Raw genomic sequence first — 72,089 nt, 5'->3', positions numbered from 1 at the left:
AGATGTACATAAATAAATTATAAACATAAATACGTAGTGTTTAAAACTGTCTGAACATTTTGCTAATTATCTCTGTTTATTAAGTTAGTCTTCTTTGTTTATTCTCAAATGTAAAAATATTTTTAAAAAAAAGTATATTGTTAAGATTGACAAATTACAACAGGGATGGAGAATACTTTAAATAAGGGAATATGGAAGTCTAGGCATTTACAGGGCTTATGACCTGTCATTGGCTGGTTTAAGTGGCCACTTTACACACTGTGTAACATTCACCATTCTGCTTATATTTAAACATCTATATTCCTTCAATTCTTTCATCTGTTGATGTTTGTGAAGTTAAAGAGCTGAAACCTTTATTGTTGCGAAGAGATTCATCTGACTGAATTATTTCACCTACTAGGCAACGCCTGAAAACAATTTTTCTATTTTTAAACTTCTTCTTGGACCAGGTGGTTTCATTACAATATTTGAGTTTGTCCAAATGTTCGTAGACAAAAGACTGGATTTCACCCCCTCGGGAGTCATTAAGATTAACAAATTACAACAGGGATGGAGAATACCTTAAATAAGGGAATATGGAAGTCTAGGCATTTTCAGGGCTTATGACATGTCATTGGCTGGTTTAAGTGGCCACTTTACACACTGTGTATTATTCACCATTTATATTGCTAAGCGTCCTCGGCACGGGTACCCCCAGTGAGGTCACAATATTTTTATTAATAATATACTCGTAGTTTGTAAGAGGAAAATATGAATAAATAAAATAAATAAATAAATATGCATAAGGGTGGACATATGGCCTTAAGGCAATTTCTTCCTACTAATCCAAACCATTCAATTGGAGAAAATCAGTGGTATTTGAGCATGTCGTAGACATATTATAATATTTTCAGAATAAAACTAAGTATTTTTTTAAGAAACAGAAATTAACTAAATATCTACACTACACTATGATGAGAGGAGGGGGTAAAAGTGGGGAGGAAAGATGGAGGAGAAAGAAAAATATTGGCATTTTAATTATAATTTTAAGTACTACCTCAAAACAAGATCTGGTGATTTCAGTAAAGGTTTAAATCTAGATAAACTTACACCAAAAATGACAATCTCTCGTCTCTAGTTTACAATGTGACACAATCGGGACATTGGTGCATGCAAGCCATAGTTTGTGCTGTGCTGATCGAGGCACATTTTGCAACTGGCGGATCGGAATATTGAATGCCACTTGTTCCAGTTACGATGGTGCATCAATTAAGCCATTGAGTCATTGTTAATTCTACGTTTTTGTTGACTTGATTTTTGACATTGACTCCATTTCTCCGTTCTTATTTCATTTTATCTTACTTTTCAATTTCTATTGATTCTCTGTTCCTGAGAATTCTCTCTCCCGGGGACAAACAGACAGATGAACCAAAAATATAAATATTTCTTTAAATTTTAAAATGACAAATGAATACCTCAAACTCCCTAGTCCTTCCTCCGTCTTCTCAGCAGAATGTCTGGCTATACAAGAAGCTATTCATTTCTGTCTATCTCTCCCTCATACACATGTTGTAATATTTACAGACTCATTAAGTGCTGTTAAATCTATTTCCAACAACCTTTCTAAATCCGCAAGTGATGAGCTACTCTGTTCTATAAGACTTAACAGTTGGAAATTCAGTAGAACTGGTAGAGAACTAATCATAGTCTGGATCCCATCGCACCTTGGTATTAGAGGTAATGAGATGGTAGATGAACTGGCGAAAGCGGCTGCGATAGACGGCTCGCGTCCTCTTGAGTATTGTGTGTGTGTTTCCGACATGTCCCCTCGAATTCAGAACGAGGCAAAGCGACAATGGAAGACCCAGTGGGAGTTTACCTCCAGATGTAAGGGAACTCTCTATAAAGATATCCAAGAGAGCATACCAAGCTCTCCTTGGTTCCACACAAAAAAATTGTCTAAGAGATTAATCTCAAACATTAGTAGACTACGAATCGGCCACTATTGCACTAATAGCCACCTTTTCAAAATTAATATTATAGGAAGTCCATGGTGTGAATGTGGTTTGGACCATGAGACTCCAGACCATATATTCTTTGGCTGTCCAATAAGGGACAAACATAATATGTACTCCTCCTTAAAAAAATATCCTTACCCTATTAACATAGCATCACTCCTCTCCATCCTTGATCCTGAAATTATCCACCATATAGGAAGCTTCCTCTCAAAAAATATGATAAATTTTTAGTTTTTTTTAAAAAAATGTTTTTTAATTTTTATTCCTTTAAATAAATTGTACTCTTGGCAGAAATCATCCTTCTTAGGATGGATTGCCTTAATATAAAAAAAAAAAATTTAAAAAATGAATACCTCGTATTTTTTTTAGTTTCTTTTTAAAATTATATTTGTGAAGTTTTTATGACCTCTGTATGTAAAATATGTAAAAGCCCTTTTGGCGTTAATAAATAGACTCCAGCCTGCAGCCAATATGGCATAACAGCATACATCAACCCAGCCTATGTACATAAATTACCTGCGTTTACTATCTATTGTCAGTAAAGAATGACCCTCAATACTTTGAACTTTGGTTAGCCACCGACAAACACACTCTCTGTGGAAAATAGACTCAAGGCTATGTGTGTCAAACGCGTGCCATACAACGGCGAATCAGTTTATCAAGATTTATAGATATTTTAACAGAGATTGAGAGTCTCGTACTTGGTTATGTTCTTAGGAATAACAATTTTTTTATAAGTGAAATATTTTTATCTCGTATGTATACTTGAAAGTGAATAAGTCTGATCTGTCACACGTATTAAAAAATCGAAAAATTTCAAGACTTGGTAAATGGTTTAAATGACGAAGTTCAGGGCTATGGGAAATTTGATGTAAAAAACGTTTACTTATGCGCAGTAAAATTGTTTTTTTTAGAAGAACTTGTGACTTCATTTAAAATCGTTCATTTTTATTTATTTTTTAATTCATTTTAAAAAACTTCGCTGTAAAATGAGGAACTTCAGTCCTATGGGAAATTGGATACAAAAATATTTTCTTACGGACGTTAAAAATTAGAGCATTAAATTATACTGCAAAGTTTCTTGAAAACATATGAAATTTTTTTAATATTTTAATTAAAATGAACTACTTTAAACGACGTCACTAGTTCATACAATACAATCAATGATAAGAGAGTTGTGGAAGATTTTTGGTTTGCTTACCATCAACGGACCAATCGGCAGAACTGACCGAGAAGAAGCGGAAGAGAATCTGAGACGTCGCACGCAAAGTAGTTACAAAACTTAAAAAATCATAACGCTGGTAATATGATCATCAACATTCCCTTTCCGCACCTAATGGTGCATAGGGCACTGCATTGGTACACCACTCGCAGCGTATCTTGATCATTTTTTTGTTACAGGAAGGTAAGATGATCAGTCTTACGCCTCAGGTACCAGTCCAGGGACTATGAAATATTCTGGTGTGAAAACACCCTTTCAAATAAATATTTCATATCAACCATATCGGGAATCGAATCCGAGACCTCTCGCATGGTAGGCAAACGCGCTGACCATTACACCACGAGGCCAAGAATATGATACATAATTTTTTTATTTTTTATTTTGGCTTGGTTTAATATAAACTATTAACAAATCAAAAAAAATATTAAAAAAACACTGAGCTTCCTCATTAAATTCTTATTTTTTTACCGCATGCAAGAAACATTTTTTATATCCAATTTCCCGTAGCGCTGAACTTCTTCATTGAGAATCTTCCTGCAACCGGCGGGAATCACAATTAGCCGTCTAACCAACTGCGTCACGGTGCCTGTCTTCTTTTTCTGCCGAAGTATTTTTAAGCAAGGACATGTTTTATTTATCAATTAATTCTCTTTGTGCGGTATTTTATTTTCATAGCACCAATAGATGATATTTATTTTGTTGCTTCGTAGTGCCTAGTTTTTTTGCAATTATTATACCATGTGTGCGTAAGATTGTGAGTATGAAATTATTTTAAGCATTCTCATTTTTTTTAGGTAGAAATCTCATCTGTAATAAAAATGCCATTTTGTAAATAAATATTTTCCGCTTTTTAGTATGATATTTTACTCTTATTTATTTTAAAATTTGTGTAAACCACTTTCATTTTCAGTTAAACTTCAAACAGTTTTTGTCAATTGTATGTTTCCATTAGACAGTTTTGAAAGATTAGAAATATGTAGTCAACCAAAAACTTTTCATAAAAAATAATTAATTAAAAGCAACGTGCTGATATTACACCTGCTATTAGAAGCTAACACCAACGTTCACTGATTATATTTTCCTGTATGATTAATTTCTCTCTTTCATTCTACTTTTTTTTAGTTACAAAAAATATATACTTACAGTGACCTGAGTAATTCTCCACGAGTTAATATATTTATTTAACTTTGTGGATATACATTTGAACATCGGCGAGCTTATTGCCACATGGTAATTTCTTCCAACTAACCAATAAAATAAATTCTCTTATTCATTTTATCATTTTAATTTCATTTTAGTTTCAAAATTTATCTAAAGAAAAAAAAATTGTACAAAAATAAAACTAGCAATATGAATAAATTAATATTATTATTATGACAGTAAATTCATTTATCAGCCTCGTGGTGTAATGATCAGCGTATATGACTACCATGCAAGAGGTCTCGGGTCGATTCCCGACATGGTTGACATGAAATATTTACAGTAAACCCCCGTATAACGTTGAGATAGGTGCCACGTTATAGGGGGTTAATGTTTTTGAATTGTATTTTTACATTTTAACCAGCGCAAATGACTTGACTCGTGCGACGATTTTGGACGACGTAATCTTCCCGAAACTTGCAGGCAGGGAAGTTCAACTTGACAGTTGATTAGTTAGTTTTACAAGATGAGTTAGCATTTGATGAATTACTACTCAGGGAATATGTTTTATTTCACAAAAAGATACATATTAATGTAAAATAAAATTTATATTTAAAACCAAACAATGGTTGTCAAAAACAAAAAAAAGATTAACATCTTAAGTTGTTTTATCATTGGGTTATGATGCTGGTATTAAGAGTCTTGATGCTTTTTTTATTGATGCTGTTGTTATTGGGAGTTGATATTTTATATTTTACTGTATAAATAAAATACTACAATACAGTAAAACCCCGATTATTCCAATTGATTAGTGCCAGATTTTATTGCTTTTGAAAAAATACAGCAAATTGGAATCTCATCGAAAACTTACTTAAACATTTGGTTTAAATTATTTTTTGTCAATTCTTGATGGGATTCCATTGTAATGATATAAAAACTTATATTTATTATTTATTTATTTATAAATTTATTGCAAAAAAATAATATACACACTTAATAACAGGGAATCTATATAAAACCAATTAATGTAAAATGAAAACATAGTGTTCTCTGTTTATGATAGTCTCCATCTAACATGGCACAGCCTGTTCTAAGATGGAGATTTTCTATCTTTAGAGCGTAAGTAGTCCTATAGTAATAAAACAATAACATAAAAAAGAAAAACTAAAACTACTTAATTATAAATGCCTAGCCAATCAAATGTAAGAAATTAAAAATCATTTTTATACAAATATAAAGTATATATATATGTCAAGAATACATGTTACTTAAACATAAATAACATAGTATAATATATAATAAAACAAATATAAAGCAATGAAATACATAAAAATATAAATAATATGTGTACCAATCATATAAAGTAGTACGTTTATTGATTTACATATATTTTTCAAAAAAATCTCTCGCTACACTATTTATATGTGCAGTTATTTTTATTTTTAAATTTGTTTTAAATTTTGAGTCTTTTATATTTGGCAATAAATCATTAGATATTTTTGGAGCAATTATGTAAATACAAGTGGCAAATTTAAAATACTTGGTACACTTCGCTTATTTATTTGACCAATTTACGCTTTCACCCTCTAAAGGGTCATCTTCTAATTATAACATTTATTTGTATTTTTAGTATCTCAATACATTGGTTCTTTCATAATAATACTTACATTTCCTCAAAATCAATGGACGTCATTTCATCAAATTCTGGGTACAGATATAATATTTAGGTTTATATAAATGATTCTTACACCATTTAATATTTACCAGTCTGAAGATGCCCATTAGAGGGTGAAAGCGCTTTTTCTTCTCTGTCATTCCTCAGTTCTGAGGGTCGTGATCATTGGTACTCTCACCAGCCATTCCATTGACAAAGCTCTCCACAGCTCCATATAGGGTCCCCCGTGAGGTTGTTTTCGCCTGGTCGATCCATCGACCTGCAGCTCTGCACTGCACGTGATTATTATTTTCTCCAGATTTTCTGGGTCACATCTAGCTTTGGTCCGAAGAACTGCAGCATACGTTGGCAGCATATGGCCGATGGGCAAACTTTTATGTTAAGTTCCTCCAGTATAGTGACATTAGTTCTTTTGGCTGTCCATGGTATTCTCAGCATTCGACGCCAACACCACATCTCAAAGGCCTCTATTCTCTCCTGCTCACGTGTTTTAACTGTCCACGTTTCTGCGCCATTTAAGAATATTGGGAACGCAAGCGTACGCACTATGAACATTTTAGTTTTCTTCAAGATGCCCCGATCTTGCCAAATTTCGGTCAGTCGAGTCATGGCATTTTTTGCGATTAGGATGCGTCTTTTAATTTCTGATGCGCATGCACTGCCCACAGAGATGGATGAACCTAAATAAACAAAATCTTGCACTTTTTCCAGGTCTTGGAGGTGAAAGCGCTAATTGGTCAAATAATTCAGTGAAAGTGTAGCGAGTATTTTTAATTTGTAACTTTTATTTATTATATAAGGTATTATATCATCACTTGAACATGTCCTGCAAAATGAATTGCACAGTACATAATAACGATCCGGCTATTTGGCAATCTGGATGACTGGAGTTTGGATAAACGGAGTTCTATTGTACTTTGTAAATATGTGCACTCAAGTATTACTGGTGTATTTCTATTAAAAATTACAAACATTAACTTTCACTATAAATTTTCATTATAAAATTTAAATGTTTTGATATGAACAGTTTTAATGCTGATTTATCGACTTGATCATGTTTTTTTTTGCTTTTAATTTTGATATTTAGAGTTTTATCGATGCTAATTTCGAGGGTTTTGCGCTGCTTTTTAAGAGTCTAATTGACGCCAATCTCTCAAAATGATATTTGACTAAAATTGACGCACGCCATGTCTTTTAATTTGTTCACCAACCTCACCCCACGTAACTAATCCTGTGTACATTTTGGTTGATTTTGGTTCTGTTTTGCAAATGACGCAATACTTTAACAACAAAAAAATTGGCAATTTGACTAAATATCAGCTGGTAATTCTGGGTATGTTATTTTCTCCCAGAATTCCATCTGATATAAGAGTCAAGCTGCCGCCTCTAAACGCTGGGTTCCAGGAAACATATTTAAATAAACTCACTTCTATTCCCAATGCATATTCTCCTCTCTAATGGTGTTCATCATGTATTTATTATTCACCTTTTTTCTGTACATACGCCGGAACCTCTTTTTATTTATTTTTTTTTTTTATCCATACAAATACAAATTTTATAAAAAATAATAACGTATCCCTAGCTCTATGAGGCCAAGAGCCCTGTGTTTAGTTGGGATGCAACATAATGGAAAGTGGAAGCATGCACATTATTACACAACAATTTATTTATTTTTACACGGGGATACATTCCACTTAGTACTGTGTAAAAAAAATGCAATGGTCGATGGGTTTCCTTGTATGAAAATCATTATGGGAGTTAAAACAGGCGCCGTGGCGCAGTTGGTTAGACGGCCAACTGAGAAACAGGCGTCGCGGGTTCGATTCTCGCCAGTTGCAAGAAAAAAGTCCAAGAAAAATTCTTCTCAATTGATCTGGGTGTTGTGGTGTATATTTCATTACCTCCTTCCATATTCCCCCTTTCCTACCTGCTGACAAGCCTCTAAATAGAGGCTTAGCGGGTTATTCTCTTAAAAAAAAACTTTTATTATTTATTCATACAACAAAACACTTTAAAAAATCATCACAATAATTATTCACCATCACCCTTCCCTTGCGCACACGTCTCTGCACCTCGTAAGTAAAACAATGTTGGGAATTCTAACAACAAATTGTGTAATAATAAACATGTATTTTTTACTTTTAAATCTGGAAATAGGGCACACACAAAATACATAATTTACTGCCTTAGAATGGGGAGGCTATCCCTAGTTAGGCAGTTTAGATGTCTCACCAAAAAAAAATTGATCTTAGTCAGTGCACAATTTTGAAAAAAAAAGATATTCATGTTATTGGGTTCAGTAGGGTCATACTATGTTCCGCTAAAATCAGCCAGGCCCTTAGGGTAATAATCCAATAGAGTCGCCCATATTGACCACGAAGTTAGCTACAGATTACAGCAAGTTTGTTGTTTAACTAAAAAAAACCAAACCAAAAATTTGCAACGCTTTTGTTCTGTGCAATAGAGCTTAAGAGCTTCTCTACATAATTATTACTCTGAGGCCAGGCCGCTTTCATACAAAAAACTGTAATAATCACCTTCTGAAAAAACGGCATTTCTCAGTTTGCAAAAAACATCCACAGCACTAGAAAAATCTTACGGTATAGATGCTGAAGGGAAGATTAATGGAAATTTTTAGAAAAACTATTGTATTGACTCGGAGAAGAACAAAAATAACAAAATCCAATAATATCATTTTGGTAAAGTTTGGACAGTTGATGTTTCAGGAACGAGGTCGCACGCATGCCGATTATTCTTACTCTTGGCTGATAAGGGTCAAATTAATGTTCTAAATTTTATTTTTTAAATTATATTTTTGTGCCGCGTTAATTCAAAATTGTGTAAAAAGAGGTTCCGGTATACAGGTGGTATATATTATATTATATATATATATAAATATACATGTTTTTTTTTTACTACATATATCAAGAAATATAGATCACAGCAGAGGTTGAAGAGCTCTTAAAGATATCATTATATTATGGAGCGTGGAAAACTAGATTTTCTTTATGTAAAAGGCGTGATTTTATCACTCCGAATTTTTTTCTGTCCATCTACGTTTTGTTTTTTTATTCCTGTACTAGTTATTATTTTTTAGTTGTTTTATCGTTGGTTTTTGTGTGTTTAATCTAGTGTAAATAATCATGTGTTTTTTGTTGTATTTAATTGTTTTTTGTTTCATTTTCTACGTGTTTCCATCTCACTGTGTACATGCATCGTGTTTTGCTTAATAATTACATTTTTATTTCCAAAAATTATAAACGAAACTACGCTTTTTCATTTAGTTCCTACAAATTGCTACAGACCTTATCTTGGTATTGAAAAATCGCAAGGAAACTTCGCTAAAATTGACCCTTTCAAGTTTGTATAAACAAATGGAAGAACTACATGCTTGTCAACTTTCAAAATCTAGTTTTTGCTGTTCTGTAGTTTATTGAGTGTTAACATAAGTTGTGCCTGTTTTTTTTGCCAATGAAGAGAACAAGAAGACCCAACAAAAAAATTACAATAAATTAGTCAATAATTTGTAGCATCTTCATTGTACACTGCGCTAATATCGCAAACATCTTTGGCAGCTTTTTTCCTTCGATTGAACGCTTCTTTTACGATTCAGTCTCCAGTCTAAGAACAATGAAATATTGCAGTTTTAACAACCTTTTAAATCAATATAATTTATGTCCTGTTAAGAGTCGAACCCAGGACATAAGAATGGTAGACGAACGCATCAACCACTACACAACGAGGCGACTTATCTCCACTCGATTTTCTTATTCAGAATTTTTTACCTGAGGCAGCCACCGAGTGGAAAACACTCATCCAGGGTGCTGGTGCTATTTCACACACAGAACTATATTCTTCTTAAAATCCCTTTCGGATACATGGAACAGATCAACATCCAGAGCGATGTTGTTCAGCATAGCGGTAGCCCTTTCAACGGCAGGGTGGTCCTGTATATCGGAATATGAAACAATCTATGCTGACGCTGTCTTCGGTAATTATCAGGAACATACAAACCAATGCTCATTATAATCTCAGAATTATCGACCATACCGCGCAACTATCAATAAAAATGTGTCATCAAACACACATTCCTTCTAGTCTCTAAACTGTTGTAGCCGAGCATACCCTGGAGAAACTCGGTCGGGTAGAGCCGAGGATAATACCCATTACCCGCACTCTCTCATGTAGAGATATCTATGTCTTAGCATAAATTTCTGGCTGCCTCGTGGTCAAATGGTTAGTGCATTTGCTTATCATGCAAGACGTCTCGTTATCAATGACATGGTACTTATCAAATATTTATTTAAAATTGTGTTTTTACACTTGAATGTTTCATAGTTCAGAAACTGAGACAGAAATGAACGAATCATCCTCCGATTGGTGTACCGATGCAGTGCCCTATGCACCATTAGGTTCAGAGAGGGATTAATCCTTAAAATTTATTCATAAATTAGCCGCTGATGTTATTGTAGACGAAGAACTAAAACTTATAAAAAAGTCTAGTAAACATGGACACAATATGAGAATATCAGAACTGATCATACACAACCTTCTAAAACAAGACAAGGACAGTCGAGACTAATAAACCAGGGACTTTAATTATTCAATAAACTATCAGACAAAACTAAACAAAAGACTCAGACAACCTTTACAAAAGATGTTAAAAATATTATTATTAACAATAGAATATGATTTTAATGTAATCCGTATGAGTTTATAAATAAACTTCAATGAAAAAAAAAAATAAAAGTACAAAGAAAAGGTATTGAAATTATTAGTAATTAGTCTAAAAAATATCTCCAGTGTAACGTCGTACCAGTGTAATACATAATTTATATAAATGTTATTAAATATTTGTATATAACCACTTACCGACTTTTCTATGTCTACCGGTTTTGAGGCGTACCCGTCTCTTCGTCAGGACACCAATTAAAGCAACATGCAAACCAACATGCAAAACCCACTATACACCTTCACAATAGTTGTTACACAAAAATATAAAACCAACACGACATGCATTTTAATAAGCACATGCACTGATTAGGTATGTTTGTCCTTTCCCTACAAACATTTAATAGCATTTATTAAAATCTTTGACCACAAACTTAATGCTTTAAATATTAATAATGTACATAATTTATTATTATATCAATTATTCATTAGTTTTTTATGTTTGTTGTATGTGTTCTTTATTTTTTTTAGTGTTCTGTCAAAAAGGGGACTCATGGTGTAATCTCATTTGGTAACTGTGAGAATTTTGACGCTCATTTTGCCATGTGAGGTTCTATCGTTTGTCCGCCATGCTATCATCTGTGACCATTTTTGTGCGTCTTTTGTTTGACTGTAAACCATTTTTATGTTGTTGTTAGATTTAGAATTAGATTTTTACCAAATAACAAACATTCTAATATATCGTCTGTGTAAGTTCAATACTGCGTATGAGCCAAAAAATCGTTTTGTTGGCGTTTTCAGTGGGGAACGGGACAAGCCGCATTGATTGGTGTATTTAAATTTAGAAACTGACCAATAGACTGCTTGCATTCATTGCATCATCCCCACTAAAGAAGCAAGCAATACCGCATAAATACCTAAATCCAATACAGCGGATGAGACGTACTCGATTTGCTTAATGGCAATACAGCGAATACGCCGTGAGTAACTGCCAGGTTTTTTTTTATCAAACTATAAAAAAATAAAAAAAATTATGTATCATATATTTTTTTTTAATTTTTATTTGGACCCCTGTATTTTTAGTAGCCTTACTTGTCATGTACAAGGCTAAGGTATTCGGAAAAATCGTTTTTGTTTGTCTTGGAAATGGAATGTTCGATCACTGATTTTGGTTTATTACCTTTATGAGTCCAATCACCATTGTTGCAAAGTCCAAGAACAATGGTGCGTGATAACTACTTTTAACGACAGTGTGGATGGATATATCTGTTAAGGATATTCCAACTTTCCTGCATTCTGCTTCAAGATTATGGCGTTGTAAACTGAAAAATGGGCACTGAAATAACAGATGTTCGATACTCTGTGGAGAAATATCATCGCATGGACAATAGTCGTCATTCCTCAATTTAAACTTATGTTGGTAACTTCTCATAGCTCCGTGTCCGGAAGATTTGGCTCGTTTCGAAAGTGCTTTGGTGATGACGACGGAAGTTTGCTGCATCAGCCACCGTTGGGCTTAGTGATTTACCTGTAGAAGAACCTCGGTAATGGTCCTCCCAACGCTGCCGCATATTTTGTTTTATACAGCGTCTAGCAATGTATGTATCATATTATCAGCGCTATGATTTTTCAAAGTTTTGTGATTTTAAAATTGCTCCGTCGTGACGTCTCATATTCTCTACGGCGTGTTGTGCCGATTGGTGGGTTGGCATCCCGGTAACCAGAAATGTATCACAACCTTAGAATAATAACATCATCTTCGTTGCCCATATGGAGAAAAACTATTAAATGATTAACAAATTACAACAGTGTTGGAGAATACCTTAAAGGAGGGAAAATGGAAGTCTAGGCATTTACAGGGCTTATGACCTGTCATTGGCTGGTTTAAGTGGCCACTTTACACACCGTGTAACATTCACCATTCCGCCTATGTTTAAACATCCATATTTCTTCAATTCTTCCATCTGTTGATTTTAGTGAAGTTAATGAGCTGAAACCTTTATTGTTGTGAAGAGATTCATCTGACTGAATTATTTCACATACTAGGCAATGCCCGAAAATAATTTTCCAATTTTTAAACTTCTTCTTGGACCAGTTGGTTTTATTACAATATTTGAGTTTGATTCCCATTAAATGGTTATTGACCACGAAGTTAGCTAAAGATTGCTGCAATATAACGGGCCGTAGGTACTTGGTTTGAGAATTGCAAGCACAGAACGAATCCGTCCATTACACATTTGTTAAACTAAAAACCAAACTCAAACCAAACCGAAAATTCTGAATGGTTCTATGCGAGCCTTAGGGCTTATGTAGAGAATTATTACTCTGAGATCACAACACTGTTATTGGTTGATTTCAGAGAACTAGTGACGTCATTCGAAGTAGTTCATTTTCATGAATTTTTTCATACATTTTCGAGAAACTTTTCCAGACAATCAACTCTCCCTTCCCAGCGATGTGTAGCTAGTACACATTGCATCTTAGAACTTAAACATCTCCATAAATATAATAAATGATGGGTTGAGATTTTCCGTATTCCTTCGTTATACATTTACGTATTGGTAAAAATGTATTTTTATTAAATAATTAATGCTTATTGGGAACATAAAAAGCTTTTAATAAAAAATCGGAGATATCACCGATACAATAGAAAGTTTACCAATGTGTAGCATGTTGCGTTCTTAGTAAAATAGTAATCCTAATATATAATGGTCTCGCACACTCTTTACGTCTCACTTTCAATAATACGGGTATATTTGGGAGCGACAGAGACAATTTGTATACGTCACACGCGCGAACAGCTAAGTTCCTTGTACTTCCCCAGACGTCCGTTAGCTGCGTTAGTAGCTTCCCGGCTTTCGTTGGGTGCGGTTTTTTTGCGCTCATTGAGAGCATGAATTAATATTTTTTTTCATGTTTTTAGCAATTAGATTAAAAATATCATCACTTTTGACTTCAACTATAAATAATTGAAGCGATTGTCGATGAATATTACACTTTTACGATTTAAAATCTCTGATTTTTTGCGTGTGTAGGGACTACACAGCACCGTAACGCGCGGATGTTTTTAGGACAGTAAGGGAAAGGTTAAATGATATAATTTTTACGGCGCGTAAGAAAACATTTTTTGTATCCAATTTCCCGTTGCACTGAACTTCCTCATTAAGCTCGTATAAACGCATACGATAGTGAAAATAGATTTTCTAATATAAATCAACGACACAAAATAAACTGCATTTCAATTTATTTTTTATCTTTTTTTTTTTTTAAATCATAAGATTTTTTGTCCCTCCTGACCATTTTGCCTAATGATTCTTTCGCGGTATTGAACTTACATGTGATATCATGTTTTTGGTTTGTAAGTACTGTATTATATTAATTATTGTTTGTTTGAATTTTTGTTTTAAATATATTTCAACCCCAGGAGAACACTGTAGTATGTCTAAATCGGCCCTATTGCAGAAGAACAAACTCAACTGCTTTAAAAAAATACTGAAGTTTGTGGTAAACTCGCTCAAAAAAATCATAGGGATACGTGAGTATTATCCTATGAAAGAGAAGAATTTTTTTTTATTTAACTGCATACACAACTCAAAACAGCCAAATTAAAACATACGAACGTGTATTTCTGGGTTTGCGATATATTCATTTACTTTTTTAAGCTACAAAGTACTTTTAAATTTTACGTTTATAGCTAGAATAATCAATGTCATGTAAATTAATTAGTTTTTATTTCATTTTTACAACCGTTTTTTGCAGCTTATTATTTGCCTTATAATTTTGCATCCGCATTTGGCACGAAATGGCAACGCATCCCAAAATGGCCGCCTAGATTCTGAGTATTATTTCAGGTACTGGTTATTTTCAAAAATTCGGAACGGCGTGCCGTAACTGTCAAAAGGAATTGCAACTCCACGAACCCGACGGTGTCCATACTGCCTGCCCTGTCATCGCATGTTTGTGTATGCACCGAGTGACACTCGGGCATTTTGTAAACGTGCGTCGGAACTTGGGATTCTCGACCGTTGTCAAATTTCCGTGACAGTTGTGCGGATTATTTTAGTTGCGCACGTACGCACCTCCGATATTGCCAGTGCTTGTATAATACTTTGAATTTGGGATTGGCACTGTCTTCTGGTAACATCGATACTCCGTAGCTGCATCCTGGAATGACTCGAGGTTTTTTTTATGAATGTTATTTTATTTATATATTGCACTTTAGTTAAGGACAATATCTTTAAGAGCATGTTTCATATTACTGTACAAAAGAACTACTTTGCACTATTTATTTTATAAATTTATTGCATAAAATTAGTATACATATTTAATAACAGGGAATCTATATAAAACTAATTCATGTAAAATGAAAACGGAGTGTTCTCTGTTTATGATAGTCTCCATCTAACATGGCTCAGCCTGTTCTAAGATGGAGATTAATTAAAAGATGGAGATTATTACTATAGGGGATAATGATGTTATAACTTATATTTACATATAAGTTATTAATCTAAAAAATACTTGGTACACTTCCACTTATTTATTTTGACCAATTTGCGCTTTCACCCTCTAGATGCCCATTAGAGGGGGAAGCACTAATTGGTCAAAATTAATAAGTAGACGTGTACCAAGTATTTTTTAAATTAATAACTTATATGTAAATATAAGCTATTACATCATTACAACGGAATTCCATCAAGAATTGTCAATAAATAATTTTTATGAAATATAGGGGATAACTTCCATCAACAAAAAAAAATTTGGTTTTTTAGTTGGAGTTTATTTTGTAGAACACCATATTATAATTTTAATATAAAAAAAGAACACTGATTTGAGTCTACTGATTTTTTTTAAAACAAAAAAGTTATGTGAGGACTTTTGGTCTACTAAATCTTCACATTTATTTTAAAATACCCCAAAAGGCGAAATGAGGGCATTGGAAGCAAAGATTGCAACCTCCAAAAAAATATTTTTTTGGTCACGTTGTCATTCTGTAGTTTATCAAATTAATTTTTATAAAAATCATGAGTTGAGTTGCAAATGTAGTTTAAAATCATAGTTCTGATGGTTTGAAAATAGTGTTAAGCTAACATAGCAATATCCATCAGCCATTTTATTCCACCAATGACAGGCTTGAGATTTAAATTTTCAAAATGGCCATGCCATACAAATATTAAGAAAGTTTTTTGAATTCGTGTTTCTATTAAAGCTAATTTATTAGTATCTTAAAGTTTAAGTTCAGTGAAAATAACATTTCTAACACGAAGACTCTCTTTGGCATTAGTGTAGCAGTTTTTGTTATTTTTCTCGTAAACACCAAAACGGGAGATTTCTATCGTTGCTTCCAAAGCCCTCAAATAATCATTCGATTTTTTTGTTTTTTCTCAAAATAAAAATTAACAAAATTAGTAGACTCAAATCAGTGATTGATTTTAACATTAAAAAAAAACTTTTTGAGTACATCGATCATCATAAACTTCAACACTTTGTTTCTACAAATATTCAAACGATGCCACCTTTCAGTCCTGTCTGCTGATTTTTTATTCAATACTTAAGCACTGAATAATTATCGATCTGGGTAGGTTGTGCAGTTTTTTTTTAAATTATCTTAAAATAAATAATAATCATAGTTTATTAACAAAAATAACAATTACTTTATCTACTACAGACACACTTAGGTAATAGATTTCTCTGGATCATGTCTAGTCTGCCTTACTAGGTACAACCTGTTTTAAGGCAGACATTTTTATTAAAAAATACAAATATTCAAACGATGCCACCTTTCAGTCCTGTCTGCTGATTTTCTATTCAATACTTAAGCACTGAATAATTATCGATCTGGGTAGGTTGTGCAGTTTTTTTTTTCAATTTTCTTAAAATAAATAATAATAATCATAGTTTATTAACAAAAATAACAATTACTTTATCTACTACAGACACACTTAGGTAATAGATTTCTCTGGATCATGTCTAGTCTGCCTTACTAGGTACAACCTGTTTTAAGGCAGACATTTTTATTAAAAAATACAAATATTCAAACGATGCCACCTTTCAGTCCTGTCTGCTGATTTTCTATTCAATACTTAAGCACTGAATAATTATCGATCTGGGTAGGTTGTGCAGTTTTTTTTTTAATTTTCTTAAAATAAATAATAATAATCATAGTTTATTAACAAAAATAACAATTACTTTATCTACTACAGACACACTTAGGTAATAGATTTCTCTGGATCATGTCTAGTCTGCCTAACTAGGTACAACCTGTTTTAAGGCAGACATTTTTATAAAAAATTAAACAATAACATTACTACGTACTAGTTAATTTACTATACAGTTATACAATATTAACTTATATACCATTTGTTATTTAAGAATGTATTTTGAGTAAATTTTGCGATTTTTCTCGACCTAAACCCAGTAACCGCAATTTTAAAAATTTATTTCTAATTTTACATCTTCTTCAGTTAACATTGTTCCAAGGTGAGTAAAGTTGTTTCATTTGCCAAATTTGACCATGCATATGGCTTAGTAATAATGGCTTTGGAAGATGTCCGAAACCTTGCCGAGGATTACGTGGTTACTTTGCATTTTCATGTGGTATATTTAAAAAAATAGATGTCTTTAAAAATGCATGCATACCAACATAATAAAATTTCCAATCGGACTCTCCAAACCTGCGAAATATAAAAATTCCTATTATTTTTTTAACACACCTCGTATATAGCTATTAATTTGTCAATCTTTTCTATGCATATGAATAAATTGATCGGGTTGTGGTCCCGTGGCTAGTGTCTTGGACTCACGGACCAAAGGTCCGTGGTTCGAATCCCACTCTACCCCAACTTGATTCCTTTTTCTAATAGTGAGTTATTTACAACTCGTTGAAAATGGCCCTCAAAATTAAATATTTGGTAAATCATCAGAAGGCAAATATTTCTTCATTAAAATAAAAAAGAAATAATAAATTATGTTTTATACGGAGACTATAATTCTTGTAAATGGGGGTCAGTGCGACCTAAGTAGATTCACCTTGATAGGTCCCAGTAAGTTAGTTCTTGGCCTCCAAACCCGAGTCTTTAAAGAGCCTGGAGGGCTAGTGTTCTCATATCAATCTCCTCCTCCAAACCAAATCCTTAAAGTAGCGGGCTATTAGGCAGGGGGGCGAGTGCTCTCATTTCCTCAGGTTTGATCAATGGTCCACCGAGGAAGCGGCATTTTTTGTGATAAAAGCATCACATTAATTTCAGAGTACGGTATAATCGGATGGGGCGGAGCGAGTGACACAATTTTAAATAGTGTATTTGTTGCACAAAAATCCATAATTAAAATAATACCTAGAGTTCCGATACAGACATCTACTGAAGAAATGTTCCACAAATCAAAACTGACACCAAAGCAATTTTACGCTAAAAAACAATACTCACTTACAGATTCAAAAACTACTCTTACTCAAATGAAAGACATAACCCCCACAATACATCACATACAAATAATATAATCACTAGATCCGCAACACAAGAACAACTTTAACAAATACCACTTTCGGACAAAGGGATTTTGAGAATTATTCAATAAAAATCTATAACCTACTTCCACTATCTATTAAAACAATTAGTAACGAGAAAATATTCAAAAAGGCTATAAAAAAATGGATAGTGGAGCTAGGTAGAAGTAAAATGGATTGTCTCATTCGCCCAAACCAATATTGAATCAACTGCTCCACAAGTGTATAATTATGTTAGGTTTTTGTTCTTTCATTGCGTGTTTTGTAATATAAATAATATAGATGCACATAAATGAATTATAAACATAAATACGTAGTGTTTAAAACTGTCTGAACATTTTGTTAATTATCTCTGTTTATTAAGTTAGTCTTCTTTGTTTTTTCTCAAATGTAAAAATATTTTTTAAAAAGTAAATTATTAAGTGTCTTCGGTACGGGTAATCCCATTGAGGTCACATTATTTTGATTATAATTTATAGTTTATAATGGAAAAAACTAACCATTATTTGTACTAATATTTTTTAATTGCGACTCTTAATTAATTTAACCACATTTTTGTCATCAATTTATTCCCGCATTTTATTTTCTTGTTATTGCCAGGAGCCATTTCTCATGCCGTGTTTTGTTCTCAGCCGCCAAGTTGGAAGATGAACTGGGACTTTGGAAGAATAAGTACAGAGATGCCGTTTCCAACCAGCAGGACAAAGTGGACAAGTCTCTAGTGAAGAACTTGCTCATGGGGTACATACACACGGCCAATAACCAGCGGCCAGGAGACAGAATACAGGTTGGCTAATCACTTACTTTTGTCTGTGTCATACATTCTATCACAATTGCCGCACTTTTTACTATGACCGACATAATAAAAGTTTCTCACCGGAATTGTTTATCATTTCCATAGAATTAAGAATAGTCCAGAAACCGCATGCGCACATCAAACAGAAGGCGACTCAACTACTCATAAATGAGTAGGTTTACATTTTGACCCATTAGTTTCTTTGTAGACGTCGCTCAGTACGCAACTCCTGATTTGAATTCAACTATGCCGCGTTGTGTCCTTTTAAAGTGTAGAAATACTGCTAGGATCTTAAAGAAACATTATGGTATCACATTTCATGTGTGATTAGCGAACGAATGTTTAAGTAGCAAATGCATTACTTAAAAATTTAATTATTTTTCCATCTGTCAGATTGTCGAAGAAACAAAATGGAAATTTTGTTAGTGTTGCCAGGGTAGTAAATTTTTGACCCTACTTTGCTCATCTAATGCAAGAACTAATGAAAATTAGACCTCAAATTAAACAACGCCGTGGGGGACATTTGAACAACATTATCTTCAAAACATCAAATATTATTTAACATGATATAAAAATATCCGTTTTATGTGAAATAAAATTTGTTTTATATTTTAAGTTCAAAGTTCATTAATTCAATAACTCTTATTAAATGACCCTTTACTTATCTACTCTGTTGTGTCAATCAATGTTTCCGAGTGCACAATAAAATTTTAGAAAAATTAACAAATCGGTTTTTTTTACCTTACATTTGTGTTACGATTATTTTTTTCCCCATCAAGCAACATTACGCGGCAATATCACAAATGCGCGTGGCAAAAGTAGGCCATAGTGGGGGGATTATTGGACACAGTCCATGTTTTCAAATATGATTCTACGCTCCTTCTGGACTATTCTTAATTCCGTGGGAACATCAATTAAAATTTAATTAATTAATTAATGTAAATATTCTATTATTTAATGTGGCAAGACTATTGTTAAATGTCATAACTCAAAATATTTTCATTTTACGAATTACGACATTTGGCACCGTTTAATTATTATATTAATCAAAGAATGGAAAATACTCCAAACAAATTTGTATTAATATTTAATTATTGTTTGTACTTTGTCATGTTATATTTATTTGAGACAGAAATAAAATGAAACATTATACTCAAGTACATAATATTATGATGACAATCATCATTCATCATTCCAACTTCGCTCCCTAGTTGAAGCATATGATGTCGAAGAAGATCCTCCAGGAATCTCTGTCGGTCGCCAGTTCTGACATGAACTGCCGACGAACAGTCAGCAGCGTACGTCGAGAACCTGATGCCTTGTAAAGTAGGCAAACGTGGTTAAGGCAATGCTCTCAGGAGGCATCCGAGGCATTTTTGCGAAATCACGTAACCTTGTAAGAACGTCGTTAATCATTAGGTTTATTTTAGTTTTTTTTATTTTAAAGGCTGATTTTATTTAATTATGTTAATTTATATGTCAAGTATTGTATTAAAAAAAAAATTAACATGCCAAATACTAATGATTTTTTATGTGATATAAATCATTCCTTAGACGTTACTACAAAGTTGTGTCCTCACTGTTTTTTTTTATTATTTATTTATTTAGTTCTATGTATTTACATAGTCTTATATATATTTACAACACAATATTTACATCTATACTTATTCTAACATTATTTATCACTATTATACACTTAGTATCCTAATTTATAATATTAACTGTTTCATATGTACATTTTCATTAATTATATTCACTATTTATACTATTTACTACCTAATATTTTTCACATATAAACTTTTTACATTTAATTTTAAATATATTTACATTCATTTCATTTTTTATGCTTTCTGGCATTTCTTCAAATAGTTTTATTCCCTTGTACATGCGGCAGTTCTGGGACATTGCTTTTGATTTTTTTTCCAGTCTTATATTTTTAGATCCTCTTGTTGCATAGTTATGAAAGAACTCATTATTTTTTAGTTTATTTTGAAAATATCACTGCTAAAACTTTTGCTGACAGCTGTCTTTCTAATCAAGCTACATTTTAAGGACTATAGTAAAATAACTCTTTACAAGGTTCACATGAGAATGAAGGTGAAGACATGGTTTCTTACTGGTGTTTTTTATAATTCTAGGTTCTTCGATTGCTCAGCACGGTGCTGGACTTCGATCAATCAGAGTGCGAGAGGGCGGGGCTAGGCAAAGCTGAGTCGTCCAATCAGGGGACGGCGGATTCGTTAGCTCAGGAGTTTATCAAATTTCTGGAGAAAGAATCCAGACCTCAGCTGAAGATTGGATTGCCTAACCTTCTGCATCTGGGACAAGCACAAGGTATTCATATCATAACCAAAAGAACTATCGTCCCCAATTCCACTTGAATCCTAAGATTAACTGCTTTTCCAGCGGGGTAGTTTTAGACCGGATTAATGAAGACATTCATTGCTATGGAAAATTGGATATCAAAAATGTGTGTGCGCAGTAAAAATTAGAGCATCAAATTAATTTAGTTTTAATTTAATTTAATTTATTGATTTGATTTATTTGAATTATTTTTTTTTTTCATTTTTTTTTTTTTACAGTATGCATAAGAGGTAAAGCAGAGTGTTGAAAAATAAAAGATAATTACATAGCAATGATAAACATATTAACAGTAAAAATAGTAAACAAATAATCCCACAAAGGCATGGACTGTTCGTGGGTATACAAGAAATGTTTATGAATTTTTGCTCCTATAATAAATAGACAGTTTTAATATTTTTGTTTAACATAAAGAGAAAAAAATATTCTGTAAAAGATTCGAAGGTATTTTTTTAAAAGTAATTAATAAAGGAAATAAAAAATACAAAAAAACATAAAAATAATAAGGGCAACAAAATATATCATAGAAAAAAAGAGTTCATATCTTTAGTTTGAACCCAGGATAGTGCGTGTTGTTGTTTTTGCGATTTGTTTAATTTATTTGATTTATTTTATGTATTTTATTTATTCGATTTATTGTTTTTGCACCACAACTGGCCAGGAGGCCCAATTACAGTGGTGAATTAAATCATGGATCACCCAGGCTTGAGAAAAATCACATTTTAATTTTCGTGTTCTCACCGGGAATCGAACCCGGAACCTTCCGTTTGCAATCAAGCGTCTTGACCACTACACCACGGAGGCCGCCTTTTAGCGTTTAGCAAGCATTTAATTGGATAGTGAAGTTTCTCAAAAATGTATAAATTTTTTTTTAAAAAAGAACTACGTCACATTGTTTTCTAAATCAATGGATGATAGAGCATTGTGATAGATTTCCAGAAGCCAACTCACCAGCTAGCATAACTTACCGGCGAGAACTTGTGACATGTGTCATCACGGGCGGAGTAATGACTCCATGCTTTCATTTTTACCGTGCGTACGAATACATTTTTCATATCCAATTTCCTGTAGCACTGATCTTCCTCGTTGCATTGACTACGCGCATCACAGATTGCCATTTTCCAACAGAGAGTTGCTTACAATTTGTTGAAAATTTCCCCAAAAATAGTAATATTTTAAACATTTGGGTAAATCATAAAAATACAAATTTAAAAAATAAATATGTATCTAGCAAGTCTGGGATATGAAAATAATTATTATTTGTGTCATGTGTAATTTTGTATTTATAATGATTAAATAAATAAGGTATTAAGAAATGGAAGAGTAGAAAAAGATCTTGAAAGGAGAGTGAATGCGGGCAACAAAATGAACGGTGCATTAGGCACAGTTATTTCTAATAAAAATATGTCAATCGAAGCTAAACTGGCAGAGGAGGGATAAAAGCCGAATGAAGGCGGTCGAAATGCAATCTCTCAGACGAATGTGTTGTAAATCAATTTATGACAGGGTTACGAATGATAAAATCAGGCGGGAGTGGTGGGAGTCAGGTATAATTGAAAAGATTTCGAAAGGGTCTCTGAGATGGTTTCTACATGTAGAATGAATGGATGACGAAAGAATGGTAAAACAAGTATATGTGGCGAAAATGAATGGTAACGTTAGACGAGGACGACCAAGGAAGACCTGGGATGATCAGAAAAATCTATATCTTACGTCTGATCATGTGAAAAGCAGGCAGAACCGAAGGGCATGTATGACAAGATGTATTAATGTGGAAGATGCTAGAAATGTATGCCAAGATAGATAGATGTGTGTGGTGGTCCATTATCTCTGTCCACCCCTACGGAGAAAAGGCGTGATAGTAGTAATTATGATCGTCAGTTTAAAATGTTTTTGCTTTTCCAGGTTCCAATTCACCCGGTCTCTCCACGAAATGGAGTCCGAACAATTTATCGCAATCCCGCGCCGCCGGTTCTCCGCAGCTCGGGACGGCGACGAAGCCATTGATCCCCGTTCCCATAATCCCCCTGACCATGGACAACCCCATACTTGCCAACGCCAGCAGCAGCCCCGTGACGGCAGTCAATGCGACCAACCCGAATACCGAGAGCCACGCGCAGCCTGGAAACGCCGTGCTGAATAATGCATTTGGCGGATTCAGCCTGTTTACGCCGATCGCTAATCCTGACATGGCAGTGAATCAAACGCGGAATAGCGAAGGCGCCATTTTGAAAAATGTTCTTAAAGACGCGTAAATTGAACATACAGTGTTTTTAGAAGGATTTGACTTATTGATGTATCTACGATGAAGTGCTATCCAAAATTCCATTTTTAAAATTTCTTACACAAAATTAATTAACAATTTCAGACCTTAATTGAGAGGAAAGGGTAGGCAAACTTAAAGAAATTTTTACATTCATTTGGAATACACAACTGAGAGGACATTTGATGAAATCGAGGAAGCCGAGTTCAACTTTAATCCAGCTAAACATTTTACCAATGGCAGATCTGTGTGGATGCCTGAAATGGTCTGCCTTGAGAAATAGTTACGGAGACAATAGTTCATACATGAAAAATCAAATTTGGCATATTATATTATATAGGAAGGGAAATAAGCTTACTAGAAAGACACAATGTGGGCATATCATCCGATCGCTGCCTGCCCCTAATTTAATAATTATAAATTAATACTAATAAAAAACAATGGTATTCTGTGTGTCCAGGCGGCATATATTGAAAAGCTGTATCAGCTCGTCACCCCGGGCGGCGAAAAACTGATAGCCAATGGGCTGGTATTCTGAACGCCCTCACGAGAGTAGAGAACGCTTCGCTTGCACGTGATTTATATACTAATTACGCGCAAACAAAGCACACCTACACTCACCTGCAAGAGCGTTGAGAATCGCATCCCCGGAGATGCATTGCATTAGGATATATTTAATATTTTTGACAGATAAATTAAATAACTTTATTAATTTACAGAAAAAACATGTCGCCCTCTTCAGGGTTATTTAATAACTTATTGAAATACAATAGACACATGTCATATATGGCATTTTTACAGTACCTGATATCTTCGTAAAATAATATCAAGCTTTGTTTTGGCTCTCTCTCCTTTCAAAATGCAGTTTCGATAGTATACGTGGGAACCGTCGAATAGTTTACTCGCAGCGTGACATGCAAAATCTCAGGCTTGATTCCCTCCGGCAAGGGTGACATAAAATATTTATTACAAAGGTGCTATTTCACTGCAATATTTAGTAGTTTATTTCGCATCACATGTGAATTTATTAAAATTTCGTACATTCATACGCTTTGTAGCTTGCTAGAGTCTTATAATCTAAATTTACAGTTTCCTAAGAAAGCGGTGCCGCCATCTACCGGCTGTGATATTCCTGCTGTTATGCGTTGGGGACAACAAGACGGCCATCTAAATGGTGACCAGAGATATCCACTTAAAGAGAGCGATGTATTATAATTCACAATCTAAACATTCTTAAATTTACATACTTCAACAGACATGAAGAACATTTTACAGAAGGGAATCTAGAAGTCTGGGCATCCACAGGGCTTGTGACCTGTCATTGGCTGGTTTAATTGGCCACTTTACACACTGTAACATTCACCATTCTGCCTTTATTTAAACATCTGTATTCCTTTGATTCTTCCATCTGTTCATGTTTGTGAAGTTGAAGAGCTGAAACCTTAATTGTTGCGTGTGAGATTCATCTGATTGACTTATTTCACCTACAAACTAGGCAACACAGGGCTTATGGATTAACAGCTCCCCGGGGGGTTGAATCCAGTCCTTGTCTACAAAAATTTGGTCAAATTCTAAACATTGTTCATTAAATTGAAAATCCATTTTAAAATATGAGACGTTATCAGAAGTCAAAAACTATCTTTTGGAGGAGTTTAAATATCATGCCACAGAGTGTAATTTTTTTAATTTTTTTTTACAAAATCAATCAATAGTTTTATTAGTTTTAATCACGTTTTCACTTTTTTAACTCATTTTCACACACAGAAATGTTCAACGCTACTTTTGAAAAAAACTTTTCCAAACTGTTCTTATTCTAATTCTTGGAGGTGGGGGTCAGTGCTATTTAAGCTCCTGACGTCACTGCGACCTGTGAAGATTTATTATGACGGGTAGAATAGTTCTCGCCCTCCTAGCCCAAGTCTATGAAGAGAGTTTACATTTTGCTAAATCTCCCCCTCCAAACTCAGGTCTATAAAGAGCCTGGCTACTCTCTGGAAGGCAAGAGTTTACATTTTGCTTAATCTCTCCCTCCAAGCCCAGATCCGTAAAGTATCGGGCTATTAGGTAGGGGGCGAGCTCTTCAACATCCTCAAGTTTAACCAGCGGTCCCCCGAGGATGAGGCTCCTTTTATGATGTAAAACATCACATTCACATATAATGTGCATAGATGTTTCCTCATCTGCACTGCAGAACCTACATCTAGAAGTTTCGGAAAAATTCATTCTAGTGCGGTGTTTGTTCAATCTGCAGTGCCCTGGGCGGGCTCTAGCGATAACCCTCACTTGATTTCGACTGAGCTTTATTAGGTTGAAGGCAAACCTCTGTGAGTACCCTTTTATCAGTTTCCTAGCATGGTACTGACCAGGTATCTTTAGCCAGAGCATAACGCTCCGATTCCCGGCTCATGACTTAAGCTCGTTACGAGGAGCACATTTGGGCAACCCACAGTAGGGCTCAGGGCCTATTGGGGCTGTCTCAGCTCCCAGCCTTGCCAATTCATCAGCTGCCTTGTTACCATCGATGTTTGAGTGTCCAGGTACCCAAAATAATGTCACTCTGTTACACTAAAATGACGAACTGCTGTTTGATGTTCCGCTCGCAATCGACGCTCTCTAGGAAACCTACGCTGTCTGGTTTGTACAGACACTATTTGAATGACATCGTCCACGCTACATGACGCCTGCTAGGTGACAGCACCGCTCTCTCAGGAAAGCATACTCGTAGCTTAACCCCCATCTGTAAATAAAATTTATTATCAATATGTTCTGAAACTGCAAGACGTGTTAGAAAGTTTTATTATGAATTTTTATGAAAATGGCACTTCACGAATTGTGTTGAATTATTTATTGATTCGACTTGTGATTCACTTTGTGGAATAATGTTTCAAATATATTTGAAATAAAACACTTAGTACACACACCCTTATTCATTTGACTATGTCAGTACAGAAAATAAGTTGAAATAATGGTTTAATGAATATCAGGATGAATTTTATCTTTCAATGTTTTTGTGATAATTTTTAATGCTTTGTATAATTGAATTTTATGTAAAATAATGTAAATTAATTTATGACTTTATTTTTGTTAATTTGTACAGGTTTTATTTAGTTTTAATCTTAATATAGAAATGGCAATTATTATTTTTAGGAGTGCCATAATATTTAATCTTGTGAAATATAATTTTTAATGTTTTCAATAAACTTATATGAAAAATTTTCAATTTTGTTTTTTATTTAATTTAATTCAATTTAACAGACAAGAAAAAGTAAATAAGTAAAGATGAATAGAAATAAAAAAAGAGGAGAATTGAGGGGATGGCCATTCAATGAAAATGATAGCTAATTAATTAGCAGCAGGAGTGGTGTGGAGCAAGTCCAACAGCTCAGCATAATTATTAGCTGCTCTGTGGATGCTCACTAGGGGAGGGTAGAATGCTGGGTGAAGCTTGTCCTATTGTACTCACATTGGAACTTGTGTCGGAGTCTGGTGGTCCTTGTGGGTACACGAGAGTTTATCGGGGACAGTAATTTTGGGCAATCTATTATGATGCATATCACTTTGTGCATTAGAGTGGGCTCAGTAAACGCATCATTCAAACTTTTCAATTGAAGTCCCAACTTTTTCATATTGATAACTTATTTGAATATCTGTTCTTAGTTTTCGCTTATGGGGATAGCAATGCGCCCCGTATAAGCAGATTAATTTTGTACTGGAAGAAACTATACAAAAAACTAGACCTTTTGCATTATTTGCATGCTCTGACCGAAAAAGAATCATATTAACAGAGAGAGAAAATATTTTTGAGAAGGGAATATGGAAGTCTAGGCATTTACAGGGCTTGTGACGGTCATTTGCTGGTTTAAGTGGCCACTTTACACACTGTAACATTCACCATTCTGCCTGTTTAAACATTTACATTTCCTCAACTCTTCTATCTGTTGACTTTAGTGAAGTAAAAGAGCTGAAATCTTTATCATGTGGGTGAGATTCATCCGGCTGAACCAATCCACCTAGTAGGCAACGCCTGAAAACAATTTTCCATTATTTATACTTCTTCTTATACCAGTTAGTTAATTCAACAATGCTCTGAGTCTGTCCAAATATTTGCAAACATGCTGGATTTCCTCCCTAGGGAGTTATTTAGATCCAAATTCGTTGCAACTGAGTGGTAACTTAAACGTGCCAATGACAGGTCACAAGCTCTGTAAATGCCTAGACTTCCATATTCCTTTCTCGAAAATGTTTTCCCTCTCTGTTGCACAAATTTATACTTAAAAGAATATTAGTTTATTTATTTATCTGAAATTGTCTTGTATAATTTTATATTTATTTTATACACTGTGTAATTATTCGTAATTTCATTGAAATAACTGTTAATAAATAATGCTTTTTTAATTATTAAAATGTCTTTTCTTCTGTAGATGATTTTTTTAATCTTGAAATATTTTGGTTCTTTTTTGTATACTGAAATATTTCCATTTTCTAAAACTCATAATTGTGCAGATAAATGAAAATCGAGTTGATTCTAACCTCGGATCCTGATCCCCGGATCCATAACATTACCTTGCCATACCAAAATACAACCAGTTTTTTTTAAAGGGTATTTTTATTTCAAAAACATGTTTGAATTTGTAGTAAGTATAACATTTTACGCTTGTTTATTATAAATTTCAGGAGCAAACATTTAATATTGTCCAAATTTGAAAAAAAAAGTTTATATCAAATGTTATAGTCATTTCTATTTAATTAATTCATCATTCTTTTGTCTCGTTCAAGCTCTATATCTATGTAACAAATAACTCTTTCATTGGTTGCTCCTCATTTGAATATTAACCACATCAATTCTCAGTTATATTAACATGTCATCATAATAATTTCTGAATTATGTGTCGAATGTTTTTTTTTTTAAACACCAGACTCTTTTTACATGGTGGATTCTTTCTACACAGTAGCGTCTAAAAATAATATAGTGTATATGTAGATATATGTCAGCCTCGTGGTGTAATGGTCAGCGCGTTTGCATAGCATGCGAAAGGTTTTGGGTTTGATTCTCGACATGGTTGATTTGAAATATTTATTTAAAAGGGTGTTTTCACACCAGAATATTTCATAGTCCCGGGATGGGTATCTGAAGCGTAAGACTGATCATCTTAACTTCATGTAACATGGAAACGTGATGGTGTAACCTTTCACCAGGAAGTAAGGTTCTTATCTTAATCAATACTTGTTTAAAATAGCTATTTTAATGTAAAAAATGTATTTTTATATGTTATTACTTGTTTTTTTTTGCACCACAACAGACCAGATGGCCTAATAACAGGGGTGAATTACATCACACAGGCTTGAGAAAAATCACATTTAATTTTTGATTTCTCACCGGGAATCGAACCCGGAACCTTCCGTGTGTGAGTCAAGCGTCTTGACCACTACACCACGGAGGCCGCCGTTATAGTTAGTCATTAGTCGTGAGTTATCTTCTGTCTTTGTCCTGCTCAGCTAGTCAGCCATATAGAGAATGGATAAACAAAGGAGATGCGTATGCGGAAGGGAGCGACATACTGAATAGAACTTACAGTTGACCGGTGTAAACAGTCCGTGCTTTTTACTATACTACGTGTTTTGCTTGCCAAAGTCGACGTAGTCATTCCCTTTCCTTTGGAGACGACTTTTTAGCTTGGATTTGTATGGAGTGTCATCTATATATATTATATCTCAATGGTTTACTATTAACTTATTGTTCCGTTTTCTTTTCCTTAAATATAACATGACATCAAAATACTAAAATCCTAACAAAGATTATGTATGTACTATTACTATAATATTACTATATGCAATATAAGTCAAAGTGATATGTAAGGCATTCCAATGAAGAATAGTAAAATTACATTATCATTATTATGTATAACATTTTAAATATTATTTTTGGACCGTGTTATTTCAAAACCATGTAAAAACAAAGTTCATAACATTCGGTCCTGTCTTGTTGATTTAGCGGGAGAATTTATTTAAACATGCTCTATAAGATAATAATTAATAAAATTGTTCTAATTTTTTTAATAGAAAAGATAGATCAGAAAAATACTGCTACTGCTTATTATGAAATAAATGTGAGATTATAAAGTCAGCTGCTCAAAAATTACTATGTGTTTGTCCTTTTTAAATATATAAAATAACTTTATGACCAAAAATGAACATTTGAGGCACTAACTATAATTAGATTCAAAACGAAAACATTGCTTATTGCGTAATTTAATAATTACTTACCGGTTTCTGAGTAATACATGTTTTTAAGAGTGTTTTAGAGCACTGTTGTTCATTCACAAACAGTGATTATTGATATTATAAAATGCGATATTTTATAAGTCACGTATTACGGCAGGAATTAAAGGTAAATATAAATTATGCAGGGCATGCAAATTTACCTTATTGCAGTTACGATTATCCAGGCTGCAGATGCTGGGAACATAGACTTCTTCAAAGTTAATTAATGAAATTAAGATGGAAAAATAACACTAAAAGAATTTCAATTTTAAGAAACATGAGACACAATACTAAAAAAGTTATTGCGAAATTGTTACAGAGCACCTTTTCAGGTAGGTCTCAAGATTTTATTTAAATAATTTTTCAATCTACGTTTTTTTGTAGTATGGTAATGCTGTACGAACTGTTGACACTATGGTATCCCATCTGTTTTTGTCTATAGTGCATGAATCATTTTCAATTAGAGCATCTGTCAAAATTCCGTCTGCGCTTTCCGAAGAGAAGTGTAATTAGTAATTTCAGTGAAAACTTAAAAAATCACTAAAATCAGAAGTGCAGTTGCGTAAAACGCACAAATAAAACTATACCGGTGTCAGTTTGTGTTCGAAAAGGTATAACGACCTTTTGTTATCTTTTTATTCATGTCTATTCTGACATTTCAAGAAGGGTTCATTTTATGAGCGATGACCTCTGTTTTGTTGTGCGCGTATATTTACGATCAAGGATTTGTTAAGTGATTTTGAGACTTTGGATGAATAATTTACATACAACACTATCCTACAGATGTCCCCCACGCGTTTAAATCTAGAAGTTAGCATAATATTATGACGCTAAAGTGATCCAAACTTTGAAATTGTGAACGATCTGTCTATTTTTATTTGTGCATATTTAGATGCCCACATAGACTGATCATTTGCGCGCTTTTAATTCAATCTTCGCAATACAATATACTCATCTATTTACGTACATACTAGAAGATTTCTATTTATAAAACATAATAAAAATTCAGATCAATCTTCAAACTTTTAATTCAATTAAACCATTATTCTCAAGTTTAGTATGTATTAGACGGTTGCGTGTATAATCAAAAAGTATTTTCAATTCGAAAGTCCTAATAATTTGGCAAGGATTGTTATCAAATTATTGCTTTTCAGATTAATCATTAAAAAAAGTCGTAAATTATATTATTCCTATGTGTATGAATTGCTCAATATTTTAAACATGTATATACAAATGTTTGTAGACAATGTGGTTTATTAGGGAGTTAATCATCGTCATCATCATTCCCTTTCCGCATGGTACATAGGGCACTGCATTGGTACTTCAATCGCAGCGTATCTTGATCAGTTTTTTTAGATGAAGGTAAGATGACCAGATTTATTATTCGGGTGTCCAGGGACTATGAAATATTCTAGCGTAAAAGGGAGTTTATCAATGTTGATAAACTTAGGAGAAATTAACGTAGTTATGCAGAAAGCAGCCAGTCCACAATAAAAAAAAATTAGATATTTGTGTTATCGATATATTTTTTCTGCTAAATACAGCCAGACCGCTTTCATCATTTAAACCAGTCAATGACAGTTCAAAGTCCCTGTAAATGTGTCCTTTAAGTATGTACTTAGACCTGTTGAGAAAATAATTTATTTATTGTGATATAAATCATATTAGAATCAAAGAAATGTGGATTTCAAAACATAAGCGGAATGTTGAATATAAAAAAATGTCAACATGTTACCATGTAGAACAAATTGCAGTGTTCTACATTTTTTTTGTCTGTCCAGGCGGATGAAAAGCAGTTTTGTGTGTGCAATAGAAACAACTACGAAAGAGTGTTTTTGACTTCATGTCTACCATGGGTACATCGTCTATATAAGCGATTATGTGCAGCTTACCGTTTTATTTGACTATCGATAATAATTTTTTATAGTAATTTTATTTATAAAAAAAAATTAGTTATTTATTATAAATTATCGCCACCGTTTATATCATCCTCCAAAAATAAATATCAACATCGATAAAGCGCGCCCAGACCTTTCCCGGAGAATGAAGCAACTACTACTGTTTTTAAATTCTTGAAACCCAGTTACTGTTATTTCCTCCTTAAGTAAGCTTGTAGATTACATACATTATTTGAAGGTTGTGTATTTGAAAAATAGTGTTTCAAACATGATTTCCTGAGGACTATTTTTCTTAGATTAAATACAGGTTACATAGGACGTATGACAAAATAATGTGAAATATACTGGCTACAATAGACCCTGTATACTTAAAACAGGGACCCTTCAAGTTCGAGTATCGGTCACCGCTTTCGTCATCCTGTCAACCTTAATAATAAGTTGAGGAATGCTATCTTTGTTTAGTTTTTTATCATTTACTTTTTGCGCTGTTACATGTTCACTTAATTGCCATACTTACTAGTTCTTTGCTCGATGTATATTATTGTGTTTTTTAATTTTTTTTTATTGTAAACCTTTTTAAACCATTCTTATGTTCCTGAAATTCGACTCGTAGATGCGCTTTGTAGCTGCAAGACTTTTTATGATGTTAGCTATCAAATTATGTAAATGTTATCAACTATCAAATATCTAAATTTAGTAAATGGGGTCTAGAATTTCAACCGTCCATGCGCTCAGTAGCTGCAAAACTTGTTGTAATCTAACTTCTATTTTTATAAATTTGTTTTTTATTTCGTTTTTTAAAATATCACTTAAATTCTAAACTTCATTGTCAAATAAAAAAATATAAAAAAATGTAAATAGGGGCTAGATTTCTTACTGTCCATGTGGTCTGTAGCTGTAAGACATGCTGTAATCTAGCTCCTATATATCATAATTATTGTTAAATGTCATAATTAGAGACGAGGAACTAGAATCCCGACCGCCCATGCGCTCTGTAGTTGCAAGATGTACTGGAATATTTATTGGCGGCCTCCGTGGTGTAGTGGTCAAGACGCTTGACTCACGCACGGAAGGTTCCGGGTTCGATTCCCGGTGAGAACACAAAAATTTAAAATGTGATTTTTCTCAAGCCTGGTTGCTCTGTAATGTAATTCACCACTGTAATTGGGACTCCTGGCCTGTTGTGGTGCAAAAAAATGAAATGAAAAAAAAAAACAAAATTATTGTACAGCGCCCTTGAGGTGATTTTCACAAAAATGGCGATATATAAATTATCCAAACATAAGTATACATACATATATTTTGAAGTTAATCATAATAAATTGTTGTTTGAGTAGATTCGGTAAATTTTTAGTAATAATATTCTGTTTCCAGCAGCTGAAGTAGAGATGATTTTCATAGAACCACAAAATAGTAGCCAAATATATATAATACTTTTATGTAGCACAAATTTATGACCATGTAGCTCACTTATAAAAAAAATCACTGTTCACCACCACCCGATAAAAAAAATGTATATGTTGACTTATCTGTTTAATAAATAGAACAAATATTTTTTAATAATTTTTTTGTTAATCATAGCGATCTGAGATGCGTAAAACATTACAATAATCCCACACACAACCTTTCGCCTCTGCAGTTATGCACGGACTGAAGTAAAATTCACTGCACTCCATCTAATTCTAAAATGAGGAACTGTGTAATTCTATTGGTTCCTATAAGGCGGTCGGCCAGTACTGAATGTTCAAGTCCACGCGTGCGCAAATTGGTATCTACAGTAGCTCTGTGGAAGCAATTCTAACGAACCAATACATGTTTATTTTTCGTAAAGTGTTACTGTTTTATAAACTTAGTTTTTATCACAAAGGAGATTTTTTAGCACAGTCATTTAAGAGTTAAAAGGAAAATACCCCATTAAAAATAATACCACGTTTGATATTATATGTGTATTCCTGTTTTCTGTGGTTTGTATCGCACATTAACACATACATGCAAACCTATTTATCTCTCATGCTTCCTTTCATTCCAGATTACAATATCGGAATAAAATAACTACAAGCTTCAGTGGAAAAGGAACAAATGCACCCAGTCAGTTGCGACAATGATAGAAAAACCCCGGAGAACCAATTCTCTTGGTAGTGCTGAAGAAGTGATAGATTCTGAAGAAGACAGTAGGGGAAACTGAATCAGTATGACGTCTGTGTGGAAGAGACTTCAGCGAGTCAACAAAAGGGCTGCTAAATTTCAGTTCACGGCTTCCTATCACAGAGTGGATGTGGAAACCACTTCAAAATGGTATGGTTATATCAGATACTTATATCGACTTTAGAGTTCATTTTTTGTACACTTTGCCCAGCTAATAAGGGTACATACCCCGTTCCAAGCTAGGCAATTACATTTTAATAGATAATAATTATTTACAAGCTAAAAGAAAAAACAGACAAATAAAATATAAACTTACTAGTATACATATATTGATGCACACACACATATATATATATATATATATATCTGTACCTCAGAGGCAGACGGATGCAAATCCAGAATATGATGAAATGACATTTCGATGTTTGTATCCAGTTAATGATCATGTGTATTAATATTCTGGGCCCATTACTGTTCTCTATTTTTATCAATGATATTTAAAAAGTTGTAGTAAAATCGCATTTTTTATTATTCGCGGATGACTTGAAGCCATTTTTGAGGGTTAAAACTTTGGATGATTTTCGTACTCTCCAGGCAGATATAATAAACGTATCTGAATGGGGTAGACGAAATAAATTATTGTTCAATATTTGAAAATGCTCAGTTATGTCTTTCACCAGGGCCCACAAGACGCTTTTCTTCCACTATAGAATGAATGACCAGAATGTTATGCGGATTGCGAAGGTCAAAGATCTAGGCATCACTTTTTTGAGTTCCTTGACATTTCATGATCAGATCGAAACAGTTTGTAGTAGTTCGTTAAAGATGTTAGGATTCGTCTTGTGTACTGCCAGGGTTTTTGGTAATACACAAGTACTGAGAATTCTATATTCTATTTATATTATATATTAGAACAATATTTTTTGATTTAATAGCATAATTATACATTTTTACAATTTAAAAAAAATTTCACTTGTTATATTTTTACTAAAACTAAAATCCCACCAAGCCACTTTTTGTAGCTTGTTGGTGAAGATTATATTTATACTGACTTAATAATATTATTTACATTTATAAAAACAATGAATAACATATAAAAATTAACAGCCGGAAAGATCAGAATAAACATGTTTACACAAATAATAATATATAAATTTATTTTTTAAATACAAGAAAATATATGAAAAAATAAAATATTTTCACCTAAGCTACTATTCATATATAAACTCTTGATCGAGTAGCCACTCTCTTATTTTGCTCTTGTTACAATGTGAGTTAAATTTAAGTTCTTTTGGTAATAAATTAAAAATTCTAGGTACTAAATATTTGAGAGTTCTATTTCCATATTTATTACATACTTTTGGTACTACCAAGCCATCATTAGACGTGAAGCGTGTATTATGGTTATGTATACTTATGTGTTTTTTTTTATGTAAACCTAATTTTAACCTAATTATTTTAATTATTACTATATGTATTAATTAAGATATTCCATTTTGTGATGTACATATATATGAATAAATAAAATTGAACTGAATTAAGATACTGAAAATACAAATGAATACTATAAGTTATTAGAAATCACTTAGAGAAAGTAGATTCTTTAGGCTTTGGTTAAACATTTGACGTATGGATTTGCATCCGTTTGCCTCTGAGGTACAGATATATATATACATACACACATACATATATATATACATACATACATATATACATACATACATATATACATAAATACACACACACACATATATACACACATACACATATACACACACATACACAAATACATTTGCATACACATACATACATACATTAAATATACAAAATCTAATTAATATAATATGCGAAACTTCATGATTGCCTTTTGTACTTTTTTCATTATTTTTTATTTTTATATTTTATTTTCAACATCCAGTAAGAATCTCCAATCCTCGGCATGCATCAATATCTCTGACTCCCCGCGACCAATGTCATGAAAGAGCGAGGTCAACACTTTCCTCAACTTGTCAACACTCCAGCTTTTCCACGATTCTGTCAAAAAATTGTGCACCTTCCTGCCAACATAATAGTGTTGCCTCGATGCCAGAACAGTGTTGACCCCTTCACTTAGTATCAGATCCTTATGAAACCAGAGTTAAAAATAAGATAAGACCACCAATGATGTGTTTGTTTTTTTATTTCTCGAAAACAATTGTTTATTGATCCTCCTAAAAATAAAAAAAATGAACAATAGGTACCTGGTATATTTATGGAGTATCTTTAGTAAAATTTTGTTTCATTTTCAGGAAACCGAACAAGTTAAGTGTGGTGTGGTCACGTCGCTCCAGAAGAGTAGTTTCCGAACCTCTGGACTGGGAGCCATCAATGAAAGAACCACTCAAGTAAGTTTTGCGTTGTATTCCAGTTTTTATATTCAAAGTATTTCTTTGAATTTTTTTGCCTATGTTTCCTTTACAAAATATATTTTCTCTTTTTGTAATCATGACGTCGCGGAGAAATATTTAATTAGTCAAATTTTTTAAACCTTGAATTTACACCTCGTTTCTTTGTCTGCCTCGTGATCTAATGACACGTTTGCTTACTATGCGAGAGGTCCCCAGGTTCAATTCCCAAGAGTTTTCAATGCCCTGGATGAACACATTAAGTTCTTCAAAACGAAAGCCATTTTCAGAAGAAGCGTGCAAGTTTGGATTTTGTCTAAGAGAAAGACCATTGCAGGAGACTGCTGCGAGATATTGCATAGATTTATATAATATTAAGCGTTTTGTCCAGATGTTTATTGGAATATATGTTTAAGTAATCATTTAAAAAAAATATTTTTGCTATTGTTTGATAATGTGCATTTTATTTTATTTTATTTTATTTGGGAAATCAACAGTTCTACATACATATTTATAGTAAACAAACAGATATAGTGTATAAACTCAGAACTAATAACAGATTTCTACATAGTATACAAAGTTAGTAAAGAAAATATATTACATATCATATAATACATATAATTTATGCATATAAAAATGTTATTTTCATGTACTCAATAATCAAAGAATTTTTTATATTGATTTTAAGAACATTAAGTTACTGTAAATTGGGCGGGATTTTTTTATTTTTATTTATTTTTCAAAAATATTTACAAAATATTCTTAAATTAAAGTCCTGCTGAGTTGCATACATACAACTCGTCAGCTCATCTCCCATCCACTATCAAAGATGTTACTACATTATCTTTGTTTAAATCACGTCTGAAGAAACATCTCCTTTCTCTTCCTTAATCTCTCCTCCTTTCCTTTTTCCTCTTTCCTCTTTTTTCCCTTTTCCCATTGAGTAATAGTTTTGATTTAAGGTAATTTATAAACAAATACGTTTACTTCTATTTTTATATATTTTTAACTTTTTAATCTTTTTTTTTTCTACTGAATATGTTTTGTAACTTAATTATAAAAATAAAACTTTTATTTTATTGGTTGGTTGGAAGAAATTGCCATTTGGCAATAAGCCCGCCAATGTACAAAAAGTTAAATAAATATAGTTCATAAGATCATTTTTATTTTCTACTTAAGTACCTTGAATTATATAAATGTATAAGGACATTCAATCCATATGATCTTCACATTCGTTTGAAAATGCCCTAACAAGGCGAAACAATTGTCACGAAGTTTTTATTTTTATATTCTTATATTTGTAAAAATAAAATAAAGTGTTCAGTAGACTCAAATCAGTGCTTGATTTCTAATATTATAAGTTTAAATATGGAGTTCTACAAAATAAACACCAAATCAATCAACAGCTCTTGTATACCCACGAACAGCCCTTGCCTTTGTGGGATTTTTTGTTTATTATTTTCACTGTTAATGTGTATTTCATTGCTATATAATTATCCTTTCTTTTTATAATATTATGATTTGGAGCACACTGTACCACACGGACTGTGTATCACACTTTAATCTGACCGCCATCCTCTCACTTAAATTAATTGTTTTTTTTTTAGTTTATCAATTTTTATGTAGGTAATCTATTCCCCAGGTCAGCTTCTGAGTCAGATGTCAGTTAGTGTCTAAAAATACCCCATCATCATTATACTTACAGATGTGTATAGCATATAAATATTTTTAGAGCCACTTGAAACACTCGGTTCAGTCCATATAAATAAACATGTTCTCCTTTGAAAACAGATGCCCCCGCTGTAATTATAATGAATATTTTATTAGTTTTTTAAAATTGGTTTTAGACCTACAGAAAATAAAACATTTGTACGCAATATGTAAATATATTTAAAATCAAAGTATATATGTGAAAAATATTAGGTAATATATAGTGTAAATAGTGAATATAATTAATGAAAATGTTAAATGCACTAATTGGTCAAAATAAATAAGTGGAGAGTACCAAGTATTTTTTGAATTAATAATTTATATGCAAATATAAGTTATTACATCATTAATGAAAATGTACATATGAAAATATTTATGAAGAAAAAAACATATCAAAATTTAAAATAATGGTCAAGACATATGTGATAAACAATTTATAAATTAAATATATTTGCAATGTTATTATTAGAACACACATAACAATATGTATGATATGTGTGCCCTATTTTAAGATTTAAATAAATAAAAATAAAAAATAATAAAATAAACAGTGAATATTATAAATTAGGATATTAAGTGTATAATAGTGATAAATAATGTTAGAATAAGTATAGATGTAAATATTGTGTTGTAAATATATATTAGGCTATGTTAATCATAGAACTAACTAAAATAAAAATAAATAATATAGAAGACTATAAAAGGGCTTGTGACCCATCATCGACTGATTTTTTTTATTTTTATTACATTTATGTAATTATTTTGTTAAAACTACACAAAATTTATACTTCTTAATTTTTTTTCCTAAAAATCTATATATTTTTTTAAAACATTTTACAACAGAGATGAAGACATTTTTAAAAAAGGGAATATCGAAGTCTAGGCATCCACAGGGCTTATGACCTGTCATTGGCTGGTTTAAGGTGGCCACTTTACATGTGTGTAACATTCACCATTCTGCCTATATTTGAACATCTATACTCCTTCCATTCTTCCATCTGTTAACGTTTGTGAAGTTAAAAAGCCGAAACATTTATTGTTGTGGGTGGGATTCATATGATTGAATTATTGAAAAATTAATTAAAAAATATTTTTAGGCGTTGCCTAGTACGTTAGTGAAATAATTAAATCATATGAATCTCACCTGCATAAATAAAGGTTTCAGCTCTTTAACTTCATAAACATCAACAGATGAAAGAATTGAAGGAGAATATATATTCAAATATGGGCAGAATGGTGAATGTTACACAGTGTGTAAAGTGGCCACTTAAACCAGCCATTGACAGGTCATAAGCCCTGTAGATGCCTAGACTTCTATATTCCCTTTTCTAAAATGTTCTTTATCTCTGTTGTAATATGTTAATATTAACTCTTTCACCCCATTAAAATTGGACATATTTGATTTATTAGTTTAAACATTTATTTTACATATTTTATCTATTAGCTTAAACAATAATTTTGATCTATACTCGGTGAATACTTGAGCTTCTAACCTTTTTTATAATAAAAAACTCACATATGCTATGAGAACTGCGTAGTTGTGCCGTCGTAGGCGCTCACAGACGTATGTGAGCACCGCGGTAAATGAGTTAACAGCTCCCTAGGGGGTTGAATCTATTTATCTTTATTTTGCTTGAAATAGTTAAAAAGATTCAAAAACAATTACAGGAGATGTTTTTACCTAGAAGAGATAGATAGACTCCCCCTTATAAGTTTTTTCTTGAAATTTTTTTTTTACATTTTCATGACAATTTTTTACCATAGATATTTTTCATAGTCCCATTTTGTCATGGTACTGTTCGTTGAAAAATTCTACTGTAATTTATTTGCAATTTTTTTTCATTTTTAGAGGCAGCGTCATTTGGGCCGTACCAGACAATCAGACAATAGCAGTTACGCTGTTTAGAGATCAACGCACTAACGAGCTTGAAGATAAAGACTGGATATTTATTCTAGAAGACGTAAGTTTTTGTGATATTTTTCACTAAATTAATTAATTTTACGAGACCTTTTATACGATGGATCGATTCTGTAGTGCAGATCATGAAACACCGTTACACATGTTATGTGAAAGTGATGCTTTATGTTGCAAAAGAAGAAGCATCCTCGGTGGACCATTGGTCAAACCTGACGATGTGAGAGCGCTCGCCCCCTACTAATGGCCCGAAACTTTAAGGTGATTCTAAACGAAAATATGAAACTAATTATTCATAAATGGCGCCTTTATTTATTTTATAGAAAAATGCCATTTTTACTTTTATTTTCAATGGAAATTTTACAAAAATTGGTTTGTGAAAACTTTACACTATATTTATTGTAACAAATGTCATAATACGTCTCCTACGGTCTATTCGCGTCAGAGTGTTTCCATACTTTCCTGTTTAACTCGTTACAACTCCTTGGTGCGAAGTAGACTCGACAGTGGCTCGATGATTTGGGGGCCACTTGAAATGAAGTACTCTCTTATGATAGAGAAAATCCTAAAGAAGTTTCTGAGATATCTCTACATGAGAGAGTGCGGGTATTATCCTTGGCTCTACCCGACCGAGTTTCTCCAGGGTATGCTTGGCTACAACAGTTTAGAGACTTGAAGGAATGTGTATTTGAATACACATTTTTATCCATTGATCGATAATTCTGAGATTATGATGAGCATTGGTTTGTATGTTCCTCATAATTACCTAAGACAGCTTTAGCATAGATTGTTTCATATTCCAATATACAGGACTAACCTGCCTATGGTTATGTCTTCTACAATTATATATGCACTAACATTCAATAAATTATAAGTGATTTGTTTTTTTTTTATTCAGGTTTCATCCTCAGGACGGAGACGTCGTATCGCCCAAACCGCTATTAATCTCAGACCGCTTGCGTCTGCAGGCCCCTCGCAACAATGTCTTTCTCTGCAGATGCGCCCTTCTACCTCAAAGGTAATTCCAAATCCACCCTTTTTAATTATTCCTATTAGAGATGGAAGTTTCGGTTTTTTAACACTTTGTATCCCGGAGCCGTGTAAACACGTGATTATATAACCACGCGTTGTGTCCCGGTCTCGTGTTTTCACATGGTTTACCAGCTGTCCGAAAAGTGCATTTGATCTAATGATGAATCTGATGAATGCATCGGATAAATCTCACCCGCATAATAAAGGTTTAAGCTCCATTGTGTTCTATTACAAAATTATGAAATAATATAATAACAATATATCCATACATATTACACAGTTGTTTCATACAACGTTCTATAAAATAACTCAACATACTTTGGTAGAAAAATAAAAAAATATAAATATATTTAAAATAAGGATAACGCGGTATATTAGAAAAAGCGAAAATCATAAATCATTGATTTGTTGGTATTATTGCAATGTATACTGAATGCCCTGGGTATAATACTTACTGTCTCCTGATAAGAGCTCAGGGGTTCTCAACCGTTTTAAAGATAAAATATAAAAAGAAACAAAATAATAAACCTCTTTAAAAAATTTAATTTTAAAAATTTAAAAAAAAAAAAGAAAATTTTGAAAACTAAAAAAAAAATGTCTAGTCATACGTTTATAAATATATTTGACGTGTATTTATTTATATATATTTTTTTTTTTTTACAAATGAACATAAATACTTAAACAGCAGTCAGAATCCTAAAGTATTTCTTTAATAGCATGTTTAAACTTCATTTGGCTAATGTGAATGTATTTATTTGAACAGTTGTTTCAATAAGCAATGCATTGGTTCACAAAATAATTAATAAAAAGTGAAGTCGAGTGGAACACATTTTAGAAGACGGTAGTGTTCAAATGAGTGATATTGGTTTTTGTTATCATAATCTGTGATCTCTTCGCGACTAAACAGTGTGGGATGAAGTTGGATTGGCATGGTTTAGCTCGAAGTCTTAGGTCTTTCGTTTTTATAAATACATTGGATATAATTATTGTTTTGCCCTTGTTTGTCTTTGCTAAATAGTTTTATGTTCTTTTTGTTCAGTTTCTTGCATTTATGTTTCTTCATGTAACTGTTGTAATTGGCTTAGGCCGTATATATAATAAATAAATAACAAACGCTACTTGGTTCGGGAGCTAGTCAAGCAAGGGACGAGCGACAGATTTTTTTCAATGTTTTGTATTTTATATTTCAGGTGACTTCAGCATCTATGGAGGTGACGATAAGTTCCGTTTTGCTTCGAGAAGGCAGCGCTGCGTAAGTACACAGTAGCAACATTTCAAATCTAAAAATTTACTGTGAAGTTATGGTTTAACCCTTGATAACATAACCTGTATTTTTTACAAAAATGTTTTCCGGAAATAAATTAGTTACTGGTATTAAGAGCCGTATGTTTTAAATTATTACTATTTTTACTCTAAATAATGATAGGGGTATTTTTGATCCTCCAGGGGTATTTTTGGAGCCCTGTTTTACGTTTTTTAAGGGAGCAACAGAAAATACTGTTAAACTGAGGAAAACGCCAAAGTGAGGAAATGTAAAACTGCAGAAAAATTGTAAAAACTGAAATAATTGGGGATTATTCATATTTATCTATGATTTTTTAAAAAATATTTTGTATCTTTTCAATCAATACCACAATGGGCTTTTTTTTATTGAATAAAAAAATACATGTTTAAATAATATTATGTAGGTACTTAACCTTAAAAACACGAAAATAAAAGTTTGAATTTGCATAAAATGCATACAATGATTTTTTAATACCATATAAATGAAATTTCCCAATATTTAGTGACAAAAATCCCGGTTTTTTTAATACCATATAAATAAAATTTCGCAATATTTAGGGAAAAATCGCTGTAAATCACAGATTTTTTAATACCATATAATATATTGAGTTTTTCTACTGACATTTCTTTGTGGAACTGGATTTTAATTATAATAATAAAAATATGTATATAGTTTTATTCCACTTTTATTTATATCTATATTTATTTATTTATATCTATAAATAATTTTATTTACATCTATAAATAATTTTATTTGTATTTATTTATTTATGCTTTATTAAGTTAGTTCATAACATCTTAAGAACTAATATAAACTTATAATAATATTTTTTTAAAGTTATTGAAATTTCTCAATTACATATTTTTTCAAATTAATTTGAAATATTTCAATTTTTTCTATTTCCTTTATTTCTTCAGGTAACTCATTGTACAGCTTCAATCCCTTGTACAATGAGTTTTGAGATCCTGTTTTTTTCCTCATTGCTAATCTTTTTTTTACCCCTTGTTTCATATGTATGACATTGTTGGTTAAATTTTATTATTGTTTTTATTTTATTATTTTATGCATAAAAATTGCCACATTATATTTAATTTGTTGCTTTACTGTGAGCGAGCCAATTTCTTTATGCATTCTTTCTACATTTGAATATATATTTCTTGTAAGGAATGACCCGTGTAAGGAAAAAACGACTTGATTTATTGGGTCCACGTGTAGTATTTAGTAAACATGATAAAAATAAAAAAGGAATCAATTTATTAGTTACGTAAACCTTGACGAAGAAGCTTGTTTGCTTTGAAACCGGTCGGTGAAAAATAAAAATTAGTGGTTAAAAACAAAGTTGTTTTATTTATCTTATTATAATAAATAACCACAAAGTAAGTGCTGTAAGCGCAAAATCTTAGTCAAAATATTAATTTGTCTCATCTGTGTTTTTTAGAGACGAGGATATGCAGTCGATGGCTTCAATGATGTCAGTGAACAACAATTCCGACATTGCGCCGCTGGATGATTTCGAGGAAGATGACTGTAGCCTTTCTGATAACTCTGCCAGCATGAGACAGGTACAAATATATACCCACCACGTCATAACTTGGTACTTATATACGGTGACACCCAGAAACTACTACTGCTACTACCATAGGGGTAGGCGGAGAGGATGGACTGACATACATTCCTAGCTTCTTCCCAATCTTGTCATACATGCCCTTGGGTTGTGTCTGCTTTTGACTTGACCAGACTTCAGATTTTGATTTATCTGATCATGCCACGTTTTTCTTGGTCGTCCTCATCATACGTTACCATTCACTCTCGCCATATATATATATATATATTTAAATATATATATACACAGTAAAACCTTTTTTTTACGTTTTTCAAGGGAACAACTAAAAAAGTGTAAAACTGAGAAAAAAGGGAGTTACATAAGAATAAAATTAATGTACTAGATTGAGTGTAATTATACTGCCATCACCTTACCTTCCATGTAATTTTTTTTATCTAGATACGCTGCGATCGGAGTGCAGTGCCCTATGTACCGCTGGGTGCAGATAGGGAAATAACGATGAAGGGGACAAATATGTAATATCTTACTAAATTTGACATTAACGTTTTTTGCAGATGCTTGATCTTACCCAGCAGATGGAGCTGATGACTTCAAGTTTAGCAGGCACACCTGGAAGTATAGCTTCTCTGGATTCGACGCCCACGGCATCCACTCCTCTGGACCCTCTCAAGTTCCCCTCATCCGCAGACAGATACTCCTCAGCCTCGTCCGAAAGCGCCATGAAACCGCGTTCTATCTTCGAGCCAATCAGCTTCACGGCCACCAAGCACCATCTCTCTAAGAAGAACTTAAAACCCCTGGAGCTGAAGACGAATCTCAATGATTTCGCCTACTCGGAGAATATAGAAGAATCAAATTCCAATGTGACCACGCCTGTTGTGGAAACTGATAAAGAGAATGATAAAACTCCTATTGTAAATGATGGTAAGCATAAATTGAATTATTTTTCGAATACATAACCTAACTGTTGTATTTTGGCGCCCAACGGGAACTGGCTGTGTGACAATTTCGTATCGAAATTTAGTTAAAATATAAGTAAAAAAGAAAAAAAAGGCGCTCTTAATTTTAACCAAAGATTAATGCGTATAGATAAAAAGTCTAGAGACACTGGATCTGCATAAATAAAAGCAGTTAAAAGCACTTACACTCATCGTAGCCCCTTTTTTAAAGATCGCTCATGCGATCGCACCTGCTCGGTTTACGTTTTGTCGCACAAGAAAGCTTAGAAAAGAACCGCATCCGGAGATGCGTTCACCACAGAAAGAACCACAAAGATTGGTTCTTATATTCTCATATTTTTCTTCATCAAATTTTGTTTTAGGGTCTCGAGCGCCGCTGAGTCGCGAGTCGTCACGCGAGGATAGTTCCGGCCGGGAGCCAGCCGTGGCTCTGGACCTTCTGCAGTGGTGCCGTCAGGTCACAGAGGAGTACCCCCAGTGTAAGGTGGAAAACCTCGGCTCCAGCTGGACTAACGGCGTCGCCTTCTGCGCCATTATACACCACTTCAGGCCCAACCTGATGTGAGTAGACACATTGTGTTTACGTAGAGGTTAGGTTAGGCTAGGTACATAATCATCATAGGTACAATCCTTATATCTCTCCATTACTCCGTAAGTGTAGTCTCCTCTCTGGAGGCCAATCATCCGTGCTACTTTTCTTGGCAGATGATGTTGCACCGATTCGATAATAATACATAGTAATTTGGATGTTTTTTTGCAGTGACATGGCTATAATAGATCCCAATGACGCGGACACCAACATTCGCATTGCGTTGAAAGCTTCGGAAGCGTTAGGAGTACCGGGAGTTTTCCACGCCTCGGAACTGCGTAGAGCCAGAGGACCGGACAGGCTTGCCTTGATTACGTACCTGCATCAGTTACGTGCTCTATTTACGCACAGACAATATCGCTTGGACAAGATTGGTAATATATAATTTTAAGCCTCTTGAAATTTGGACTAAACTCAGGTACATTGTACTCGCATAAAGACAAAGCATTTAAGTTTTTTTTTCTAATGATTTGAAGACAAAAGTGGCCGCCTCCGTGGTGTAATGGCTAAGACATTTGACTCACGCATAGAAGGTTCCGGGTTCTATTCCTGGTGAGAACACAAAAAAATTAAAATGTGATTTATGCCTGCGTGTTTTGAGCTGTAATTCACCATTGTTATTGGCCCCTCCTGGCCTGTTACGGTGGCAAGAAAAAAAAAGTGATTGAAGCCAAATTTTGCGATAGAGAAATATCACATACTACAAATACCAATCAAAATATGTGAAATGGATTTAGACAAATTAATTGTAAAACCAATATGGATGCTGTGGAGAAATATTTTCATACATAACTTTTAAAATAAAAATGTCAAAAAATATTTCTCCTCAAAAACGCGGCATGTTTGACCTTGACAATTGTGATGTCAAGATTTGTGACGACGTCCCATTTAAATTTATACGGTCACAAACAAAGTTCAACATTTAACCGAATCGTGATTATTAGGGGCGTCGACAATGCAATGAACTGTTTTTGCAGGATTTAAAATTATAAATTAAAAAATATCTTTTATTCCACTTATAAGTACAAAAAAATATATATATATTATTTTACTCTACAGTATTTTATAGACCCTTATTAATTAAAAATTGTAAAAATAAACAAAAGTGATTTTTCCATTTTATTTTGGAAAAGAAATATAAGCATTTTAAATCACACCAATTTTGTGGTATTTTTCTTGAATTTTAAGATAAATCATGCTTTCAATAATCGTTTAAAATTTAAAAAATAATTGTTAATTTTTTTTTTCTTTGTTCCTTTATGGAGTTATGTTTTTTTCTCTTATTAAAATTTTGCTCATACCTACTATTGGATTTTTCCACCATATTGTATTCAAGTCTGTAAAAATATATCCAAATGTAACGTTTAAATAAATATTTTCTTTATTTTAGGCCCAACATCTGAAGAGTCCTCCTACACCATTGGTCGATTTAATACCGATAAAGACACAGACATATCGGTGGAACTCTTCTCTCAAGAGATTCTCACCATGAGACAGAAGAAGATGGAAGCTCAACCGGCAACTAACAGAACATCTCTAAGGTTCGTTCTCACCTCTCAATTTGTATAAAAGAGTCATCGACACATTTCTGGTCATGTGACCGCATGATAAGATCTCGGCAGTTGAAAATTTTTCAAAACTCATTCGATCTGTCAAAATACGCCGAGCGGCGCGCCGCCGCGTTTGCTCAAAATGGTAAATAAAAAAATGTGTAAATTGTTGTCTCAAGCTAAACTCATAGTAAGTTCAGTGTAATTAACCATTTTGTTCAAGTGTCTAATTTTCACACGCAGTTGACATGTGTCAAGAAAAATAAAGTCTTTAAATCAATAAATCACGATGCACGATGCAGGATGATAGTTACAAAATGTGGCCATAGAAATATTATCAGTCTCATTTTGACATTTTACTAAGTTGTCACATGCGGTTGATGCATGCGTACGTTTTACAAGGAAGCAGCAAAAAAAAGTGTTAAACTGAGGAAAACGCTAAAGTGAGGAAATGAAAAACTTCGGAAAAATTTTAAAAACTGACATAATTGGGGATTATTCATATTTATCTATGAATTCATTAAATATATTTAGTATTTTTTCAATCAATACTACAATGTTTTTTTTTTATTGAATTTAATAAAAACATTTTTAAATAATTTTATGTAGGTACTACTTAACCTTAAAAACACAAAAATAACATTTTGAATTTGCATAAAATGCATACAGTTATTTTTTCCTTAAATATTAAGAAATTTTATAAAATAATATATAATAATATACATATATTTTTTTAAAATTTTATAATTAATATGAGAAGATTGTGTTCCACTTTTAACAGCTTTTTTAACCATATAGATATCTATCATACAGGATTACAATTATTTATAAATAGTGTATTGAAAACTTTTGAATAAAACTCCCGTTGGTCCCTTTTTCTCTTACATCATTTCACATTACATACATTCATATTATTATTTTTAGTCAAATTTCTCTTATGAAATTTGCATTACTGCTAAAATCGCTTTAGTGAAATTTTATCGACTACTCTTGGTTTAAAATCTTCTCCTTATATTGCTTTTTCAAATTTTAAAGATTACTTGCTATACCTGTTATTCTTTCTTTATTCTCTCTTTTTTCTCTGCTGCATTGACATGTTTTTATACTTTTAAACTACTTTTAATTACTTATATTATAAATGTAAATAAAATCAATATATTGCTGCTCTTACTTTAATGTGCAATTAATTTTGAAGATGTTTTTTTAAATTGACTTAAATTTATTGTCTTGTATTTCACATAAAGATTCTTCTCATCGTTTCTTTGAATCCCTTAAAATATGTAGATATATATTTATGTTTTTCTTTTTTTTTAAATGTTATTACTATTTTATTTTATTTTTACATCTGAGCATGTTTTTCATTCTTTATTTTAATTCTTAACTTTTAATTACTTTTACAAATTTTCTTCATTTTTAATATTATTTCCATTTGTAAATACTAACTACAAACTACAAATTTTAAAATAACTTTTCTTACTTAAATTTTAATTTTTAAACAACTTCCATTTATGTTTTTTTTTTTTTTTTCCTTCTCTTTTTTGTACTTTCATTAATAACCTTACTTATAATTACTTTATAATATGGAAACTTCACTGGTCCATTAGAGTTAAGTACTGTGTAAAATATAAAACTTTGTAACTGTACTGTATGTTTCCTAAATAAAATGCTAGGCTATCAGTCATTATGGAGGAGGAGGGACGTTCATTTGGGTGTTCACTTTTTCCAGGTGATCGGTGGTCGCATACATAACTCAGAAATTCTGATGGATGTAGGTCTGTTCGTACCTGATAACTATCTTCGACAAAGACAGCATCGATTGTTTTACCTACCGCGATGCAGAACCAACCTGCCAATGGTTATGCCGGTTGGTAGGGCAATCTTGCTACTTAATCGCATCGCCTCGGATGTCGACATATTTCACGACAGTGGGCCTTCCCTTAGGAAAGCACTTTCTAACATTTAATTTTTCTTTTTACATTTTGTTATATTATTTTAATAACATAATTATCTACTGTAATTTGTGATTTATTATTGTATTTAGAATGAATTGGGTCTTTTTCTGTAATGTTCTAAATATCTGAATAAATAAATGAAATGAAATGAAATGAAATGAAATAAAAGAAAAAAAAAAAAACATGTAATCACTTTTTTTTAGTATGGCACCACAGTATTTCAACTGTCATTTTGTCATTTATGATAACTGTTTAAAGTATGTTCTTTCCATATTATGTTTATAATTTCAAATAAAATTTCTATTGCCATTTTTTTTTACTTTCTGCATAGTAATTTATTGCTGTAAAGATTTTATTCTTCCTAAACATGCATCAACTGCATGTCACAATTTACAAAAATGACAAAATTAGATACTTAACAAAATGGCCAATTACTTTAACTGCACCTTTGAATTTAGTGAGACAATAATTTAAATATTTTTTAATTTATCTCGATTTTATTCTGTTAACCGTTACGAAAAACGTAAATGGCGTTAATTGGGGGGATATTTGAATGATAAGGCATGGAAAAAAATGGAGCCTTAACATTTCGGTGTAAAAAGCGGGAAAATGTAAAATTGAGTAACGTAAAAATGAGGGTTTACTGTATGTGTTCATTACTGTTCCTATCTCAATTATTAATTTACCTGATTATTGCTTCCAGCTCCCAGGGTTCCGTCGATTCCCAGCACTCGCAAGACCGCGCCAGCACCGTCACCAAACAGATCAGCTCTCCTGACAAAGTGTCGTCCGCGGACGCAACGTTCCAGAAGGAAAAGTCCCCTGTCAACGCCATGAAGGACATGATCCTGGCTTCCTCCAAGAATATCTTCGGCAAGGTGCTGTCGCCAACCAAGGACAAACTGGCGAGCCTGAATTTAAAGTCGCCTTTTGAAAAATTCACAATGAACAAGGATACCGGTGATGCAGTTACCAAGAACGCCCCTGTCAGAGAAGACTCGAAAGAAAAGAAAGAAACTACTCCGAGTATGTATTCCTCATGATTATTTTTATTATAGCGCTCTACAGTGGAGGTTGGCCACCGTGTTTTGTTTTGTCAATTTTTGTAGCTACAGTGGAACCACCATAGACAACAGTCTGCCAAATGCCCCCTAATACACACACTTATCCAATCTAGTTGATCGATTTGATGTTTATTTTGTAGAACTCCATATTTAAACTTGTAACATAAGAAATCAAACACTGGTTTGAGTCTACCGAACACTTTATTTTATTTTTACAAATATAAAAACAAAACAAGGCTTGCGTTTAACAAAAAATTAAAGATTTTCGAGTCGAATAATATCAATCTAAAACTCTGCAAGCAACTTGCCAAGACATATGTATGGAGCATATTGATGTACGGTTGTGAGACATGGTGCCTTATCGAAAGAGATACAAAAAGACTAGAGGCCTTCGAGATGTGGTGCTACAGAAAAATATTAGGGATTTGCTGGAGAGACCACATCACTAATGACGAGGTTCTCGAGGAACAGAATCGAAGAAGGGAGGCACCTAATCAAAACTATCTCAGAGAGGCGAGCCCGATGGATCGGCCACATTATGCGCCATGAGGGTCTCCTGCATATCATAGAGGGAATGGCTGAGGGGACAAATTATAGAGGGCGCCCCCGACGGGAATATTTGGAGCAAGTGTGCGAGGATTTAAACTGCGCCTCATATGTCGAGCTGAAGAGGGCTGCAGAGAATAGAGACCAATGGAGGACGAGATGCAGGACTTTGCTGCAGGACTTTGCTGCAAACCAATCCCCAGGATTGAGACTGCAAAGAAAAAAATAATGTTTTTGTGACAATTGATTTTTTGCTTTGTTAGGGCATTTTCAAACGAATGTGAAGATTAGATGGATTGAATGTCCTTATATAGTTATATAATTCAAGGTACCAACAAATTTTATTTTATGAAATCAACGTGATTACAGGCGATGTGACCGCTAAAAACACGATGTCGCTCCAGCCTACAATGGGGGTTACCGTCAGAGAGGCCTGGCCAGTTAAGTTGATGACCCGAAAACAGTTGACCGACCCATTCGGTTCCGATGAAGAGGATGAAGACACTCAAGATGTCCTTACCGTCCACGTAGATGACTGTGAGTAAAGCAAATAGTAAATTGAGTTACATGATCGCCTTCTGGGGAACTGGTAACAAGACAGACTTAACAAGAATACAAAGACAACAAAATAAAATTCTTAAACTAACATACAACCTACCCTACCTGACCTCTACCACTGAACTGTACAAAAAAACACACCAGTTTGACATAAACTACTTGACTAAAATTGAGACCTTAAAAATTGTGCACAAAATAACACTGGGAAACATACAAGACGACGACATAATATTAGTCAAAAATGCTGACATACACAAATATAACACCAGACAACAACACTATCATATTGAAAAAGCAAAGACAAACACAGGACAGTCAAAAATACTACATAATGGACTTAAACACTACAACGACCTACCTTACTACTTGAAAACTTTTACTGGAGACAAATTTAAAATCAATCTGAAAAAGCACATGATGACTGAACTAACTAGACTAGACGAGACATAAAATGACTAGACAATATTAAATTTCTAATGTAACCCTAACGGGTTTTTTAAAATTGTAAATAAATAAAAAAAGAAATTATGTGCGTGATTATTTTATAGCGTACAAATACAGCCGCTGATAGCAAACGGCTTCTAGGTTTACGGAGCTTTTAATTTTTATGTGTTTATTGTGTATTCATATATAATCTTTGTGTTTATTCTCACTTTGTCGCCGCGCTTGTCGTACATGTCGTTTTATCGCTCACTATTCAGTCAAGTTATTTCATTTTTAAACAATTTCATTTCTTATATAGCCGTTTTATTTGAATTTTTATATTTAACTTTGGATTTGAAACAAAAATTGTGAAAAATATTTTTAGTGATTTTACTATAATTCCTACATACGTCAACAATATTTTGAGTTTGTCCAAATTTTTGTAGACAAGAACCTACATATGTATTACTATAGCAGTGATATATTATATTTACTATAGTAGTAAATTATTGTGTAAATAAATCTGTTGTATTATGGCACTTTCTTCATGTGTTATAATCATTCATTAAAGGCAAATATGTTTTTGAAAAAAAAAACAATTAATAACATTCTTTAAAAAAAAATTATGCAAGTTCACTTACATTTCTTGATGAAATCGCTTATTAGTTATATAAAGAAAACACGCGTTTTTTTAATAAAACATACTATTTTTCATTTCCTCACTTTAACGTTTTCCTCATTTTTACACTTTTTTCGTTGCTCCCTTGAAAAGTGTAAAAAAGGAGTTTTACTGTATTTGATAGATTCGGTTGTACCGTGTCTTTCTCGGTCTTCCTTGTTTTCTCCATCCATCACCATTTGCATCGTAAATCCTTTAAGCCAATCTTTCTGTCTATTTGCTCTACATGTCCAAACCAATCAGCACTCCTTTCTTGATTTTGTCGATAATACTAATCTCGGCCTTGCATCACGTCAACGACAATGATGACAACGATGATATTGAAAAATCTATTGTAATCCGTCAGAAGTCCCATCATGCGTTGCTGCTGGTATGATTAATTTTTCTTTTTTTTTAGCAAAATCTAAACAACCAACTTTGGAAATGAACGAACAGAAAATTCTAGAAATCAAAGGCGACGAAATCTCTCATCCCCTGGCTCCGAACGACCGCGAGTCCACGCCGTTATCACCCCTGGAGTGCCTGCCCAAACCAACTCAGGTATGTGCCAGTCGGATGATTTCTCAAGGGCTACTTTTGTTTGGCAATCTCATTTTTGTTTTCACTTCAAACGCTTTTAATGATTTTTTTTTTTTTTAATTTGTGTGCGCTTCAAAATTTTTTCACTGCAATAGTTATTTAAACAAAATCACCCTTACGAAAAAGCATTTAAATTGAGGTTTTTTTCTATATTTAAAAGTATATATTTAACTTAATATTTAGAGGTTTTATCTACAACAGAGATAGAGAAATTATTTGTTGAAGGAATGTGGAATTTTAGGCATTTACAGGGTGACAAGGGGGGTAATAGTTAGCGACCAACCGAAGTTTCGATTTTGGCTAGCAAATCAAGTTTTGCGAATGGCCGAATCATCGGCTTAGCCGAAACCTGCGGTCAAGATGTGTCAGATTACGTTTGGCTGTACTCGGGTGCATCTTATGGCGCATGACCTGTAATCTGTGACCTTAAGTTTGTTTCGGCTTTCGACCGGTGAGTGTTGTTAGTTTTCACTTTAAATTTTTGTCTTTTATTTTATTCAACACTTATTTTAATGAACTCATAGGGTTTAACAATAAAAATGTCTAATTTTGGACGGTTTGAGCTGACTTTTAACTTATTTAAATACGTTTCGTTTGAAAATCTTCTTTCGGTCGATCACTAGTAATAGTCTCACTGTTGTGCAAGAAATGTCACAAAATGTTTTTTAATAATATGAAAGGTGACTGATGGCAATAAATATGCAATATTCGCAGCAATAAATATGTGATATAAAGCGATACATACATAGGGGTACCCAAAAAAGTAGCAATGTGGTACTGACCCGAGACAGCCCCAAAAGGCTCTGAGGCCTGCCGTGTGTTACTCAAATGTGCTCCTCGTAACGAACTGGGTCATGGGCCCAGAACTAGAGCATGCTCTGGCAAAAAGTATCTGGCCAGCACCATGCGAAGGAACTAATGAAGTGGTACTCGCAAAGGTTTGCTTTCGACCTAAGAAAGCTCAGCTGAAATCAAGTGAAGGTATCACTAAAGCCCTTGGAGAGCACTGTAAATTGAATAAACACCTTGCTAGAATTAATCTTTCTGACACTTCTAGATGTAGGTTCTGCAGTGCAGATGAGAAAATACCTATAAAGATTCAATGTGAATGTGATGTTTTATATCATAAAAGGAGCAGCAACCTCGGTGGACCACTGGTCAAACCTTAGAATGTTAGAGCGCTCGCTCCTACCTAAGCCCGATACTTTATGCATCTGGCTTGGAAGGGGAGATTCAGCAAAATGAGAACTCTCGCCCTCCATACAGTAGCCAGGCTCTTTAAAGACCTGGACTTGGAGGTGATAACTAGTTCACGGGGACCTAGTAGATCTTCACAGGTCGCAGTGAGTTTAAGCAGTCCCGAGCCCCCACTTCAATGAATGTCGTGGGTGGAGTTTTTGTAGTACCGGGTTCTGCTGGTAGCATCGTGTAGAGCTGCCCTTTCGCAGTCAGTATGCCAAGTGTCATCGCTGCAGAAGGTTCCGTTTAGCTGGTCTGATTTTTTTTGTGACAAGTTGTTTTGTGTGCTCGTTGTTTTTACTATGGGCGACTGAGCACGCGGCTACGAAAGTTCCCTTCCTGCTCGCGTAGACTGGCACAAACGGTCTACAAATATGATGCTAGGGGGAAAACTCAAGTGTTTGAGTGATTTTCCAGTTTTTGAAGAGGGGAAATGTCAATTGATGACCTACCCCGCTCTCTAAGTCTTTCGGCATCCAGAATTGACTAAAATGTCGCTAAAATTTGCCAAACCTTGGAAGACCGACGAAGGACCATCAAAGAAGTTGTGGAGCTGTCTGGAGTGACTCGGAGTTCGATGCAATGAATTTTAAGTGAAGATCTGGAAATGAGAAGGATGGCTGCCATATTTGTTTTCAAACTGTAGCCAATTTGTGACCACTGTGCGCCAATTGTAGACCGAAAAAGGCTAACCGCTGTGCCCTGCCCGCCCATTCACCCGTGGTAACCCCCTGCGTCTTCCTTTTATTACCCTGAATGAAATATTTTCCGGAATTTCTTCAAATTCACAATGTATTTCTTTGTACTCAGGGGACATTGCTTTAGATTTATTTTATAGACAGATCATCAGCCCTGTTTTTTTAAGAAGAAAATAAATATTTCCGTTCTTACAATTCAAAAATACATTTCAATGAGTTGTAAATAACTCAATATTAAAAACAGCCGTGGTAGAGTTGGGTTTGAACCTTGGACCTCTGATCCGTGAGTCGGCGACATTAGCCACGGGACCACAACCTGGTTTAAATTGTCAATGCCTAGGGTTCTATTTTTCATTCACGCAAAAGTTCTCTATTTATTTATTTATTTGCTTACACAAGTTTATTGTACATTATTTGAGACATAAGTCCCAACTCCATGGGACTAAAAGTCCTGTGTTGAGATGGGACTAGCAATTAGCAACTATCTCTTGAAATGATTTGAAAACATATCTTTCCTATGCTTGATATTTTAATTTTACAGTAATTTATTTAAATATTATTAAATACTTATAAAATCAGTTTTTACTTTTTCAATTTTCACCTTGTTCCTTGTAGCATTTTAAATTGTCTCCTAAGACATGTTTTCTTTTATAGTATGTATATATATATATTTGTGTAAAATAGTAAACATTATAGATAAAAACTTACTTGTGTTAGTAATCATAATACACACATAGCTTAAGATTTACAAATACATGCTCATCATTTAAAGTACAGTAGGGCCTCGACAATCCGGACAGGCAAAAAACAGGACTTTGGCGAATTACCAAGATGTCCGCATGGTGATCTGTGATATTTTAATGAAAAAAAAAAAAAAAACGAAAAATTACCTTTTTACGTTTTTCACAAGAGAACACAAAAATTAAAAATGTGATTTTTCTCAAGCCTGGGTGTTCTGTGCTGTAATCACCACTGTAATTGGGCCTCCTGGCCTATTGTGTAAAAAAAAATATATTAAAAATTAAAATTTTACATTTTTGAAATTCTAAAAATATTTATAACAAGTGTTTTTTTGCTTTTTAACAAAATGTAATATTAATGCATTTTTTAGATCACCAAGTTAGTGCACTTTTTTCATACTATAAATTCTCTAAAAGATTATGCAGGTAGGTACTTTAAAAAAAATAAAATACCTGGCCGATTAGACTCATATTCTGTGACGTTTCATTTGAAAAAAAAAAACAATTCCATCATCTGAATCGTCCAATCAGCAACTGCTGTCCAGACACGATGACCTGAAGGTGAGAGCGAGACAGCTGCTGGAGGCCACAAGACGAGAGGCGAGGGAAAAGGAGAGCAATAGAGCGGACGCGGCGCTCACAGAAAACCAAGGAACTAATTTAAATTCAGCCAATCAGAGAAACGGGAGCCCACCCAACAAGGTTTGAGTTCGGAGTTTTATCATTGCTTTTTCATTTTGTGTTGTTTTCATCCGTTTTATTTATTTATTATTTGCTAAATTGGCCCAAATGAATCATATATGTTTGCACGTATTATGATTCAATTTCAAAATTGTATAAAAGGTAAGATTTTTTCATGTACTGTCTGTAGAATCAGAATAAGCTTTATAAACCAGCCAACGACAGATCATGAGCCCCGATAATGCCTAGGCTTCTATATTAGCCTTTCAAAAATGTGTTCCCATCCCCATGTAACAATTTTAGATCTCCCTAGGGAGGAAATCCAGCCTGTCTGCAAATATTTGGACATACTCAAAACATTGTAAAGTTTAGTAAATAAAAAATACAAATTTACTTTACTTAATCCACAATTTGACTTAATAATTAATCCTTAACTTAATTTAGTAAAGTAAAAAATATTTAAAAAAAAAATTATTAAACAAGTACCTTGTTACTTGAACGCTACAATGACGCGACACACGGGCTATGAAAGCCGTAGTAAATAAAAAAATATTAGAAAAATATGTTTTGTCTTTTTTTAAAGATCAGCTATCACTGACAGACTGCCTCAGGGCCCTCTTTTTTTCTCTAGGTCTTTTACTGCTCCCCCGAAGACCTTCAGCACCCATAAGGGGGTGTTATCGTCAGCGTTGCCAACCTCCATCAAGCTAAAATCGGTAGATTCAGAAAAATATATTGGTGTATCTCGATAGATTTGTTATCAGCTACAAAAATAAATTGAATAGTTACTTACTGTATCTTTTATTCTATAAGAAAATGTGTAAAATTTGTAGAATTTCCATCGAATTCGGTAGATTTGTGCAAAAGTTTTCATGGTCACTGTTATCAATGTTTCGTTTTTGGGTGATACCGTGTCTGTTAGATTTGTTCCGACGTTTCAGCTACCATTGCAGGAGCCATCTTCAGGGTAAACTGAGTCGGAACAAATCCAACACACATGGTATCACTAAAAAAAGAAACATATGATCGGTAGATCTGTAGGATAAAGGTTGCTGAGGGTTTGGTTGGAGTTTCTAACCCAGTTAGAGGTTGACAGAGAAGACGCGAGGTTGCTGTTTAATGCGTATTTATTACATGGCGAATAAGATACAGCACTTGGTTGTGTAGCACGAGCGTAGCGGCGACGATGGTTTGAAGTAACTGCACTTGAACTACATGCTGGAACTGTGTGATGTCGTCGAGCTGGTCTTACGTGAACTGAACTGACTGACTGATGTTGGCTGCGTCCTGTGGTCTCTTTATAGACCATATTCCTTTGTAGTTCATTTCTTCATGGTAGGGACGATGTGAATTTACTGCAGGGCGACGATCCCGTCTTTATGTGCAATATTTCTAGAGTTATAATATAAGTTTTATTGGATTCGATAGAAAACGATGACATTGCATCGTCGGTCATTGGTCTACTTCAGGTGAACTAATTTTAACACGTGTGTGTCATCGACTATGGACTATGGACCCTACAGATCTACTGAAAATTTGGTTCCGAGTTGGCAACGCTGGTTATCGCCCACTTTGAGAAAAACTGGCGTAACTCACAAGTATGAATGCGAAACCAGCTGTTCCCTGTTAGGCGCGTGATTCGAAAATGTTTGGAATTTTAAATGTTTTATAGGAATGATTTGATATCAAGTTCCATCGATTTAACCGTACGTTTGTTAACATTTTTATTCATGTCAATAATATTATTTTGTATTTTTTTTAGCAATCGGAGGAAGCCAGACAGGCGAAGTTGAGAGAAAGAGCCAGAAAATTGATAGCAGAGGCTCGAGCGGGCATGGCGGGAAGGTATGTAACCCAATATAGTCCTTAATTACAGAAGTAATTGTTCAATTCAAAAATATTTTCTAAGAAATAGGGACAGGTAAACTTAAGAGTTGGGGATAGCAGGTAAGTGCGATATTTTTGGTCCATAGGTGTGTATGTACAGTAGAGTGGGCCGATGATGTATGAAGTTTTTTTTTTTAGATATCCTAGTGAAAGGGGTCTCAAAAGTTGTCTTTTGGATCGCATGAAACGTAAAAATTATTTAAAAAAATATTCCATACTACTTTTGGCCCTCAACAGAAGTTTTGAAGTTTATTACTGTTTGAACATTTTTTAATTATCTATTCGATTCTGTTCGATTCCCGGTGAGAACACAAAAATTAAAATGTGATTTTTCTCAAGCCTGGGTGCTCTGTGATGTAATTCACCACTGTAATTAGGCCTCCTGGCCTGTTGTGGTGCAAAAAAAAAAATGTAAACTATATTCTATTTACATTATGTTTATAACTTCAAATAATATTTCTATTATTTGAAAATTGCCAAATTTTAAACTTTCTGCATCGTAATCTATTTATGTAAAGACTTTATTCTTCCTAAACATGCGTCAAGTGCATGTCGCTGTTTAGTAAAATGTCAAAATTAGACACTTAAATAAAATGCACCTACTTCGAGTTTAGTTTGAGACAGTAATTTACACATTTTTTTCTTTACCGGGGTTATGAAAAATGTAAAAAACGTTAATTGGGGGAATGTTTGAATGAAAATGAATGGAAAAAAAATGGGACCTAAATATTTCGGTGTAAAAAGCGGGAAAATGTAAAATTGAGGAACATAAAAACGAGGTTTTACTGTATTGTTTCTTTAATCTTTTTCCAGACTTGTGAAAATTCCCTATTCCTTTGTCCTCGTTGAAATGTCTGTTTTTTTCCAGCCCGACTTCTCCGGATAACCGCGGAGGCACTGTAGAGGTCCTAACTGCAGCCCAGGCACTAGCGGAACAGCAATATTACACATCTGGTAAGGTCACTCCAAAAAAGGCGTCTTGCGTGTGATTCAATTTTTCTTTTCAAAATTCTAAATAATATGGGTAATTCGCCGTACCTTTAAAAAAATACTGGTTTCCGTTGTCCTCTTCGCTTTACCAGATTAAATTCCCTTTTTTTTATACCAACTTGTAAAAACAATTATACCTCGAATTCATTAATTAGACGCACCTGTAGAAATTATAATGGACTCAGTATTGATGTAGACATTTTAACTGCACATTGCATTTGTACTGAAAATTTCTTCATGGATTTGATTATTTGGGATAGTTGCTGAATGTGCATCTTGAGTGGTTATGCTATGTATATGTGCCGTATGTAGTGTATATGTTTGTGTATGTTCTATATGTGCGTTCATGTGTGTGTGCGTGGATGGTTCGGCGTGTGCATTCAGTATTTTTATTTATTACCGATGATAACCTCCATAGAAAACGCAAATGTTAACAATTATTCTTTTCTCACTTGAGTTTCTTATTTATTTTTTATTTTTTTCACATTTAGTGTTTAAATCTTTTGCATAATTTATGAAAACTGAATTGGTCTTTTTATGTTAAAAAATTATTATTTTGAATACTTTTTATGCATGACCTTATGTTTTCTGAATAAAAAAAAATTAAAATAAATACTTTATGCAACCGTGTTGCATTTTATTCTATTCCTCTATTACGCTAATGTTAAAAATTGAGTAACTTTATTTTTTAAAATTTTAGTTTCATAAACCCCGATTCTAATTCCCAAAAATTTTTAAAACTGTTTAATGAATGTTAGTAAATATAAGTTTTCAACCACTTGCAGACTTTTTACGTTTTATGTCTACCGGTTTCGAGACATACTCGTCTCTTCGTCAGGTCACTTACTACACCAACATGAAAATACTAAAATACACTTTCACCTTTACCATCTCAGTAGTACCCATAGTATTTATGAGAAAATACATCAATTACAGAGGATGCAAAAATTAGGTTAATAATATAGAGTGATATGTTGCAGAATGTGTGGGGGGGCGGAAGGGTTAGGAAAGAGAGGGGCTAAGATTTTGAAAAACTTTTAAATTCACTTGTATAATCCAGTTACAAAAACGATTAGTTTATTATCATTTTTAAATATTACTTAATTCTACCGATTCTCTTCATACATGTTACCAATGATTAATTTTCATAAATATATTAACCTGTACTTGTTTTTGTAGGTCTAGCCAATTCCTTGGACAACAGCCCCGTGAGAAGCGTGAAGTCAGAAAGCCACACCAATTCTGATTCAGAAAATAATATTGTCAAGAAAGATGGTAAGTCATTTCACAAAATAAGCTTTTAAAAATTTACAATAATTTCTTAACTCTATATGTCATTGGAGCATATGGTATCCATAAAGAGACTCCATGCATCTCTATCGGCTGCCACCTTCTGTGTCCATCCCCCAAGTCAGGTCTTCGTCCTGAAGTTCTGACATAAACTGCCGACGAACAGTCAGCAATGGACGTCGAGAACCCGATGCCTTGTAAAATAGTCAAGCGTGGTTAAGGCTCTCAGGAGGCATCCGCAGTACACGGCCTAGCCAAGCGTATCACCTCTGCTTGATGACAGTTGTCACTGGAGTTTGCTGCATCTGTTCTCTTATTACTTTATTCCTCACAAAGTCAAACCACCGCTCACCCAAGATTATTCTTAGACACGTATTCTGAAAACTCAGTAATTTGCTGTTCGGGCCCTAGTGAGGTGCCACGATTCACGATAGGAGAACAGGTGTTCTGCAGGCGTTATATAGGCGTCATTTGGTTTTCACTGAATAAATATCTTCCAGTCAGCTTTCATACTATTGAATGTGGCGCCTGCTATTCCTAGCCGCACTCCCAATTCTTTTTGAAAGCTGCTTTTTTCTGTAACATATACTCCCAGGTATTAAAACTCTCGACCCTTTTGATGATTTGGTTTGACAGTCAGGGGATTTTGAGCATCAAGGCACGACGTATTACACAGTGCATGGGTTTTTGCGATATTGATTTTTTAACCCATGGATGCGGAGTACCTATTTAGCTTATCTACGGTGATCTGAAGACCCCCGACTGAATCGTCAATTATAACCGCATCATTGGCATATTCTAGTCCTTAAAATATAGCTTGATTAGAATGACAGTTGTCAGCAAAAATGACAACATAACTTTGCAATGGCGTCTAAGGAGTGATTTATATTGACACACGAAAAATCATTCGTATCTGGCATGTTAATTTATTTTTTTAATACAATGTTTGACATATAAATCTACATAAATATATAAAATCAGCTTTAAAACTAAAATAAACCTAATTATTAACGATGTTCTTACAAGGTTATATCATTTTGCAAAAACGTTAGAGATGGGACAAATTGATCAATGTAAATTAATCAAATAAAAAAATAATTTATTTGATGTTGTTCATGAAAAAAATATAAATGTCTTTTTTTTTTTGTGAATGTCTTAAACACACTAAAATAGGCTTGTTTTTGCGTTTTTATATAAATTTTCGGAAACAGAGTTTAAAACAGAGTAAAAAGTCAGAGAGAAAAAACTGATAAAATTGATTTTATCGGTACATGATCAGTGATCAGTAATTTCCCATCACTATTGACATTAGTTTGACAGCTGTCATTTTAATCAAGCTAAATTTTAAGGACTATAGGTCGTAGAGTTTTGGGGAGTGGGAGATGGATATTTTTCGATCTAGCGGAATTGACTTCCTTAAGATCCAGTCCATAAGGATTATAAAGAAACGGTGCCAGGACACAACCTTGGCAAACTCCGGTAACTCTATAACCTCAGAATAATAATTTGCCACCTGCTAATAGAGACGCCCCTTTTCACCCAGAAATTTTTGGTTTGGTTTAGTAACAAATGTGTAATGGTCGGTTTCGATTTGCACTTGCAATCTTGAGCCTAGATTATGAACACTATCTTCATATGCATGTACGAGACGGTATACTTAACTTCTGTACTATCTGTATCTTCCCTCGGTGTTCCACCCACTTGCCATATCCACATCATATGATCAAAACAAGCCGATGGGATGACCGCAAACAATAATTCCGCGTTCCTTACGTCATTCACATTTAAAATAGTTCTCATTTATATTTAAATAGGCTTCTGTAGTAAAAAGTGCTCACTTCAAAGCGATTATAAACTCCAATAAATTCCAATTTAAGCAAAAAATGCTCGCTTGAACATGAATTTTGCATGACTTTTGGAAATCACCTAGACGGTACGCTTAACGATCGTCTGTATGTATCTACCGATCGACTACACAGCCGGCTCCTTGAACATCTCGATACATACACTCGGAAAGATGGTAAAACAGATGGAAAAAATATAATAACTAAATTTATTTTTTACAGTGGTACCTTTCTAACTATAGGACTGAACCTAATGAGATAATTTTTGCATCTAGCCGCTCGTTTCTCATAATCTGACAGTTATGTCGGAATACATTTCGACTTTAAAATTGACTTATTTCTCTCTCATATTTTAAAAACGATTTTTAAAAAAAAGTGCCAAGCTCAAAATGATTAAAACTTTAAATAAATCGTAATTAAAGGAGAAATTGCTCGGTGGAACAAATTTTTTGTCACTTTTAATGCATAGATAAACGTATCAAGGGGCACTAGACCCGTCGGCATAAACCGATGTACTAACATCAAAATTTGATAGTGGGGGTATCGATAGTATATCTTTGTAGTCGGTTGGGAGAATTTTATCTTCAACTATGACGTAACATTGAAGCTATGTCATTTTAGAGTGTATATATGTGTACCAAGACGTATGCTTCCCCTTGTTTCATATTGATGTACCTACCCAAAACTTGAAGGTGGCGGGTCGGTAGTATATCTTTATAATCGCTAGAGCGAATTTATCTTCAACTATACCGTCGAGGTGAAGGTATGACGTCTTTATCTTCCCGTCTTGTGTATTTCTGTAAACTTTAGCTGGCAGCTGAAGATATCGATAATAATTTGTTTCAAAAGAGTTTTAACTGAAAGCCTACAGTGAATCAACCAGGAATGTCTGTGAACCTGCTCCGACTCACTCGAAAATCTGTGTTGATATGAAATTTGAATTGCAGGCTCCCCCGAACACAATGGGAACATCACCCCCTCTCGTCAGAGCTTCGAGGGAAATGTCAAGTCCGGTTCTCCTCTCAAATCCTTTGCGGAGCTCATGGACAGGATCAGTCCTGATAAGGATTCCTATATCACTAAAGGCGTGAGTATTTACTACGGATGGTTGTGTAATAGGATTCTTCATCACTAAACGGGGGAAGCATTATTTCATCACTCCCAAAAAACACCATTTTGAGAAATTGACATTTGAAAGTTTGAAGGCCGAGAAAAAATATTTTTTTTGTTATTGTTTTCGAAGTTTTAGGTAAACAAAACAATTCCTTCATGTCTTAAATAAATTCCACAGATAACTTTTCTTTCAGATACATATTCATATCGCACTTTGAGTGTCAAACCGTAGTACGTGCAAATAGTCTAATTTAGAGATCTGTAGATTGCTGGATAGTAAATTAAATAAACTATTAAGCCACATTTCATTTCAAATTTATTTCAACGGAAAGGGAAAACATTTTTGAGAAGGGAATATGGAAGTCTAGGCATTTACAGGACTTATGACCTGTCATTGGCTGGTTCAAGTGGCCACTTCACACACTGCGTAACATTCACCATTCTGCCCATGTTTGAACATCCACATTTCCTCAACTCTCTGTTGAAATAAATTTAAATATATATATAACTCCCTAGGAAGGAAATCCAGCCAGTCTGCAAGCATTTGGACATACTCAAACATTGTTGACATTTCATTTAATTTATTAATATTATTTTCCATTAAAATTCATGATTAATAATAAAAATTACGTGACCTCACTGGAGTTACCCGTGCCGAGGACACTTAACAATATACTTTTTTTAAATATTTTTGCATTTGAGAATAAACAAAAAAGACTTACTTAATAAACAGAGATAATTAACAAAATGTTCAGACAGTTTTAAACACTGCATAACAAATAATAAAGTTCATATTTAATTTGTGTACATCTATATTATTTATATTACAAAACGCACAATGAAAGAACAAAAACACAACATAAGCTATACATTTGTGGAGCAGTTGATTCAATATTACATAAATCTTTTGTTTGAATGTTTTTCATCAAACCGGTGATTTTTCCATTTATAGTTTGGAAAAGACATGAACAACTATGTACAAAAAGAAATGGAGGCATTGGAAAGAGAACAAACCGCCATTGATCAGCAGGCGGCCATTTTGGAAAAAGAATTGCGAGCTGTCATGGAGAGCGGCCAATCAGAAGCCGTAAGTCAAACCTCAATTTTTATTGAACCAATGGGAATAAGAAAATATTTTTAAGATCTCAATAGTTTGCTGTTTTGTTTCTATAGTTTTCATTGTCATACAGGTTTCGTACACCTAATTCGGTTCTAAGTTTCAAAACCATTTTTTAATATCAATTTGTTGCAACAGAGAGGGAAAACATTTTGAGAAGGGAATATGTTTATATGGACAGCGTGGTCAACTATGCGCCATTATGTGAATTTTGCACGAAAGAAAATAAGAAAGTTCAGTGATTTTTATTTGCTAATAGAGTATCAACCTTAAGGGTCTCTCAGATGGTTTGGTCATGTAGAACGAATGGATGACGAAAGAATGGTAAACCAGATATACAGTGGTCGGCACTGTAAGTGTTTTCAATTAAAAATTCTGTAATTTTGTCAATTTTGATAAACTTATAAACTTTCAAGATTCTAGTTGAAAAACTTCTTTAACATTAATTTAATTGTTTGGTGTTTTTAAAGAGTTATTTTAGATAGTTGACAGCTTTAAATACTTGGGAGGATGGAATCATGCACAAAGAGCTCGCACCCCGCCTAGGAATTGCTGGAGCAACTTTTAACATGATGCGTGTTGTCTAAAACTCAGGTCTATACTCTGTCAAAACGAAATGCCGATTGTTCAACTCTTGTATAATGCCAGTACTCCTATATGGGTGCGAATCTTGGCACCTTACCAAAGCTCAAAACACCAAACTTCTGAGTTTTGAGAGGAGGTGCTTGAGAAGAATATTAGGTATAAGGTGGTTCGAATTTATAACTAACATTGAGGTCTGAGAACAGACGCAGCAGCCTCCTATAACGAGCGTCTTGAGGATGCGGCGGTGGACCTGGCTTGGACATGTGCTGCGCATGCCTCAGGAGAACCTAAACTCTAGTTGCCTCTTCTTTAAACCAGCGGGCTCACGCCGTCCTGGAAGGCCGTCGATGAAGATCTTTTGACTTTATTCGGCGAAACTAAGGGGCGCTGGATTGACGTTGGAAGAGGCGAAAATGCTGGCTGGCGATGAGTCTCCTGGAGGTAACTGGTGATGTCCACATGCTCCACTTAGGAGCGGATGTGGAAAAGAAGAAGAAGATTTATTTCACACATAAGAAACTGAAAGTTTTCAACCTGAATGCAATTTGATATTTTTTTATTATTTTTAATGCTTATTATTTTTTCAGGAGGAAAATGCTTTGATGGCGAGATGGTTCACTCTAGTCAATAAGAAAAATGCACTTCTCAGGAGACAGATGCAACTTAATATATTGTAAGTTTTTTCGTCATCAATTCTTATGTCCTTATAATCATAGCCTTGTCCGCATCGTCGTGTTATGGTCAGCGCGTTTGCCTACCATGCAAGAGGTCTCTGGTTCGATTCCCAACACGGTTGACATGAAATATTGATTTTAAGTAAGATTGATCATTTTACCTTCATGTAACAAAATTGATCAAGATATGCTGCGATATATGTACCAATGCAGTGCCCTATGCATCAATAGGTGCGAAAGAGGAATTATGATAAATTATAGTCATCAATTGAGAAAGATAGGCTGGATGTTGGGTTTATCCAGAGACCAATATACGTATAATGAGTTAGAAACTATCTTAAATATATCTTCTCTTCAAGACCGTCGAAATAAATCTGACCTTATAGTCCTATTTAAAATTCTCAACTCACTCTTCGATGCGCCTGAACTACTGAGCTCGATAAAATTAAATATCCCAACTAGAAACCTCAGACAAAACTTACTCTTTCATACCGATAACCACAGAACCAACTATGGTTTTCATTCCCCTATGCCCAGAATTCTTAGGTCTGCCAACAAACATACCAGTCTTGATTTCTTTGATAACAAGTTGTCTTCTTTCAAACGATCACTGAATCAAATTCAATTATAAACACCTCTCTCCCGCTTTCACTCCCACAAAGTCTACTATATACCATTGAGTCTTTCTACTTTTTTAATAATAATTTTCTATGCATAAATATATCCTTAAAAATGCCCATTGGGCGTACATATAAATAAATAAATAAATCAATACGAGAACAAAAACAGATAAAAGTATCATTTATCAGTTTCGATTAATCTACAAAATAAGACAACTGTCAGTCACAAATCTCACTCCATTCTTCTATTTTCAATGGAAGCATTCTTCTGTTGTCCACAAAAACGGTGACACATATTCAAAAGGTCCGTTTTTTATGAGGTCGTGAGTTAGATTGTCACGGAGTATTGTTTTGTCCGCAGAGAACAGGAGAGCGAGCTGAGGCAGAGGCACGCGCGGGTGGATGGGGAACTGCGTGAGCTGCTGCGCGTGGAGGAGTGGAGCAAGTCCGAGCGGCAGCGCGGGCGAGAGGCGCGCCTGCTAAGCGAACTCATGACCGTCGTGGACGCCCGCAACCAACTCGTGCACCATCTGCACGAGCACGAGCAAGCGTAAGGGACAATCACATATCGCCACAGTAGAGAAAGTTATCTAAACCCAAATCAATCACCCCGTAGGTTCTTACAGACACAGGTTCTCACAGAAACAGGTTCTCACAGACACAGGTTCTCACAGACACTGGTTTTCACAGTTTGTAAGAACCTATGACAGTAACAATGACTTTATTTGCTTTACATATGTAAAAGAAGCTGAACAAATGGAGTTTAGTAATTTTTTTTTGAAAGCTTACCATGAGAAATGTTCCTCTGATGTCTCGCGGTCTGGCCCTGAAACACTGTGTATATAATAAATAATGTTCCAAATCTAGCTTTTCTATTTTTGTATTTCTTCTATCTAGAGATGTAAGGTGGGGTACCATGAAGATAGGTCAAGGGAAGGATGGAAAAGAAAGGTAATCGGCTAGGAATAATATCGATAAATGCTGTTTTATATTAACCCTCCTCCCCGGTGATGTGTAGCCAGTTGTGTGTAATAACTATAATATCAGAAAAAAACATATCAAAATTTTAAATAATGGTCAAGACATATGTGATAAACAATTTATAAATTAAATATATTTGCAATGTTATTATTAGAACACACATAACAATATGTATGATATGTGTGCCCTACTTTAAGATTTAAATAAATATGATAAATTTTGGGTTAAGATTTTCAGTATTCCTCCATTACACATTTACGTATCGACTGAAATAATTTGTTATTAAATAATAAGTACTTATTAGGAACAAAAGAGCATTTTATCAGAATTCGGGGATAAATTACAAATACCATCAAAAGTATACTCTTAGTCAGTCACATAGTTACTAGATACTCCACCCTGATGCTGCAAACAAATAAATACAACCTTCAGTCAAGAGGATACTACTCGGTTAAAGTGTACAATCTACTTCCATTATCCACAAGGACAACTAGTAAGTTCTCACAATATAAAATTGCTATTAAGAAATGGATAGCGGAGGTTGGTTGCGCACGGATCGATGAGTGGATCAAGCCAAATAGGTAAAATGTGTGTACTGTTTATGAAATTTGTTCTATTGGTCTATATATATTGGTTATGTTTTTATGATTATTTTAGTTTTTTATTGTTTATTATGTAAATGATAATTAGGTCAATTGGATGAATTACGTTTTTATTTTATTGTTATTATTATGTTAACTTTGTTAAATAACTAATCTTAGGCATGTTTCAAATTTTGTAAAATGTTTTCCTCAGCACGGGACACCCCAGTGGCGGAAAATTACGGCGGCCTCCGCGGTGTAGTGGTCAAGACGCTTGACTCACGCACGGAAGGTTCCGGGTTCGATTCCCGGTGAGAACACAAAAATTAAAATGTGATTTTTCTCAAGCCTGGGTGCTCTGTGATGTAATCCACCACTGTAATTAGGCCTCCTGGCCTGTTGTGGTGCAAAAAAAAATATGTAAAAAAACATTATTCTGTATGTAAAAAAAGAATACAAACAATGTAAAAGTATAAATAAATAGTCCAGTACTATATAGCTACTCAGTAGCTCCCGGGAAGTTGGCGTGGGTGGACCTTTCGTCCGAGTCGTTAGCGATACCCACTGGTTTTTTCATGTTTTCAGCAGTAAGATGTGAAATATACATCTTTGAATTAAATTATGGTTAATTAAAGCCATTCCCTATAAATATTCAATTTTTCCCTTTTTAAATCTCTTATTCTTTAAATGTGTACTGACTACACAGCACCGTAACGCGCGGGTGTATTTAGGACAGTAAGGGAAAGGTTCAACATTTCATGTCCCCCATATTTGTTTGCTGTGCCCAGTAAATAAGATGTTTATTTTTATTCCAGGATTGAAGACGACGACGAAATAGAACGAAACCTTTCCAATGTGGAACTTCAAAGAAAAAATCAGTGCTCCATACAATAGCGACCCCTCCCTTCGACAAAATCTTATACAATAAGGTGACTCTGTACCAGTGTACGTCCTTTAATATTAATGCCATTTCTCTGTTACTTGCGTGGAAAAATGTTGTAACACGCAGTACAATTGTTAATAATTTTTATGTAATTGCTAAATTCTAAAACAAGAGCGAATTTCTATTCAATTTTTTACACGTAACCTGTCGATCAAAAAGATTAAGGAATTAAGTTTATTGCAAGAGAGGAAAAAAAAATTGAGAAGGGAATATGGAAGTCTAGGCGTTTGCAGGGCTTATGACCTGTTATTGGCTGGTTTAGTAGCCACTTTACACACTGTGTAACATTCACCAATCTGCCCATGTGTAAGCATCCACATTTCCTCAATTTTTCCATCTGTTGACTTTTGTGAAGTAAAAGAGCCGAAACCTTTATCATGTGGGTGAGTTTAATCCGGCTGAACCAACAGCTAGGCAACGGCTGAAAACAATTTTTCAATTTTTATACTTCTTATACCAGTAAATTAAATCAACGTTGATTAAGGAATTTATTTAAAAATATATAAATTTATCCCTTGCTACTGTAGTCTGATGAAAAGTTAGGAAATCATAAGCCATTCTTTAACACTATTCTTTCAAAATCGTTTGGTTAAAAAGATAATGTAAATGAACATCAGACAACAATTATCATTTTCTAAGTTGTTTCTGATAAAAAAAATTTTTAAAAGTTTGATATAACTAAAATATCAAATGCTGCCTAGCGGTCAATATGACTATTAAGATGTTGCTAAAACCACCATCATTATCATTCCTTTTTCCCACCTAATGGTGCATAGGGCACTGCATTCGTACACCAATCGCAGCGTATCTTGATCATTTTTGTTACATGAAGCAGTCTTACGCTTCAGGTACCAGTCCAGGGGCTATGAAATATTCTAGTTTAAAAACACCCTTTTAAAAAATATTTCATGTCAACCATGTCGGGAATCGAACCCGAGACCTCTTGCATGGTAGGCAAATGCGCTGGCCATTACACGACGAGGTCGAATACGATGGGCGAAAAGGCTTGGCTATGTGCGCAGGTAGTGTGAACCCTGGTTCATCTGGACATGGCTTAAACCCCGAATATAATGCGATTGTTTTAAGAAAAAAATATCATCATCATTCCATGTCTGCTCCCCAGTTGGAGCATATGGTGTCCACAGAGGTCCTCCAGGTATCTCTGTCGGCTGCCAGCTCCCAGCTCCTGTGCCTTCCAAGTCAGGTTTGCGTCCCGTAGTTCTGACAAAAACTACCGACGAATAGTCTGCAGTGGGCGTCCAGGACATCGAGAACCTGATGCCTAAACAGTATGAAGAGTGTCTGGAGATCGGATATTTACTCAGTGAAAATCAAATGCTGCCTATATAACGCATGCATAACAATTATTCTCCTCTACGAATGCGAATCGTGGAACCTCACTAGGGCCAAAACAGCATATTATTGAGTTTTAAGAATAGGTGTTTCAGAAGAATTCTGGGTGTGCAGTGGTTTGAATTTGTAAGGAATGAAGTATTAAGAGAATGGACACAGCAAACTCCGGTGACAACTGTCACCAAGCGGAGGCGATATGGTTGCCTGGGCCATGTACTGCGGACGCCTCCTGAGAGCCTTAGAAAAATATTTTGAGTAAAAATTATCGGGTTCTATTTGGGCTAATATGTTATATTTTTTACTGAAAATTACTAAACTAGCAGTTCACAATGGAGTTCTTGTGCCAACTCTAATGTATAGGAGCAAAGTATGGAATTGGAAAAATAATGATGAAAGTAGGTTAAATGCTGTCGAAATGCGATCCCTCAGGCGAATGTGTGGTAAAACGATGTATGATAGGTGCACAAATGTCGCGATCCGTGAACCGTGTAAGGCTGAGATATGCATTATCGACAGAATCAAGAAAGGGGTGTTGCGTTGGTTTAGACATGTAGAGTGAATGGATAACGAAAGAACGGCTAAAAGGATCTACCATGCGAATGTTGATGGAAGCAGAAAACGAAGAAGGCCGAGAAAGATATGGCACGATCAAGTCCATCAAATACTTGAAGATGGACATGTTAAAAGTAGGAATAATCGGCGTGCGTGCATGAGAAAATGTATGAATGTAGTGGAAGCGAGGTCTGTATGCAAAGATATAGTGATATGGCGTCCTATCCTCTCTGCCTACCCCTACGGGGAAACGGCGTGATGGTTTGTTTGTTGTTTGAAAATTATTGTTTTTATTTAATATGAATTTACTTTAATTTTTATATGGCGCAATTTTGAAAAAATTGCATTTTAAAATGGCAAAATTGTATGATTTCCTAACTTTTTATCTGACCACAGTTGACGCTCGCTTCTAGTGTCACTATAGAAAGCAATTTGAACCATATTGACGTGATAATTCATTGAATATCGATAAATTTCGCTTGTGGTGACATTGACGTCCACGCATGAAAAAACCCAAATTTGTTAATTTAATTAATATTTTTTACATTAAACTTGGTAAATTATTGCTGCTTGGCGACTTGGTAGAATTAAATTTTGTAAAACACTATTAATGTTACTAAACTTGTACAATGTTATTTTTTATTTAATGACTAAGATTTGGCCATACTCAAAATATCATTAGTTCTCGCATTTGTACTAATTTTTGATGGTGAAATCGTAGGAAACTTTACAAAATATATCCATTTCAATCAGAAAAAAAAAAATCATAAATAATTTGTGGTTTTTATTTGTATGCCTAGAAATTTTTGTGCTAATTTTTGTGATTTTTAAAATAACATTTGTAATAATATTATTTACAAAGTTTTGAGGACATTTTTAAAATCCTTTTGTAATTTACAATTCACTATTATTTTTTTTTTAAATTAATTTTTTAGCCACTTTTTTTTCTCGACCAGTTTCAATGCTAAACAAGCTTCTTTTTTAAGGTATGATTAACTTAGTATAGTAATAATTAATTAGTAAATTAAACCTTGAATAAGAAGCTTTTGTAGCTTTGAAACCAGTCGGTAGAAAAATAAGTGATTAAAAGCTTTGTTGTTTTATATTTTTTTAACTATAGTAAAACCCCCTTTTTACGTTTTTCAAGGGGCAAGAAAAAAAAGTGTAAAACTGAGGAAGACACTTAATCAAAAAGGTCAATTACACTGCAATACAAAAAGTTAAATAAAATACATAAAATAAACTCTTTCTCTTATATATTATGTATTATTAGATTTACAGTGGATTTGTTTAATTGACTTTAGTATTGTTAATATTTTTCTACTTATTGTTTTATGTGAAAGCTGTAAAAATTCAAAATAAAATAAAATAAAGCGCTCATTGGTCAAAATAAATAAGTGGAAGTGTACCAAGTATTCTAAAATGAATAACTTATATGTAAATGTAAGTTATTACATCATTATATTTGGTAACTTTTAAAGC

General features: G+C 33.7%; 2 protein-coding genes across 7 annotated transcripts in view; both read left to right on the top strand.

Annotated features, from left to right (window-relative positions):
- LOC148271176 (uncharacterized) overlaps positions 1-23,939 on the top strand; it is a gene marked incomplete at its 5' end in the record, with an annotated part of 35,388 nt that extends 11,449 nt beyond the window's left edge. Inside the window, 3 exons of the mRNA XM_088241740.1 lie at positions 18,839-18,993; positions 21,141-21,336; positions 23,269-23,939. Of these exons, the coding sequence (XP_088097866.1) occupies positions 18,839-18,993; positions 21,141-21,336; positions 23,269-23,618 (701 nt within the window). The remainder of the gene's footprint in view (positions 1-18,838; positions 18,994-21,140; positions 21,337-23,268) is intronic.
- A 6,410-nt stretch (positions 23,940-30,349) lies between these two features.
- Positions 30,350-69,298, top strand: Ehbp1 (Eps15 homology domain containing protein-binding protein 1). 6 transcript variants are annotated; one of them, XM_088241733.1, is made up of 23 exons: positions 30,350-30,498; positions 33,815-34,080; positions 36,219-36,314; positions 39,874-39,985; positions 40,838-40,957; positions 42,162-42,223; positions 43,695-43,818; positions 44,375-44,744; positions 45,142-45,340; positions 45,540-45,742; positions 46,759-46,909; positions 49,574-49,896; positions 50,850-51,017; positions 52,538-52,680; positions 55,928-56,098; positions 57,840-57,922; positions 58,833-58,918; positions 60,134-60,229; positions 63,036-63,175; positions 64,154-64,288; positions 65,491-65,576; positions 66,559-66,747; positions 68,575-69,298. In XM_088241733.1, exons 2-23 carry the CDS (start codon positions 33,977-33,979, stop codon positions 68,651-68,653), a joined length of 3,240 nt encoding a protein of 1,079 aa, XP_088097859.1. In that variant the 5' UTR covers positions 30,350-30,498; positions 33,815-33,976; the 3' UTR covers positions 68,654-69,298. The 6 variants fall into 6 exon arrangements, with proteins under 6 accessions (XP_088097859.1, XP_088097861.1, XP_088097865.1 ...); XM_088241735.1 differs by lacking the exon at positions 55,928-56,098; XM_088241736.1 differs by lacking the exons at positions 30,350-30,498; positions 33,815-34,080; positions 36,219-36,314 and adding an exon at positions 38,065-38,116.
- The last annotated feature ends 2,791 nt before the right edge of the window (positions 69,299-72,089 follow it).

The sequence above is a fragment of the Micrasema longulum genome, unplaced genomic scaffold, assembly GCF_059751315.1.
Source record: "Micrasema longulum isolate JH-2025_06_02 unplaced genomic scaffold, ASM5975131v1 h1tg003041l, whole genome shotgun sequence".
Lineage (NCBI taxonomy): Eukaryota > Metazoa > Arthropoda > Insecta > Trichoptera > Brachycentridae > Micrasema > Micrasema longulum.
The sequence above is the reverse complement of the archived record's forward strand: the minus strand, read 5'-3'. Positions and strand labels throughout refer to the sequence as shown.

What these genes read in the sequence shown, in the direction of transcription:
- Ehbp1 (XM_088241733.1), top strand. Translation starts at nt 33,977, where the DNA reads ATGACGTCTGTGTGGAAGAGACTTCAGCGAGTCAACAAAAGGGCTGCT. An exon ending in ACTAACAGAACATCTCTAAG is followed by an intron (nt 46,910 to 49,573) that starts GTTCGTTCTCAC and finishes TATTGCTTCCAG; the next exon opens with CTCCCAGGGTTCCGTCGATT. An exon ending in GCCTGCCCAAACCAACTCAG is followed by an intron (nt 52,681 to 55,927) that starts GTATGTGCCAGT and finishes TCGTCCAATCAG; the next exon opens with CAACTGCTGTCCAGACACGA.